The 72,089-nt window shown below is 49.4% G+C and overlaps 1 protein-coding gene across 1 annotated transcript; it reads left to right on the top strand.

Moving 5' to 3' along the window:
- The first annotated feature begins 8,810 nt into the window (after nt 1-8,810).
- On the top strand, nt 8,811-27,725 carry LOC139048505 (uncharacterized). Its single transcript, XM_070522906.1, has 3 exons — nt 8,811-9,074; nt 14,710-16,604; nt 27,098-27,725. The coding sequence occupies exons 2-3, from the start codon at nt 16,201-16,203 to the stop codon at nt 27,420-27,422; spliced, it is 729 nt and encodes a 242-aa protein (XP_070379007.1). The 5' UTR covers nt 8,811-9,074; nt 14,710-16,200; the 3' UTR covers nt 27,423-27,725.
- Nucleotides 27,726-72,089: the final 44,364 nt, after the last annotated feature.

The following is a 72,089-nucleotide window of genomic DNA, read 5'->3' on the forward strand; positions in this document are numbered from 1 at the left end:
GTAGGTGCTAGGAAAAGTGGCGCAGCCGTGAACAATGAACACAAGACTCAGGAGACACTGTTCTACAGAATGCGTGCGCCTTTCGCTCTGCCAATCGTTCAAAAGAATGTTGAAGAAACCGAATTCGTGGTGACGCTATGCTTACCTTTACGAAAACCACACTAGCAGCCAATCTGACGAACTTCTCCAGTTCAGCGCGTAAATGCGCCGACGTTGCGTTATTTAGCGTTTGAATACAGACATTCGGCGGCTATTGCTTTTTGACGTTGGCAACATGACTAAATGCAGGGTAAATAAAGATAACTGTCCGCTGTTGTGACGCCTGGTTCTTCAACTTCGACCGGCGGTACTCTTCGGGAGCGTGGCGTTGCCGGCGCTCTGGTGGCGTCCGGTACACCGTGGCGACCATGCAGCGACGAGACGATTTCTAGTGTAAAATTTGCACTTTGTTCAATGGTTGGAGAATGAATGAATGAATGAATGAATGAATGAATGAATGAATGAATGAATGAATGAATGAATGAATGAATGAATGAATGGAAAATGTTCATTGCGGGCCCCTTAAATAGGCCCCTAAAATCGTAGGCAGGATCTTACTCACGTCAATGTCACGTTACATGCACCGAGTCTGGTCGGGCATGGGCGGCTGAACCTTTCTCCCAGGTGACGTTTCCACGTGCTTGCTTCCGCTGACGGCAACCCACGGAGTCTGGTTGGGGTAGACGGCTGATTCTTGCTCCAGAGTGACGCTTGCAAGTGCGTGCCTCCTCTGGCGGCAACCCGCAGGTCCTGTTTGGTTCGCGGAAAGGGTTCTCCCCTTTGTCGCACGCACACAAAGGGGGCCGAAATCACTGCGGGGCGCCCGCCAGAACGTCAACCACTCCAGACAACCATATCAAAGTAGGAATCCATCCTCCGTTTCGATTAGGCATGGTCTTTGAGCATCCTTTCTGCTCGGGGTGTTACACGCCGATCGTAACACCACGTAGCGTTCGTGAAACCTTTATTATTGAAGTTTTCAGCTTTTGGTCCAACAATACTGAAGATGGACTCCAAACATGGCTATTTCATTAATGCAACGAAAGTGTTATTCGAATGTCATCGATGCAACTCCAAGCGCTGTCCCGTCCACGAGGGGCGTTTATTGGAATGTCACTCTGAACCATTCATGGCAGTTGAGATATTTTAATGGTGGAGTTGATTATGTTGATGATCATCTTCTTCTTCATTGTCGTATTAGGAAAAACTGTGGCGCTTACCAAATTATAGGATCGGCCAAGATTCGGGCTGCGTAAGGAAAACGCCGTAAACTAGAGAGAATAATCTAGTTAACTATCTCTAGAGATTGAGTGCTAGAGGAGTAGGGAACAGTCAGACTGGCATAACCAAACTGAAAGAATTTCAGCGAATCACCTCCTCACGTTCTCTTTATTGATACCGCCCGACTCGCTAGGCCATCGGGCGTGAACACCACTCCCATGGCGTGTAGCTGTTTACTTCATGTTAGTCCTCGATAATATAAGCGAAAAGTTCACTTTATAAACGGCGCTTGAAATTTATTCACATAGCTCCTGGAAATCTATGAACGCTGTTATCTATTAGCAGTAAGATATACTGGTTCCATCATGCTTCTGCCCTTCAAGTGCCTTACCTTGGCGAAATTGGAATTTGGAAACCATAGACTAAATATCAAGGCTAACTGGCACTCCTGTGCCGACCAAGACGCATGCATCTCCTCCTTTATTTTTCAGGTCTGCATGATAATGACTGGACTCTAGCAGGACCAAGGCCTCTCGTCTTTCTCTCTAATATTCTCGGTTGTTCATTCCCTCTTCCATGTCCCCCTCTGAACCGGAAAAGCATGGACTGCTGCTAATCTGGTAACGCACGGCTGATATGCTTAGGTTTGTGTATTTTTTACACTCTTTGTACGCGCTATGATCTCTCCTGCGTGGTGCCCACCTCCAGCTCTGGTCCATAGGGTGCGCCGTCAGTTTGTAAACGCGACAGAGTCAACACCAATGTTATCGAGTGCTCGAAGAAGTTCTTTTCCTCCTTAACTGTGTTTGCTGTTTTCATCCTTTGCGTCCACTTGATTCTCTTTCTCTGACTTCCGCTTCTACGCTTCCTGTGAAGGCCTGGGATGAGATTCAAAATAAATCAGAAAAAATATGCTGCAGTACAAGATTCCTGGGTTTCATTATAGATACGATATCAGAGCATAACTTTAGTAACAAGTTCAGTTACGTAAGTGCTGGAATAATTAGAATTAGAAATCACTGAGACGACCGGGGACGAAATTCAAAATAAATTAGTGCGTTTCATAATAGATATATCAGATCATAAGTTCAGTTACAAGTTCTGTTACTGAAATTTCTGGAATAATTAGAATTAGAAAACACTCAGACGCCAGGGGATTAAATTCAAGATAAATATAAACAGAAAAATCATACACTACAAAATTCACGAGTGTCATTATAGATGTTATATCAGAGCATAAGTTTAGTCGCAAGTTGAATTAGTCAAGTGTCTGAAATAATTAGACCTAATTAGAAATAACTGGTTACCACACACCAAAACACAGAATCACAGATTTTAGAGACCCACCACATGAGGATGACTTTGGGGGAATTCCTGGAAATCCGGAAGTGGAAAGCGCAAGTACCGACATCACTAATGGCGTCACAGACAAGAAAATGGCGTGTTATTTAACTGGCTATTTAGTGAAAAACATCTGCCTCCCAGTTCGTTTTGTGCGCTGCGTTCGCCTAAAGTCAACCTAAACAACACCAAACCCAAGGTTCGAGTGCCAAGAGACACACCTAAGTCAAATATTATGGTCGCCTACCATTTTCTTAAGGCCTCTTGTTTATTTGCGCTTTTAATTACTGTGTACTTATTCACTGCCTGTCTTCCCTCTTCCTCTATTAAGTGTCCCTGCTTTTGAGGTACAGATATTTGTGCACTTTTGCCGTCCATTCATTTTCATCCATGTCTCCGAGTTTCTCTTTAAAAGTGATTTAGTCTTGCGCTTATCTCAATTCAAAAGTGACCTAATTCATGTCACCCTGCACTTCCTCAGTGGTGGTTTTACTATATATGTGCCTCCCAAGGGAACCGGACTACCGATATTGGTTAACTTATAATGAAGTAACAAAATATGATGTGCACATAATAATATTTCCGACCGTTAGAGCTTGAATCATTCCTTTCCGAATTCCTTGCACCTGCTGATATTTATAGTAGCCTTAAAGTGTCCCACGTTCTATTTTTACAGCGTTCCGCTTCCCCTTCGTTTTTAGGCTATCTTGGCAGATGTTTGGGTAGGTCTTTCATTTGCTTATGTGTACACCTAGGTACTTGTATTCTCTGATTATGGGTATTACTTGCCGTTGAATTGATACCACGTAATTAGTGTCCCCAATAAAAATCATAATGCCCAATTTCTCTGTGTCAGACGTAGAGCTCATATTTGTCACTGAATTGTCAAATATCTTCGCAAGTCTTTGTAAAATTCTTACATTGTCTGACAGCACTATGTCGTCCACATACATCATCTCAGCGACTATTCGTTTCACTCTTTGCTCATTGCGCGCATTAAATAAATCAAAACCTGATTCACTGTTTTCCAGTTGTCTTTCTATGCCATTAACATAAAGTGGGAGAAACAAGAGAAATAGAGTTTCTTGCTTTTGTCCTTAGTGGATTCCCACTATTCCTTTGCATTTCTGGTCCTACAATACTACTTGCAGACGATTTTCGTTATATATTTCCTTCAGCACCTCCACGATATTTCCATTCATGCCCTAGTGCTTGAGAATATTCCGTAGCAATTTCCTGTCTACGTTATCGTAAGCTGTCCTAATATCTAGAAATGCTATCCGTAAATTCTATTTTATGCAGTTATGATATATATGCACTGAGTTAGCAGAAAAAAATTATCCGCTAAGCGTCTGCCTGGTCTGAACAAATACTGTGGTTGCCCCAGTACATCACTCTTTTTCCACACACTTCGACAACTAATTTTATGACTTGTTTCGCATTCTATATTTAATCGAAGTAACTAACTATCGTCTCTATGAGCACGTCTCATCCTCATCACATCAGCCGTTGCAGATGAGGTTCCTCTTGCTTTCACATCACCCGATCGGAATTTCTTTTTATGGTTAAAATTGCCGCTGAACACATCTCACGATGAATTTCGTCGAACGTAACGCGTTCAGCGTTGGTTCACTGCAGCGACACAACGCACGGGCGCCGTCGAAACGAGCTGAGCACGAGGCGTGCACTGCAGCGGCACTTCGCGCTGCCACTGGTCGCCACTAGCCACCGCTGCAGCGAAGCCTGCGCTAAAACCCCTTAAACTTCGTAAAGTATTGCCACGCTTTGAAGAATGCCGCCTCTCCTCGCGCGCTCTAAACTAGACTGAAGCCGCGTCGCTATTGGCCTAATAACATCACGTGGGCCCTCGCGCCGTGCATCAGCGCCATTTTTGCTCGAGAAGCGTCTACGGAGTTTCGAGGATCGCATGTTGGCGCCGTTGCTACGCTCGAGCACTGTAGGCGGCGCCACGGCCGAGGAGGGAGCGTGAAAGAGAGGAGAAACGAGTAGCAGTGAAGGCGGAGGAGGAGAGTGTTGCTACTTTTACGAAGTTTGGTCGTGTTTCGGCTCCTCGAAAACAAGCACAGCTCTGTGCCCGCGTCGCGAGCGAGGGTCCGAGGTGCAGCTGCACCAAAAGACATGGAAAGCAGTTTGTAAAGTGCTGCACCGGAGTGGTATATGAAATACCTTTGACCTGCTGGAAAACCTATGTGGACCAAACGGGTAGATGCGTGAATGACCGTGCAGCTGAACATGAGCGGTCGCTGAAAGAAGGAGGTGCGCATCTTTCGCAATATTGTGCAACTTGCAATGCGTTTGACCGAGCGGCAGAACATTCGCCACGGAAACAATGCCTGCACTGCAAGAAGTGTGAACCACTGTTCGGAGAGGTAAAGATTCTTGGCAGAAGCAGGGAAACAAAGGCACGTGAGGTTTTGAAAGCATTCCATATAAAGAAGAGAGGAAAAAATTGTGTTAATGATCCTTCCGTGACCCTGTTCAAAAGTGAGATGTCCTATCTAGAACGGTTTCGCAGAAGATGCATTATGGTCATTGTGCGCATGTCGGTGTTTTTCCTTATATTTGCAGATTTTTCAGTGAATAAAGATAATGAAGTTGGCGCTTGTCCTGTGTCGTTCTCCCTCTCGTGATCTTCTTAGTTGGCGCTGTTCCTTCCTAATTCATGCCACGCTTCCCTTCCCTTGGAATCCCGTCCGTAACCCTTAATGACCATCGGTAATCTTCCCTCCTCATTACGTATGTCCTGCCCATGCCAATTTCTTTTCCTTGATTTAAACTAAGGTGTCATTAGCTCGAGTTTGCTCCCTCAACCAATCTGCTCTTTTCTTATCCCTTAACGTAACACCTATCATTCTTCTTTCCATAGCTCCTTGCGTCGTCCTCAATTTGAGTAGAACCCTTTTCGTAAGCCTCCAGGTTTCTGCCCCGTACGTGCGTACTGGTAAGACACATCTGTTGTACACTTTTCTCTTGAGGGATAATGGCAACCTGCTGTTCATAATCTGAGAATGCCTCCCAAACGCACCCCAGCCCATTCATATTCTTCTGATCATTTCAGTCTCATGATCCGGATCCGCGGTCACTACCTGCCCTAAGTAGATGTATTCCCTTACCACTTCCAGTGCCTCGCTACCTATCGTAAACTGCTCTTCTCTTCCGAGACTGTTAAATAATACTTTAGTTTTCTGCAGATTAATTTTTAGACCCACCCTTTTGCTTTGCATCTACACGTCAGTGAGCATGCATTGCAATGGGTCCCCAGAGTTACTAAGCAAGGCAATATCATCAGCGAATAGGAAGTTACTAAGGTATTCTCCATTAACTTTTATCCCCAATTCTTCCCAATCCAAATCTCTGAATACCTCCTGTAAGCACGCTGTAAATAGAGAGATCGTATCTCCCTGCCTGACGCCTTTCTTTATTGGGATTTTGTTACTTTCTTTATGGAGGACTACGGTGGCTGTGGAGCCGTTATAGATATCTTTCAGTATTTTTACATATTCCTCGTCTACACCCTGATTCCGTAATACTTCTATGACTGCTGAGGTTTCGACTTAATCAAACGCTTTCTCGTAATCAATGAAAGCTATATTTAAGGGTCGGTTTTATTCTGCACATTTCTCTATCACCTGATTGATAGTGTGAATATGGTCTGTTGTTGAGTAGCCTTTACGGAATACGGCCTGGTCCTTTGGTTGACAGAAGTCTAAGGTGTTCCTGATTCTATTTGCGATTACCTTAGTAAATACTTTGCAGGCAACGGACAGTAACCTGATTGGTCTATAATTTTTTTAGTCTTTGGCGTCCCCTTTCTTGTGGATTAGGATTATGTTAGCATTCTTCCAAGATTCCGGTACGCTCGAGATCATGAAGCATTGCGTATACAGGGTCACCCGTTTTTCTAGAACAATCTGCCCACCATCCTTCAACAAGTCTGCTGTTACCTGATCCTCCCCAGCTGCCTTCCCCCTTTGCATAGCTCCCAAGGCTTTCTTTGCTTCTTACGGCGTTACTTGTGGGATGCCAAATTCCTCCAGACTATTCTCTCTTCCATTATCGTCGTGGGTGTCACTGGTACTGCATAAATCTCTATAGAACTCCTCAGCCACTTGAACTATCTCATCCATATTAGTAATGATATTGCCAGCTTTGTCTCTTAACGCATACACCTGATTCTTGCCTATTCCTAGTTTCTGCTTCACTGATTTTAGGCCTTCTCCGTTCCTGAGAGCATGTTCAATTCTATCCGTATTATACTTCCTTATGTCAGCTGTCTTACGCTTGTTGATTAACTTGGAAAGTTCTACCAGTTCTATTCTAGCTGTAGGGTTAGAGGCTTTCATACATTGGCGTTTCTTGATCAGATCTTTTGTCTCCTGCGATAGCTTACTGCTACCCTGTCTAACGGATTTACCACCGACTTCTATTGCACACTCCTTAATGGTGCCCACAAGATTGCTGTTCATTCCTTCAACACTAAGGTCCTCTTCCTGAGCTAAGGCCGAATACCTGTTCTGTAGCTTGATCCGGAATTCCTCTATTTTCCCTCTTACCGCTAACTCATTAATACGCTTCTTATGTACCAGTTTCTTCCGTCCCCTCCTCAAGTCTAGGCTAATTCGAGTTCTTACCATTCTATGGTCACTGCAGCGCACTTTGCTGAGCACGTCCACATCTTGTATGATGCCAGTGTTAGCGCAGAGTATAAAGTCTATTTCATTTATAGTCTCGCCATTTTGGCTCCTCCCCATGCACTTTCGGCTATCCCGCTTGCGGAAGAAGGTATTCATTATCCACATATTATTCTGTTCTCCAAACTCTACCTATAACTCTCCCCTGCTATTCCGAGGGCCTATGCCATACTCCCCCACTGACTTGTCTCCAGCCTGCTGCTTGCCTACTCTGGCATTGAAGTCACCCATCAGTATAGTTTTTTTTTTTTCTTTACCCATCGCCGACTCCACGAGTTCGAAGAAGCTATCGACTTACTGGTCAAAAGCTTCTATGAAGATGTGGAATGAACAAAATAGTTTTCGTTAATAATAAGAGCATACCTTAGTGTGGATTAAGCTTGCCCAGCAAAGCGGCCGTATGCGAACTGCGGGAGTGTCCTGAGCAGTGGTAGGTGCTCGATTACAGATATCTTTGTTGTATATGGCGCATGGTACAAGCATACGGCGCCAACGTTTACAGATCTATAAACATTGTGCGGCGTGACTATGCAAGGTCGTACCGCGGCCGTTAGGCCTGTTTTCTCTTCCTCTTTCGAGAAAGAGAATGATAACCGATGTTTTTTTTCTGTTGTTTTCGTTCCGTTCTCTTACGCACTCACGTATTACGCAAATTTTGTCCTCAAAAATAGCCATCAAATTTTTTATGCGATCCCTCCCATATATTATGGCTTTACAGGGCAAAAAGGCAATGATGCCGAAGCACATAGCTTGTATATGTATCATGCTGGTTCACCAACCACAGTGATCGCTGTGTTGAGCAGCGCCATCGGCCTCATGCAGGAAGGCTAGCGTAGACATATAGTGATTTCAAGCCTACCCGACTTGAAATGCATGAGAACGATGCCGGCGTAGCAAAAATACTTGGCAGCGCCTGCCGCTTAGATCTTTCGTGGTGACTTAGGTTGGCCGTACACGAGCATGCGCTCTTATGTTTTATGTTTTAGTTCCTACGCCAAGCGATCAGACGGTGTGCAGATGTCATGCTGGTAGTACAGAGACACCTGTTCGTTTAATTAAAGCTGATATGCACAAAATAGTTCGCAACACATACACACGCCGCGGCTAATAATGCGCGTCACATGTTTGCGCCGCCAAGAAATATTTCCGCGTACTGTAGCTACCGATGCACTGAAACGCTTCCCTGACGACGTTATATGAACGGACATTGTGTAAATTTCACAAAGTACGATCTAAAACATCTCGAAATCTTTCCGCAGCACGCGACAGCATTACTTTCAAGCAGCGCCGCGCCGGATCGCACTAGCCAGAGAGGAGGAAAAGCTCACCGTCAACACCTCCTAGAGGGTGTTGTCACCGTGCGCCCTTTCCTCCTCGCCCAATGAGAAGGTCTACAATCAAGGTGCAAGAGGCCCCAGGTTTTCTCTCCTCACGCCCGCTCTCACTCGCGCCTGCGCACAAAGGGCTGGCGATCCCTCAAATGAACGTCTCGTCGCCATGGTTCGCTGCAGTATCGTCGCCGTCGGCGTCTCCGTGTCTGCGTCCCCGGGACTTTGGCGCCAGGCTGTCGCGACTCTGCCTCAGCGTCCCGAGTGAGAGAGCGTGTTCCGCAGGCGGCAAGCGTGTCCCTTGACGTGCGTACGTTCTCTTCGTTCGCAAACGACTTCGCGCTCTTTGTGGAGAGCGGTGGTATCGGAGAGACGAAACGAAGATTCACGGAGGCGCAAGCGCTTTATTCTTGAGAGACGGCAGGCCTTGTCGGTGAGTAGTCGACGTTCTATTCTGCGTGTTAAAGAGTGATGTTCAAAATCTATCTGTCCTTTAGCGGTCTCGTAGCTCGCGAAACGATGCCGCCTGTTTCACGTCACCAGATTCATTTTGCAACACGCGATCGTGGTTGTACACGATTGCTTCGCTAATCTTTTAGCAACTGTGCTGTGAAACGGAGCCTTTGCATTTTATGGTCGGGTGCGACAGCGGTCGTACACGTCACTCGTGCGAAACACTTTTCCAATACGTGTGACAGCTACTGTGACTCGTTTAACGACCATAGAGCGGCCGGCCAAACTGGGGCACGTGTGTTATGATGCCTGTATACAGAAGAAAGAGAAAAGTAAACGATGACAATGAGCACAGGTGTATGTGTGCAGGGAAAGAAGGAATGGTGCTAGAAGGCATTTGTAATGCCGCATGAGTGTTTTGTATGCTTTAGCGTTGTCGCGTGTTGCGCGTGTGCGTGTTATGTGTGTAGAGGTCGAGGGGTCCACCCCACGATCTGCCCGGGCGGCAACCGTTTGTGTTTTTGAGAAATCAGAAGGCCCGCGTCGTGTCGCGGTGCGGATTCAGGGCACGGATTCGGAGAACGCGGTCTTGTCAGCACCGTGTTCGGATTCCGCCGACGGTCACCGTAGGTCCATGCATGTGGAACAACCTTGAGGGGGACTGATGTGCGCGGTGTTTTGGCACCGGCTCTCGAGTCGTTTGCTGTCTAGAGATGCCGCCAAGGTTTAGAATAGCCTAGCAATATTGACCACGTGTTACGTGTACGGGGCGGAGTACCTACTCCCCCGTCCGTACCGTTCGTGCAGGTGCCACGTACGCATGCGAAGAACGCATTTCGGAGAACGTCGTCTTGTAAACACCGAGTTCGGATGCAGCCGACGGCCATATTTTTCGACGCAGGCAAACCTTGGTGGGACTGCAGTATACGCGTTGTGGTGACACCGCCTCCCGTGTCCTTTTCTGGCTAGAAACGCCGCCGTGTTTTGGGGTGGCCTGGCAATAAACAGTGCGTGCCTAGCGCTTTTCGGCGAGGCCCTCAATGAGAACTTGGAAATTGGAGCGGGAAACGTACTTGTAGAAAGAAAGAAAGAAAGGAAGGAAGAAAGAGAACAGTTATGTTTTGGAAAGCCCTTACTGCGAAGATTAAGCCCATCCCTTTGGGTTGCGGCATACTAAACATTCAATACTCATTGGCAATCGCTAAGTCAATAACGAAAATGAATATACATGTCTGCGTGTAGAAACAGGAGGAATCTTAATAGAAGCGTTTTGGGAACCAGAAATAACCAAATGCCACGTATCTTATGATCAGCACAATAAACGTAACGATACGCTTGCCATATCGCTATTAAAGCATTGACTTTGGTTAAGCTCGTAACATTTAACTGACATAAGCTACCGCCTAGACTCGCGTAAGGGCCGCGCACTTTTTTTTTGTTCACAATTTTGATGAGGTGCGGCCCTTGCGCGAGACCGAACACTATGGTCAAAATTGTGCCAGCGCAGCCGCCTATACTCGTGCGCAACGCGGGTGGCGTGTTTCTATTTACGCCCAAGCCCAGCGCTCGACCGCCGCGCCGCCATGCGCCGCTCGCGTCTACCACGTTTCTAGGTACCTTTTCGTCAAAGCTCCAAGGCGAGCGCCCTAGACACTTGTAGGTACTTGGTGGGACTAGGGAGATGTTATGTCTGGACGCACCATCTGCTCACCGAGCTGTCGCTAAGAGAAAATAGGTTTTTCAAGACAAGCCGCCTAGGCTGCTTCGAAATAAGAGTTGCGTGCGGAAGCTGATGTAACACGACGAAATTTCTGTTTGGATACGGAGACAAAGGGATGTGATAAGAAGTTGATCGTGGTGTGCGAGGCGCTTCGATCTACGAAAGCTGGGATAATCGTGGGGCATGGAGGGTTTCTCGCACCACCAGTCACATCATCGCTGCGCTCAAGCTTTCTGTCCTTATAGACATCACTATCTCTCTTCCAGCAGAAACAATAGAAATGCGCTGGCGCCATACACAACGCATATTAAACGTCCAGGTACAAAAAAAAATCTCGCAGAAACTCCTCTGGTAGTTAGACTATGCGTAAGCAGCGTAAGCATTGTGCCACTAGCTCATCTCCGCGCAGCCCGGTGTCATGACCAATGTTATGTAACTTGATTAGGCCATTACTAACGACAGCTCAGTGGCGACACAAACTGGTGCCGACGGCGGCGCAAGGAGCATTGATGACGCAAGCAAAGTACTGCAGGTGGAGGCCCGAGGTGCGTTGATAACCGTTCCGATCATATTATAAGCCGTTATCGCTCTTCAGCGCCTTATTCATCCGCGTGAAACCATTGGAGACATTAGAGACCTTTAGCGTGTCTGGTATTCCGGCAAGCGCGGGCGGTTTGCCGGTTTAGGGGAGGCGTAAACGTGAGCGGCCAGATTTGTGGCGCCAGCTGGTGGCGCAAAGCTCAATCACACAAACACAGTGCTAATTACTATATTCTGCTGCTGCTGGTGTAAATTATCGACAGTGGCGTAATCGTGTTCAAAATTACGCCGCTGCCAAAACTTTGCACTAGCAGCGAAGCAGGACATAGTGAGTTACTGCAATTTTAGCCCTGTGTTTGTCTGGTTGTACTCTACGCTACCAGGCGGCTGCACCGCTCTGGCCGCTCACGTTTACGCCCCCGCAAATCCGGTAATACGCCCAAACCGCTCCCGTTTACCGGAATAGCGGACAGGCTAAAAGTCTCTATTTAGTGTGTCCGGTATTCCGCTAAACGGGGGTGGTATGGGCGGATTGCCGGATGGGCGGGAGCAACGTACGTGAGCGGCCGGAGCGGTGCAGCCGCCTTGGTGGCGTATAGCTCAACCAGACAAACACAGAGCTAAAATTGCAGTAAGCTACTATATTCTGCTTCGCTCCTGGTGCAAATTTTTGGCAGTGGCATAATTGTCCACACGATTACGCCGCTGTCCAAAATTTACACCAGCAGCTAAGCAGAATATAGCAATTGGCTCCGTGTTTGTGTGGTTGAGCTATGCGCCAACAGCTGGCGCCACCAATCTGGCCGCTCACGTTTACGCCCCCGTTCACCCGGCAAACCGCCCGGGCTTCCCGGAATACTGGACGCCCCAAAATTCTCTCTTATTGAGCCATGAACGCACTCAGGCGGCGGCTTCTTATGGCAATGCCGCGTGGGACGCAGCCTGAAAGCGATCAACGATGCCCGCAAAACAGTGCCAACAGCTCATAGCTTCGCGCGCTGTGTTCTTGTCGCTTACATAGTCTTGAAGAGACGCGGGCCCGCTTAACTTCAAAGCGATCTGCGAAAGTTGCAGAATGGGGCGTTAACTGAGGGCAACGCCAGCCCTGTGTTTTCGCCGATTCGTTGCCGTTGAAGCGGAAAGCAGCGCAAAGGCAAATTCGTTCGCTACTGCGGGTGCTATCTCGAAAGCGGTCGTCTTATTTCGGGACGGACGAAGGGACGGTTTTCTCTCTGGGTAAGCATGCAATGGCTTAAGCATTCAGAATTAAAGTTTACCTACACCGCATAAACTCTGCGAATGCGGGCTGGCCAGGGCGAAAAACCAAATACATCTAGGGCGTGTGCCATTGCGCGTCGGAGAAAAGGTACTTAGAAATGCAGTACGTGCGGGCGGCGCAGCGATCGAGCGCTGGGCATGGGAGCAAATAGAAACATGCACCCGGGTCCCCGAATGTGCGATTGCATCAGAGGTCAACGCGCTGCTCTCGCCATCTAGTAAGGGCAGGTGGAAGTGCGCTGCGCGCGAAAATTGGCTGATGCGTGCGCGCGGCATCGGGAAACCGAAAGCGCTTATTTCTTGGATGGAATTTTTTTTTCTCGGAAGTATTTAGAAACGTTGTGGGTGCAACCCTTACATGGGTCTATTCGGTATCTCTCGATTAACAAGAAGACTCGCATCCATTCAGTGCTGGCTTCTGGCATAAATAAGTTATTAATCAGGGAAGATTGCGCAAAAATGGCGTATCCTATATGTGATTCCGGTATCCGTGCGTGAGGATTATATATAGACGATTGGAGCAATCCGATCTACATTTTCAAACAGGGTTATAATCACGCCTTATGCGAAACATGCGCTAAACTTCAGGACGTTGCGAATTGTGGTTTCCTGGAATGGGAATGCGTGTGAACGTGAAGAGCAGGAGAGAAAAATGAGATCGCTTTGTCCTGCCTCGTTGGGCGTCGACAGCCTCCTAGGTTTTTGGTAACATCCCCCGACCATCGACAGCCCGGCAAGTCAGCGCCTTAATAAAGGCGAGTAGTTACGAGATCGTCGTGATATGAGCAGCAAGCGCACAATGCACTCACTTAGAGTGCCGTGCACTGCGCGGTTGACTTCTGAAAGACATGCCTGAGTTGTCTGCGCAATCATGTTTAAAAAAAATGGGTGCGACGGTCCACGTGCACACAACTTTGTCAGCTGCAACGCGCTTTACCCGTATTCTTTTGTCCTTAAGCTCAAGCATGTACCAGGGAATTTGGATTAAAGGAAAATTGGTCAGCACATGCGAGGTTCATCCTATAAAAGCAACATGTATAATTCCAGTGCGTCGGTCGGCGTACTCAGGAGTGCACTGACTCGTTTTCGCTCTGCTCTGATCTCTTTGATGCTTGTAGAGCCGCTCAGAAAGAGCAAGAAGGAAGGTTGAGAGGTAATGGAAGGGAACGGAAAACAGAGTGAGCTCTGTTTTCCGTTCCCTTTCGTTACTCCTTCCACCTTCCTTTTTGTTCTTTCTGAGCTGGGTTACAAGCCTAAAAAAGTCATGACATAACTCGCCCAAACTGCCACGCTTCCCCTCTGATCATTTCACATACGTGGGATAAACGCCCAACCACTGGCACGCGCGGGCAGGCGCCAACGCGTCAAACCAAAGGCTTTGGTCAAACCCGTCAAAAAGCGTCTGTCGAGAACAAGCTGACGCGTGTCGATGCGCGACGATTTTGCCCACTGCCGATGCTAGAATACCGTGCGGCGCGCCGCCGGCGTCCACCAATCAGAGGCCGCGACGCCTCGGCTGCTGATATGCCTGATGGCCGCCGATACGGAAACGCTGACACCAACGATTGTCCGACTTCTTTGGACGCACGACGCGCGTGACAGTGTTTCTGAAAGACAGTGTTGCTATTCTAGACCGACAACGAATCCACCGACAACCGTGCTTCCCACTTGCGAATACCCACTATTCGATTCGAAAACCGAATCTAACCTGACATTATTCGATTATTTAAATTCTCGAATATTCCGGAGCCCCTAGTAACGGCGAACATCGGTCGCGAACGGCACTCGTATATTTAAAAGAAAAGTGCTATAGCATGAAAGCTTGGTGACGTAACGCCCCAGTCCGTCGCAACGGAGGATGTTGAATGACAAAGAGAGGTAAACAAGGCACTCGTAGTATACCTCTTTCAGTACTTCGTATATTTTTAACAATTAGTCGGCGTCATATTCATATATATTAAAGAAACTCCGCTCGTTGTAATGGAGTTTTCGGGCTTTAGAGAAAGTTCGTTCAGGGTAACTTTAGAGAATCCACTGTATTTTCGTGTCAGACGTGTGCCATCGCTTTTTCTCGCAGGTTAAATGGACACTGCCGAAAATGACGCAGTAGCCGCTCTGGCGCTTCACGGTGCCGAGAAAGTCAACTTGCTGGTTGACCTCGAAGGCGCCACAGGCTGCTTCTCGGGAAACGTCATCGACTACCGTATGCCCTGCACAGCGGCCGAGGGCACGACGTGCCAGATTATCCCTCATCTATCCGTATGGAACGAGTTTTTCTGCTGGCATAATTTGGAGCTGCGCGAGTTGCCGGACACCGGAGGGCAACTTGGCCTGGTGTACAGCCCTACGAATCACTTTGTTTCGCACACAGAGGACAAAGTGCATCAGGCCGCCACTCTACTGCGCTGGCTTCTAAGGACGCATCGCTGCGTTGTATCGCTGCATGTTCCGGACCCTTTTATGAGCAGTGCCAAAATCTTGCAATTGTATAGGGATATACTTTGGAAAGCACTCGATGGCAATTCTTCCATTAAATATGTGGTCTTGGGGCATTTGTCACAGATCGAGAGCTCAAGCTTTTACAAAGTTCTCTTGTCTCTGAAATGCCTAACTGAATTTAAACTTGAGGTTGACGAAAGTGATGGGCGCATTTTACCAGCAATTTCGACGATTCTTCAAGTTCCTACAACGCTGACTAAGCTCTCTTTACTCATGACACGACGCTTCGGAAGAAATCAATCGCTGACCTTCCTGAGAGCCATCAAATCCAACACAAGATTGCGATATTTGACACTGGCAACCCATGCAATTCAAGAAGACCCAACTTTATTCTTTGAATTTCTCGCCAATACCTCCACCCTACAATATTTGAACATGTGCGCGACATCCAGTTTACTCTGTGATAATACGTTTAAATGGGTTTTCAGAGGTATGCTTAAGAACGACACAGTCTGCAGCTTAGGAGTAAGTTGTTTAATTTTGGACTTGGAAAGTGCTGAGCTGGCAGCGAGGATGCTGGCAGAAAACAAAGTTTTGCGAGACTTTAAGTTCCTATGTTCCTGTTCACGCCATCGTAGACTATCAAACACGTACGTACTTCCCCAAGGAATGTGTGTGGATGTCGTCCCATGGCTTGAAGCGATTTCGCAGAACAACACGCTGCAGTACTTGACATTGAGTTTCAGCTTTTGGAATGCTGAACAGTGGGGATCATTTTTCCGTGTTTTGTCGAAACAAACAAACCTCAAGAGAGTGACCATTGATGTGCGAGAAGACGAATACGGTAGTTTGGCCAGTGTCGTCAAGGAACTTGAACAAAGCGGCAGTGAAGAGAAAGTTTCTTTCAGAGCTACCTGCGGAAACATATTGGCACTCTCTGAATGCAAACGCTGCTCCGAACTTGTCGCGGATCTGTGGAACTACGACGAACCTAAGTTTCTTCCAGCTTTTCAACAGCTTCATACTTTTTCGCACTTGAATACGTTGAGCTTGACAATACATCACTGGGACAGCACGCTTTCTTATTGCTGAATACATAGCAACCACATCTACGCTTCAAAAGCTCCACATGCAGTTCAGTAACGTAGATGTCCCGCCCCAATCACTCAAATGGTGGCCAGCTTTTTCACAGTCGCTGAGGCTCAACAGGAGCATCACTGAGCTTGGCATTGGTGTTGATGCCACATTAGCCGAAGATCTCATATTCCTTGCCGATGCTATAATCCAGAGCTCGACGATCCGAAAAATCTGCTTATTGCGCTGGTATTCACCCCCACTTCCCTACTTCATGCGCCGCCTGAGCGCCGGCATCTTCAAGAACCGCACGCTGTGCAGCGCCACCACCTGGGGTTTTTTAGAGATAAATTATGAAGAGTGGGCCGCCTCCTGGTTCGTCCTATGCGACACAGCGCGGAGGAACTCGGGATTTGTGGCACGAGCAGCTCAATTCCTGAGGCACGCACGCTGCGACTGGTAAGTACAGGGCAGCAGCCTTCCTCCTAAATATTCAACTTGGTGAAAACAAATGTAGGACCTGTGGCGTTCTCACCCGTGCTCTTAGGACAAAGGAACAACAACACAGTAGTGCAAGAGTATTTGTTGTGCCTTTTGTACACTAATTCTTGCTAGCCGAATTGCTATTCACAAGACATGCTGACGGGCGCGCGACAAATCTAGGAAGGCCGACTCAGCGCGACCGTATAACGAGCAAATATGTTCGCCCCCTGTTGGACACCAACGCCTGGCAAGGCCTCTCCTCTATGCCTCTCCTGACCGTCCTTTCCACACGCGCTACGTCACACCATGTGTCCTGCTGTTTGACCGGCATGACCATTCCCGCAAGAGACGGCACAAACGCCAACGCCGACGTCGTCCCTGTTGCCACGTTCGCCACGAACGCGCGTGGAGCGCGCGCAGTGAACTTGAGCGCAGCCGGTGTGCCGGTGTCTCATCCGGCGTCTACTTCAGTCGACTCGCTAGCAGCTTCGGCGGCGTCTGTCAGTCGCAGGCACCTGTTCGCCGTGCAACGGTCCTAATGCAATACAAGTTCCTGTCTTTGTAGACCAGTGTTTTATTGTGTTAACTTGTGTTTACTTAAGTGGAAGCTTTAGCTCAGGCCCAACTCCGACGCGGCCTATTCAAATACATGTAAAACGCAAAAACGTTTTTCTGATAAAACCCCTCGACTGATTTTAATGAAATTTGTTGCAATTGAGAGAGACAGTTAAATTCTAGTGACTGTGTGCAGCGGAATTTCGATTTAGGGCTTGAATTTTGTTAAAAAAGATTTTCGAATATTCCACCGTTTGGAAAAACTAGAAGCACGAAGTTTACAAATTCATAGCTCTGCATCAAGAACAGATATTACGGTTTTGTAAACGGCATCCGTTAGATCATTCAAAGCGGACAAATTCGATGTCATTTTACATCTTACGTGAATTCGTTACGTTGGTTACAAGGGTTCTGCAAAAGCTGTATTTCGGTATTACTAAATTTTTTCATATTAATGCGTAACATATCAATTTTGGCCGCTTTAGATGTACTATTAGATGCAATTCACAGAATTGTATTATTGTTTTTGGTTGTTGAGTTACAGAGTTGTAAACTTGATAGCTTCGCTTTTTTAAGATTTTCGATATTTCCATATCTATAATAAAAAATTGACGACCTAACCCAAAAAATCAAAACCAACAGTCACTAGAATTTATGTTTTTCTTTTAAATGCAACAAACCTCGTCAAATTTGGTGCAGTGGTTGCCGAGAAAAACGAATTCTCCTTTTACATGTAGGGTGCTCCTTTTACTCGGGTGCTCCTATTTTACATGATAGGAGCACCCGAGCTAAAGCTTCCTCTTGATGACAACCTCTGCAACGTCTACATTATCTTTTCCGTGTGGCTGTTCCTTTTGTGGCGTACATATGTATACTGTATAATACCGTAGGAATGGGAAGCTCACCCGGAGTTCACCGTTGAATGCCTGCCTTGTTGCGGCGAGTGTAACTTCGTGAAATATGGGCCGGTGCTGTGTTCCCGGGTTCCATGGCAACTATAACAATGGCCCAAAAGTGCCCGTTTACTGCTTTCCAAGAGACGAAGCACTGAAGAAAGCATGGTTGCGAGCCATTCCACGGAAGGGTTTCACACCTACAGTGCATTCGAGGGTAAGGCACTGAAGCTTTGCTTCAGGGAATTTTTTTAGTCATGAGCTGTTGCTATTGTTATGTGCTGTGACTCCAAGAATGGAAAGTACCCTTCGTAGGCAGTGAGAGCATTTTAAATAAAGCACGGATTGCACAGCAGGCATGTATTTCCGCGGATGAGCACTAGACTGCGTAAATCTGTACACGTATAATAACATCTTTACGGACGCTCGAACGAACTTCATTCTCACATTTCAGCTCGTACACCTTGATTATCGTCCTTAGTATAAATTGCGCCTCTTCTGCGTGCTACAATTTTTGCCTATTTGCGTGGCAAATGTGCAAAACGCCCATACTCTTAAGATGCTTTTACTTAGCGTTTTAGGCAATAGACAGTTCTGACGAATGACCTTTCCTCATTTCATTTTCTCATGCAGGTATGTGAACTGCACTTCCATGCAGATGACTTCATCATGACGTTGGCTCATCAAGGTGAACGGACAGGAAAAACAACAGAGGTGAAGCGTGATAGACTGCAGTTGAAGAAGGGTGTTGTGCCTTCTCTTTTCCCAAACTGTCCAAAATACTTTTCCTCAAGGCTAGCACGCAGTGAATCGCCAGACACCAAAAAAGCAAGAAGGGAAAACGCTGCGCTGCAGGAGGCTGTGAGAAGATCCCTTGAATCTAACGAACTTGGACCGAAAAGAAACAAAGTTTCATCATACGAGGAACTGAAAGATAAGCTGTCTGGAATTGGCAACACAACATTTTGGACTGTTTCTGTCGATGAACAGTGCGTTAGGTTTCTTCTCATTCAGAACGATCCTTCACTTAATGTGAACTGCGCCTTGATAGTTCTCCCAGATCTATCACTTTCCGTTTTCCTGAACGGAGTGAAGCTTGAATCGCTTCCTTGGGGCAGCACTGTGCCAATTCAAGTATGTGACACCTTTAGTCTATCCTTGTTGCTAGAGGAGATCGAGAAACACTTCCATGATATACCTGGAGTGACGAAAGAGTCGAAGGAAACTTAAGTATTGCACTTAGTCAGTTCACTTCTGCCAGACGTCATTGAGGACAGTGATACGCCGAAAGAATACTCTGCTTTGTTGAAATTTGTGGGTGAGCAGATTGAACTTCTTGCGAAGCAGCGTGTGTATAGTCCAAAACTACTGGTATTCGCAAGTATTATGAATTGAATTTCTCCTCACGCCCATCACTTCACAAGAGCTGCATCAAGAATAATCTTGCCCCATCCTTCCACACTTCGGCGTGTTTGCTCAAATTAAAAAGTTGACCCTCTTTTCGAGCAAAACCAAACGCACTACCTTTCCTACATCTGAGAACGAGTGAAGTCAATGCAAGACCATGAAAGGACCGTCACCCTGATGATTGATGCGACCCACATAAAACCGTACTTCGACTACAAAGGGGGCACAATAGTCGGATCATCGGTTCATTCCACAAAACCCGCCACAACAGCTCATGTGTTCATGGTACAGTCGCTTCTTTCTGCAAATAAGGACGTCATAGAAATTTTGCGCGAGCATGCGCGAGCATGATGTCCTTATTTGCTGCAAGCCCTCAAGTGAGCATTGTCTATCGCCATCCAGCAGACAACGCTCGTCCTCTTTTCTACGTTGTAGATCCTGTACATCTGTTGAAGTGCGTCCGGAACAATTTGATCAACCAGAAAAACTACGGATCATGTCTCTATTTCCCTGAAATGGACTTGAGTGCAACCATGCTTGAAGGGCCTCCTCGTATAAAAGCTGCTTCTTTTGCAGCTGTGTGGCAGCTTTATTCTGCATAGAAATCATCGCTTGCGAAGGCTGGCAACAGATTGAACGCAAAAGCCGTGAATCCAGCCTCTTTGGAGCGGCAAAATGTGAAGCTCGTCTTGGATGTCATGAATGAGTTCCTGTCAAATGCACTTAAACACATGGCTCCGCGTTCAAGGTTGCACAAGCTGAGTCCACCGCTCTTTTCATCGACGTTATCCTCACATGGGGGCGAATAGTCAATGTTAAAAACCCTTGCGAAGGCCAGAGGCTCAGCGATAGCACGCAGTATCCTGTAAGGTCTGTTGACGACACACAGTTAACTTTCCTGAGTGCAGTTTTCGACTGGCTGGATGCTTGGACACGAATTTGCGCCAGCAGTGGCTCGCTCACGACAGAGACGCACAGTGCTTTGCGACTGACGTGCTATTGCTTGGTTGAACTGTCGCGGTACTGCTTGGATGAACTTCACTTTAAGTTCGTCTTGCCGGGAAAGTTTCAGACGGACGCGCTGGAAGACTGGTTTGGCCGTTACCGCCAACTAGCAGGACCGCAGTGCCACATTTCGGTGCGCCAACTCTACGAATGTGAGAAAAAGCTTCGTCTTCAAAAACTTTTGCCATTTCCACTCGACGAAACAGAGTGTGAAGGCGTCAGTGAAGAACTTGTGAGATGCAACTTTCAATGGCTGTCAGTGACGACGATATTGCACGCGCCCACTCCGATATGGATGCCATTGTTTACATTGCAGGATACGCTGCTCATGCTGCTTTAAAGAAGCTTTCATGTTTCATTTGCTTCAGCACACTGGTTATTGGAAACCGCGAGATTGAAGCGGAAAACACAGCCATGATAGCTAACCTATCAAGAGGAAGGCTGAAATTTCCGCAGCCATGCACAGTGCATATGGTACTGATGACTAAATTAGTTGCAGAGAAATTGTCTTTCGGCGCCAACGCGAAACATTTTCCCTCCTGTGGTAATCGGCGTGGTGTTGTGAGTTCGCTGACGATTTCTCTCCTGGAAGAACGAGACATTGAAACATGCGAGAATGGTATACTGCACAAACTCTCTTGCGTTTGGTAGTTCGTGTTGCAACCAATGTAGTTTTAAGCAACTTTTGCAAAGTAAGAAATGACACTATACAAGACAATGCGCAGCAGAAGGCGGCAGCCCGGAAAGCAGCAACGCTGAAGAAAAAGTGAACGCAATAAAAGTCGATGCAAGTTCCTTCTAACGCAATAAAAGTGCTTTTGCGAACACTTCACTGGTGGCGTCTCATGGTTTCTTATTACAGTGCTTGAACTAGCTACACAATGTTTCACTTTGCACGCAAAGGCTACTTATATGGCGTGCCGTAATAGCATTTTGCCCCCATTAACACATATGGTTGAACTCTTGACAGCTCAACGTTACTGTGAGTGCACGCCATTATATCTGAATGTAAAAATCTTAACAGCGATGCGGAAGACCTTTTACAAACTTCCAGAATGTGCAATATAGTATCGTTGCTGAGCATGTGAAAATGTTTAATAAAGGAAAGAGCTTGATTAGGCGCTCAAAGCGGGAATATTCTTCAGTATATAAGCTGTCCTGTAGTAAAGAAACCAGTTATAAGTAAAGCAGATAAAGAAGCAATATTAGGCATGCACAAACTACTCCATTTCATTTTTTGCAGTAACCACGAAAAAAATGAACAAATCACTGTATGAGACAGTTTGGAACTTTTTGACAGCTAAGTGCAGCAGTACCCTAACTGCAGTGCAAATGGGCGCAACGCTTTGAAATAGCGCAGCGCAGCGCCGGCACGGTCACTTGGCGTGACGTCATGCGACAGGTGGAGAGGCCTTGAAAAATATTGAGAGGGTGTTGCGCCTGGTCGTTCACGCGTACGGTCACACGAACGAACGATCGTATTCGTCTATTCCGGGGTAGACCTCGCGAGACGGTCTCGCAGAAACATGGCTCGACGCAAGCGCGGAACGTCCGCGCAGCTTGCCGATCCGGAGCCAAAGAGGAAGAGCTTACACCCTGTCCACGAGACGTTCATTTGAGGGGTCTTCAGCCGTTCGTGCGCAGGTGCGAGTAAGAGCGGGGAAAATCTGAGGGTTTTATCTCTTTGAATGTACGACTCTGCCTAGGCACTACAAAGGGAGTTTCTTAGAGCGTGTTGTATGCATTTGCCCCTAGACGTGCCGGCATTGCGGAGTGCGCATAGAGAAATGCAGTGAGGGCGAGTTTGCACTCCGACGCTGGCTGCATGAGCCGTGAGGCAGTAGGCACGGACGCTCCCACATTTGGTGATCCTTGTCTGGAGGAGGAAGGTTTCGACTGGTGTTGTATAAGTCGCGGGTCGCTTTTTCCGTCGCTGCGATAGATTGTATTTTGTAGCGTAAAGCTACAGGCGGGTTGGAGCCGAGCTTCACGTGCTTCTGTGCCTGGCATGCTGCGCATGCGCGAGAGCCGCGTGACGTCACGAGAGGCGCAGCTGCGTCGCCCTCGCCGCCGCCGACTGCGGTGCATTCCAGAGGTGTGACGTCCCAGTCTCCGCAGACGCGCCGGCGCCGTGTGCGCCCGCTGCTGCATTTACGATAGCGCCGCCGCATGGCGCTGCGCATGCGCGAGGACGGCGCACCGTGCGTATAAATGCGCACATGTAACCGGCAAACGGAGGCCTCAGGATAGCACCTGAGGTTATAATTATGCAAGCGGCGCAGGTTCTCCGGGGCACCTAATTAGTAGCGGGGCGTCAAAGCTGGAAGCAGGGCGGCCTGCGGGTTCGGGCCGCGGAGGCCGAAGCCAGGGGTGTAGAAGATGGGCTGTCCGCTATCGCGGATAGCCAATTTTTTATGCGAACACCCCCTGGTACGCGCAGGCCTCGACGAGCCCCAACCCACGGACCAGTCCGGGTTCTACCTTTGCTGTACCCGTTGCCGCTTTGGTGTCCTGAAGGTGCCGCCAATCGTTCGAAATAATGACACGTTGTTACAATTGGCAAAAAACACGGTCGAATAAATATATTTACGTCCAGCCGTCAACTTGTGACGCTAAGTGCAGCACCACCGCGCTCCGCTACTTCTGCACCACCAGTCAGAACTTTGCCTATGAAGGTACGTTGGACAGACTTAATTGTTAAGGCACGCTGCCTTCTAGATTTTCAATATATGCGCCCCGGGCTCTACTACGGTCGCAAGCTATGATGCGCCAGAATTTATTTGTTTATTTAGTACCCACAGCGCCCATTCAGGCATTACAGCGGGGAGGGGGGGGAGGTAGAGATGAAAAAACAAGCATAAGTATTGCAGGTTTGCATAAATTCGTGTAAGGGAAAAACAAATTATACGCCGACAGAAAAGCACACAGCCACGTTGCACGCAGCCACGTCGGACACAGGCACCTTGCAGACGTCACATGTCAATGAAAAGAAAGTACATGAAGCACAATGATTACAAAGGATCATAATGAAAAAGCAATAAACAAAGCGAATAATTAGTTGCAAAAAAAGAGAATGTGGTGATTAAGATACAGTGCAACAAGGTGAAAAAAAGAGGCACTATAACAAAGTGTCATTTGCAACTGGGATTCTTTATAGGTCAGTGTGATTGCTAGACGTACACGCGATATTTATCAAGCCTTAGGTATCGAAAGATTCTATCGCTTTTAATGCAGAAAAGAACTTGTTAAGACAAGTAATTCCTACAATTGAGGAAGGAAGTCGGTTCCACTGACTAATGGTTTTGGGGGAAAAAAGAGCTAACTAAAGGCTGATGTATTATATTTGTATTCACTCATCTTGTGTTCATGATCTTTTCGTGCTGATGTGTAGTGAGGCTGGTTTATGTACACGTCACGCGGAATTCGAGTATGAGAATGATATCTGCTGTGTAAAAGCTTCAGTCGAAACGACGCTCTTCGGTGCTGCAGAGATTGACACTTTAGCATTGCCTCAGATTGTTGCACTAAACTGCCTGTCATACCATTGCTATATCTAGTACATATCTTGCCGCCATGGACTGAACTTTTTTTCGAGTCTTTCTTTGTTAGTTACTTATGAAGGGTCCCACACAGAGCATGCGTATTCGCGCGCATATCTTGCATATGATTTATATAGTAATTCCCGGGTTTGTTGTGGAAACGCACGTGTATTTCGTTGTAAAAATCCCAAGTTCCGACAAGCTTTGCCCATGGTATAATCCCCATGCCGATTCCATGATTAAGAGGGGCAAAAGTAAACGCCTGGATATTTATATCCACACAACTTTTTTACTGGGGAGCAGTTTATCGTGTGTTCAAATTTTCCAGTATTTTTTTTTTTTGAGAATCTCATGCACAACGTATTCTCGGGATTCAATTTAATTTCCCATCGCTCACACCACTCGTGTATGGCATATAAGTCGTTTTGAATGACGAAGCAGTCACTTTCAGATGTAACTTGACGGTATAATATACAGTCATCTGCAAATAATGTAATATGGGACTGTACACATTCATTAATGTCATTGATATAAAGTAAGAAGAGAAGGGGCCCCAGGACTGATCCCTGAGGTACCCCTGACGTAACATTAGTTATTGCAGATTGTTCGCCGTTTACTACTACATATTGTCGCCTCTCGCGTAAATATTCGGCGATCCACGCAACAACTTGGGGATCAATACCACTGGTTAGTTTTTTGCAGTAACAGGCGATGTGAAACGGTGTCGAACGCTTTTCGAAAGTCAAGAAAAGTACAGTCAATCGATGATTTGTCGTCCAGGGCTGCCGCTAAAACGTGTGAACTCTACTATTTGTGTGACGCATGATAATCCTCATCTAAATCCATGTTGATTTGAGTTAAATAAAGAATTAATATTCATATGTTTGACTACTGCAGTATATAAAACATGCTCTAGAACTTTACTGCACACAGAAGGGAGTGAAATAGGACGGTAGTTATTGATAGCGTTGCGCGGGCCAGTTTTATGTATAGGAGCAACCGATGCCATTTTCCAATCAGCCGGAAGTGAACTGTGTTCCAAGGACTTCTCAAAAATAATTTTCAAGTACATTTACACTATATGAGAGCAAGACTTCAACATAAAATTGGGTAAACAGTCAAGACCCACAGCTTTTGCACAATTTAAATCACGAAGCAGTAATTCAATGCCCCAAGCTTCGATCACTACTTTAGGCATGGGTGCGGACTCGTGTTTCAACAATTTCAGATCTTTCCGAGGATCCGTTGTGGCAGAGAACACTGATGTAAAATAAAGATTGAACAACTTGGCCTTTTGTGTTACATTGACTTAGCATGAGCGCCGCAGGTGCGAGACCGGCAGTCAGCCCGAGCACAAACTCGACCGCAATGCCGGCACGCCCAGGGACAAACGCCTACAACATGCGCTAAGAGACCTCCTCCGTGGTGCCTAGCCAGATTCATATATTCAAGGAGCAAACGCCACCAGATTTTCCCTTTCGCACCCGCTCTGACTCGCGCCTGCGCACAAACCGCTGGCGATCCCTCAAATGAACGTCTCCTGTCGCGCCCAACCAACCCCGCCATCAGATGGCGCTGGCAGCGCCACACTGGCGCCATCTCTCGTAATGCGCTGCAATCCGACCGACCGCTGCCGGCACCAAGTCACGCGGAGAAGCCACATTACAGGAGACGTGAGACATGGGGGAAAACATCAGGGGACGCGTGAGAGTCGAGCATCCCCACTGACCACTGAACACTGGCTAACCTAGACGTCTTCACTTACCCCACATGTTGCGTAAGCCGAGTCTGCCGTATACTAGGTGTTTCAGCTAACTAATGTAAGGCTTAAAAAATCTGGGTGCCCGCTATACAAATGCAAGTAGCTATTGTTGCGAGTTTTTGTGCAACTCAAAGTACACTCTCAAAACACTTGCACCTTTAGTGTGTATATTTGCCACACAACAATAATCATCATCTGTCTTGTCCGTATTTCCTCCAACGCGGCGAGCCCGGTACTTCCCAGTAACGAACGGCATGCGCGTTATCAGCATGACATAGCATTCCCGACAGGAAAGTAACGAGCGCAGCGTTTTCAAGAAAGGAAATGCGGGCAAGACAGATGACGATTATTGTTGTGTGGCAAATATACACTCCGGAGGGTATAAACTTTTCCTAGAGTGTATGTTATTGCGAGTCTAAGTCATTAATTAGTCCAATTCTAATCAGCCAACTTCTATCGAGCACAAGAACTTCAACGGCTATTTTAGCATAGAGTGAGGCAAGCAATAATCAATGGAGTTCTTTCCACAAAGCCGTAGTGCTTTTATTTTTTCGGCGCTCCAAATAAGGCGCGTGGTATCTGAAAATCTACCGTGCCTAAGTGTTTACGTACAATTACATTATTGCACTCAAGCATGCTAAGAAATTCAAGGCCATTCCGCCCTCCTTAGGTAGATGAACAGCGGAGCTGTAAACATTGGGGTAAGGAAACTTCTAAAGATTTCATTCCATCACTCATTCACGCTTAATAATGACGGTCACGATGGTTTTGTGGTCGCTAAGATATGATTAACGCTGATCGGCATACTCGCGACTGCAGACCCATTCTTTGACAATGTCAAATTATTTGATAATGTACGCCACTGGGTGGTTGGTTCGGCCGGATCGGTGTGGCATCGCAAGCGATATATCTGCAACATGAAAGGCGCAAACCACTGCCCTTTCGCTCACGACGCATCCACATTAAAATAACCCACGCAAAGCGAGTAGCACTGTACCTTACGAGGCTATGTATGGGTCATATCATTTTATGCTTGCTTACGGGGGTATGAGGCATCGATGGCAGTTTTCAACATGGTGCTCTGTACGTTCTATGCGTGACGCGAAAGTATGTAAGCATTGTTCATTTCACTTTGATGGGCGCTTGTAGCCTCTGACTTGCGAGGTTACGAACAATTGCATTTTTTCGATTACTGGCGTCGCTATGACCCACTGATGATGATAGTTCTTGTGTGCGTATACGAAAATTGTATGGCACCCTAGCCATATACAGCTCCACTGTAAAACGTCAAATATCATTTCTCGCCAGGTTATGCGCCAAAGGTTTGGACCGAGTCTCCCGCCATCCAGCCCTCGTGGCAGAGCTCGCCCAAGTGTTGTCCATCGACAAGGTCAAGGCAGCCGACGTGGTACGACGAAAGTTCCGGAGCATCGAGGGTCTGCACGACTTCATGCGACTGGCCGGGGTCGTCAAGGAGCATGTCACGTGTGTGCCACGCGAGGACGGCCGCACTCAACTGGATGGCCTTAATCAAGACTGCTGGGCCCACGTGAGGCGCTACCTGGAGCTGGACGACGTAGCACGGGATTGCCACTCACCGCCAAATCCGCCGGCGCGTTTTGCTGCCACCTGAACCTTGAACGGCCTGCAACGAATGCGGGCAATAGACAAGGAAAGAGTTCACTTGTTTCGTTTGACTACTGTTATGCCAGCGCTTTCGATGCTTGTAAACACTTCTATGATTCGTGCTACTTTTCTTTGATAATTCATAGCACCTCTTCTGTTCCATTTAACATATCAATATCGTGCTCAATGTAAACATATCGTGGTTGTTGCGTGAACTGTTCATGGTTTGAGCTAGAACGTATCTTTTTCTAATGAGTACTGTCAGCACTCGTGTTGTCATCGACGTTTCCAGCCCTGTGATATTAAAAGATTTTTGTCTCTGCATTTTTGTCCTTTGCCTCCTATCTTTTGCATACTTTGTTGTCGCGAACGACAAAGCTCCTTGCTCAGATGTTTGCAGATGAGGCCCTACTGCGGTTGCTGCAACGGTAGCAAGGTGTACATTTCGGCGAGTTGGTTAGGTTCCATGGTGAAGTATGTGAGTGCAAACAACACAGAGGAAGCCGAAAAAAGGACACCACGAGTCCTCGTGGTTAGCTGCGAAAAGAGCGTACTTGTCCATTTCTTCGGCTTCGTATGCGTTGTATGTGCTCCCCTAGATCTCCGCGCGCAAAATAACAATTATCGCGCGAATATTTTCACTCTTACCTACTGGGCAAATAGCAAAGAGCGACAGAAGAAGGCATTCTGTAAAGCATCATGTCACGTATTTTCTCTCACGGGTTGCAGAAGTCTGAATGTATGTAGTGTTATTCTCATGCACTGGCAGTGCTTGGATGCTCATTCGCTGCATGTCACGCAAGCTCCAGCAGTTTGTGCATGAGTCCTGCTTTATGTGCCTGATTAATCGAGGCTCGCCAGAAGCGTTTCTTCTCTGTGCGTCGTTGCGTTCTCAGTTGGTTGTCACTGTACCATGACTTTAAGAACATCAGCATTGATTAGGACATAAGTGCAAGCAGCAGTTTTACGGTTGGTATTGCGTTATCGAGTATTTTTTCTTCCAACTAGAAGCTCATGTGCCATTTCAATAAGAAGGTTGAAAGCTTGAAACCCTGGTGGTGTGAGAGTCTAGCATACTTCACCAACAGTTTATGGAGACATAATGGACGTCACAAAATTTTATGCCGCATTCAAATGCGTAATAACTCGCTCCGATATTGCAAAGCATGCCCTATCTATGACCGACGAATGTACTTCATTCTGGGGTTTACGAACTACGGTGCATTTGATGTGGGAGGCGCGGTCAATAAGAGTTCTGTAATTCCCATGCTGTTTATGTTGAGATCTGTCTCTATGAAAAATATCGTGCATAAATTAGGATATTTCGCCCGCACGGTCTGCAAACATGCATACCTCATTGTGTGAAAATTCGTGGAAATGAAATTCAAAATGCGCTTTTTGCTAAACTCGCCGAACATCGCAGCCCCAACGCCGTATTAGAAATCTTGCTCGCATCTGTGCTTGCTGCACACTCGAGTTGTAGCCGATGGCTGTCTACCGGTTCTATGTTTCGCGAGCCAAGCTTCACGGAGCTTGTTGTCCTGCGGCTACGTATGAATAAGGCTGACACCAGGCGCCATTGCGTACGTCCGGCACTGCGGCACCGAGTAGTAGTAGCCTACCATGATGCACGCCTCGAAAGGCAGCCACTACCTACTATAGTGGTTTCAAATGTTGTCAAGCAGGCACCCAAGGCGGAAAAGTCTCACCGCCTAATCAGAACCGCAGCGCAGGTGCGACTTCAAACTTTCCTTTTGAGCTCGCTTCGGCGCTTCCGAAGCAGCCGACGCGGCTGCTGTGTCCACGTGATGCCTCATGCCACGTCACGTCGACGGTGGCTCCAGCTCTTCCAGTGGCGGAGCTCGCCCCCACCTATTCAAGGAGCAAACGCCCCCACATTTTCTCTCTCGCACCCGCTCTTGCTCGCGCCTGCGCAGAAACGTCGAGCGCGGCGATAAACGCCACACCGCGCAGTACCTACTAGCAATTGTAAGAAATGCAGCCGGGGTACGGCGCACTTACAGGCAATCGTGACGAACGCTCACACATTCAGTAGGAGTGCCTCGACAACCGTAAATTGCAAAACGTTTACTGCACAACAGAGGCACAGGTCTGAGCAGCTGGGCTGAGGAGGACAAGACATCCGACAGGGGTCCTATGGAAGAGCACTGCTTCAATATAGAAATGAGCGATCGACAAGAGCACGCTATGTGCAGACACTTGGCTGCCGGCGCACCTATATAGTTCCGACAAAATTTGTTTGTATTGCGCAAGACGTACGTACTTCACGGCGTAGCTTTCAGAAGCCTACAACACATTTATTTTTATTTTTGCAGTTGTGTGAACACCATAAACGCGCCAAATATCATGTCCAAGCAATCAAAAAGAACAGCATGAGTTACGTGCCTTTATGTCGTATCTGCATGTTGCCGACATTTGTTGGTGTATGTCGCTTCAGTGGGCGCAGGAATTCACTTCGGGAGCAAATTAACGCAGCAAACACTTTTGATTTCTCCGCTTTCATTGGCGCCGGAAACATTGCCAAGGATTACAGCAAGCAAGTGTTCAATAAAAACAACACGCATATTTCATAGCATATGTTTGATCAGCTGTACCTAAAGCGCTCTGGCAATGATTCAACGTCATGTACAGTGGCACTAAAATCGTAGAACGAGTTTGTCTCGTAATATAGTGGTCAGGCTCTACCGTCACTGTTGGAGTTGATTAGCACTAAATACAGTGATTTGATACTGAATTGAATAGTTTTGTACTTTACTCAGGTAGAGCGCCTTGAAGCCAGTAGTCTGAGATGCCACGAGGCCGCAAGTAGTGTGTTACTGCGGTTTCTTCCTGACATGCGCGAATTAATATTTTCTGTATACTTTAGAACAATTACACTGTAATTCATGAATAGGGTACGCCCAATGCTATTCTCTGAGGTAATCTAAAAGTACCTTGTGCCTTCACGGTATACCCAGCGAGTCGGTAAAAGCGCATGTTCTCGAAGTATTTGACAATATTATCTAAATATTTGAGTGGCGAACAACTTCCAGACTACTGAGTAATGCGTAGCGTCAAGCCTCTTCATATGTATGCAAATAGACAGTGCATGGCTAACTATAATAATTTAATTTCAATTTCATGTAGAATATCTTACGTGCATAATACAAAAGCCGACTTCACAATTTTAAGATGAGTTTGGCATTTTGTCAACTTCGAAGCACGGATATTGGAAAAGTTTCCATACTTGTACTCAATTAGTAACCACAGCGCACGATTTCGCTAAAGCAAATCATTCAGGAAAACAGACATCCAAGTTTCATGAATTCTGCGAAAGCTTCATTAACGTCTCACACAAGAAACTATTCTGTCAGTTATACATAATATTTAAACTTTCGCAGCTTGCGAATGGCATCTCTGCTTATCTCTCAAACCGGTCAACGCTCACTGATCAATAATCAATGATCAACGTTCTCACAGACTGCCAGACGACTCTGGTGTTCCTCGGCGCTCTGTGCTAAGTTCCCTTTTGTTTCTCCTGTTCATAAATGAAGCAGCACGTGCAATACCTGTAAAAAGATATATGCCGACGACTGCACCATATACTCCAGATGTGAAAGTTCGGTGCGTTGATGAAATGCTGTTGAACTAAGCCGTCTCAAGAGGTTACTTACTGCCGTGAAGGTTTGCAAACGGGTTCGCTTTTAAAACGAGACACTTTTCACGAAAATTTTGCTTTAACATGAGTCCCTTCATTTTAAGTATTCAGGAAGTAACACTTTTCGGTCTGAGGTTGAACGCTAGAAGTAACCTGGTCTTTAGACTTCAAGTGACTTTAGCTCGACCAAACATATCAATGTTTTTAGCCCTGATTAGCCTAAGGTTTTCTTCTTCAGACTAGTACTGAACCTTTATACTCTGGTTGTTCGCCTACTGCGTTTAGGACAATCCTACCGCTATCTCTACACCATGCATCTATTATCTGGTAGCACCATACTCAAAAACATATTACCGAATTTGAAAAATGGCGGTGCGTTTTATTTCTATACGCTTTGGTACAACCACATTCACTACATCATTACAAGAAGTCAGCCTCCCGACACTAACGCAAGGAAGCTGCCTTTGGCTGGTCAAAGTTCTGTGAGTTATACAGAGTTTATTTTTTACGGGATATAAGACAAGACTGAGACACGTGTTAACAAGGTAACAACATGGAATAACACTTTTACCCATTCGTTTTTCCTGGAACAGAAAACGAATGCAATGAATTCACTAAACAAGAAGTCTGGCAACCATCCATAAACCTCTTCACAGTTTCACCACTGGCATGTGCCTCGCATGACATATTCTGTTTCAAGTTTATTGCAACGTTTTGCTTCTGTGCTTTTAGTTTACGTGCAGCACCGTTTGGCAAGCATAAAGCGTGTATTCCTTTTTGTCCGTACTGCTCATATTCTGAAAGGTGGCTAAACCTAGCATTCTAAATTGGAGTTCCAGTATAAATAAAAAGACAAAGAAAAATTAATGCTCCACAAAATTAGAGCTTTAGCTTCCCGGAAATGCCTCAGCACATATGCGGAATCCCGTGTGTTATATGGTTAAGACGTTCACCACACTTTGTTTGGATGCACACAACTTAAAGCAAGAGCGAAGGTAAGCGGAGGGTCGGGAACAGGGTTTGGTTAACACGGGGCAACGTGCGGCTCAGACAGACAATGCGAAAATACGATTCAACAATGGTGGCACTAATTTACAAATAGCGGGCAATCCACGTAAATTAGTCATGTGGTACAACATCATTGTTCTTTAAGTGCTCCAGCTTTTGTCGCACGGAACATACTCTAGTATTCGCCTACGGGGTAGAAACCTGGAGGCTTGCGAAAAGGGTTATACTTAAATTGTGGACAACGCAACGAGCTATGGAAAGAATAATGATGGTTGTTACGTTAAGGGATAAGGAAAGAGTAAATTGGGTGAGAGAACAAACGCGAGGTAATGACATCTTAGTTGAAATCAAGAAACCGAATTGGGTATGGGAAGGGCATGTAATGAGGAGGGAAGATAACCGATGGTCATTAAAGGTTATAATAATAATATTTGGGGTTTTACGTGCCAAAACCACTTTCTGATTATGAGGCACGCCGTAGTGGAGGACCCCGGAAATTTTGACCACCTGGGGTTCTTTAACGTGCACCTAAATCTAAGCACACGGGTGTTTTCGCATTTCGCCCCCATCGAAATGCGGCCGCCGTGGCCGGGATTCGATCCCGCGACCTCGTGCTCAGCAGCCCAACACCATAGCCACTGAGCATCATTAAAGGTTATGTACTGCAATTCAAGAGAAGGGTAGCATAGGAGGGGCGGCACAAAGTTAGGTGCCTGGATGAGATTATTAATTTTGCAGGGACAACATGGCCACAATTAGCAGATGACCGTGGTGGTTGGAGAAGTATGGGAGAGGCCTTTGCCCTGCAGTGGGCGCAGCCAGGCTTATGATGATGATGACGATAATCTAGCGAAAGAAACGTGAATCAGTGTCTCGCAGCTCGACGACAGCGGTGCGGAGACACTCATTACAATAACCAAGACACTCGTACAACCAAAGAATTAGCGGACCGGTTGTAGGCCGGGCTGAGGGTTTAGCCCAGCTGTCGGCAGCGCGCGGAACGAGCAGGCAACTCACACGCCATGGTGCGTCCACCGCACTCACCACTGTCCGACAGTGTAGGGCCTACGTCCGAGGATCTTGAGGACCCCAGGCGGCCCTCTACCTGCCGTTTGTTCTGTAGCTGCGAAGGCCCGGCGAACGGGAAGAACGGGTGGGTTGGGACGCACGTCCCGGTTGCAGGCACCGCGCCGAAACACGACGCGCCACGACCGAACCACTCTGGTGCTGCGTAGTTTGAGACCATCGGCCTGGCCAGAGCCTGCCGACGTTCGCCTTGTAGGCGATGCTTGCTCCTGTGCCCTGATGTCCTTTCGTGGGCGCGCCTACGAACTCCAGCTCACCCTCCTCGTGCGTTCTGCCGTCGTCCTCTTCCAGTCGACGCAAGACCAGCAAATTTCCACTCCGATGTTTTAAGTTACAGTGTATACGCCTATCTGGCACGACCACTTCGCGGGGTCACCGGAAAGGTGCACAACCGTGACAACGCTGGTGACAACGTCTGGTAACGTCGAGAGCAAAAAGCGTCCAAAGCCAATACTACACCGACCTATCGGGTTCCGCTCGGCAACTGATGTTGTTGGTTGCGAACTAATCAATAATATGCAGCCGTTTCGTTTCATAATTTTCCTACAAGTAGACAAACTCGCATAAACAGAAAATTTAAGCGCATTGATTGGACAAGATGTCTGTACCGCCATCGCTACTTCCGGCTCCTATTGCAAGCTAAAGCTCTCCCTTTGTAGAGGTACCGTGTGCTTTCGGAAAAAATTATATGAGTGGTACAGAAGCGCTAGCCCTTACACACACGCTCACAGAGAACTACCGCTTGTCATGCGGTGGCGACCAAACACAAGCTCAACGCAAAAAACAACAAGCGACAGACACATCAGGCACGCAAACGAAGCAAAGAAGGCCGACAGTTCCAATACTTGCGTAATTTTCGCGCCTCGTGGGTCGCCACCAGCGTCCCAGCTGAGATCGTTGCCGAATTCGCAGTGTTCTTTCTCGTTGAACGGTCTCAGCGCCGTCTCTAACATTCTCTGCAGCAGATGGTCGTAGGCTCGCGCGAGGCGGTAGCCCTTGGTTGTAGGCAACGTGAGATAAGCCAGGTTAATTGGCTCTCGAGACTCGATCAAGCGCCGCCTTAATGCATCGTCGATGCAGCCCTCCTGGCTGCACTCGAAACATGCAAAGCCTGGTTTACTCGCGCACTCAAGGCAACCCTTCACAGCGTCGAATACGTTGGCAGTTTTCCTTCGCTGAAATGCCTTGTGCAGCTTCGCCTCCAGCGTCTGGTTCCTGTGCGGAAATATGCCCTCGATGATGCTGCTCAAGCAGCCGTTTCTTGTGATGCACGGTTCGACGTCTCCTCTGTCCAGCGTGTGCTCCAGCTTTTCCAGCGTGTCCATCTGGTCGAGTGGAACCGTCACCGTCAGTCGCGAAGTGAGCTCACCGCGAAAGTAAACCGATAGCGGAAGTATTGCCAGCATCCAGGCGGTCAAGGTGATCGCGCGCGAAAGCTTAGGGACGTTCCTTTGATTTCCGGCATTTCGCTCGGGCAGTGGCGCAGAGTTTGCGAGGAAGGAAGCGATCAGAAACATTCCAAAGTCCAGGACTGCGTCCAGGCGAAACGCGCCAGCATGGTAGTAGTCCCGAATGCCCATCGCTAGCCACGCGAGAAGCATGACGGCCAGGAGGCTGAAAAACCCTTCTTTGGAATCCAGCAAAACTGAAAAGAATGACACTTCGGCGTCGCCCAACTTTCTCATGGTATAGAATGTTTCGTAGGTGTAACGAAGAGGACGGGGTAGGTTGAACCATCCCATTATCTGTTCGTCTTGCTTTGCCAAGGTCATGTAAATGTCCGCATGTCCCAGGACTACGGCGGAAACTGCTTCGTGCATATAATTAAAGCGCTTCAAAATAAGTGTCGCATTGTAACTACCAAGCGCAGTATTCCCTTTGCGAAAGGCGTGTCACAATTGAGGGTTTCGGGATGACCACTAGATGTCATCGGTGTACAAGCGATTACTATCTGCTGTCCACCGAGCGCCACTGACAGCCGCTTCTGCTCGTCGCTTTCGGCAAACCCGCGTTTCTTGTGCAGCGCCGTCGCTCCTTCAAACGAAACACACACATCTCGCTTCGGCGACGGAGCAGGCAAACTTCTGCAAGACAGAGACGACGCCTCCCACGCCGTCGTGTTTCTTTCCTGCCGCATACTGTCGCCGACTCTCAAGAGAACCCAGTCGGCTAAGTGTGTCCCGAGTAGAGAATTTCCTGGAATGCGAGCGCACAAGCCCTCTTCTCCCACATCGCTCAATAGCAAAACGACCATCCGGACGCCTTCGTTAAACTTGCGTTTTGCGAACCCATAAAAGCTTTCACCGGGATGCGACCATACGGTACACGCTTTCGGAAGCGTGCGTAGGAGCGGGTGCTCCAAACCTTTGCGATGGTCGGCGCATGCAAGAAACGCCACTTCATCGTGAAACCCGATCCAGTATTCTAAATTGGTGGAGCTGTTTTCAGCGGTTCCATGCGAGAGAAAATGAGATGTCTTGGCCACTTCAAAAAACGCTGCCGCCAGAAAAGAAACCGCTACAGTGAAAATGCGCATTGTGCTTTGCCTGAATGACCAGAAGGAGCTTATTTACGCATGTTGTGGCTTCAGCAATGGGCCCAATCTTGAGCAACTTCTAAGGTACATGCGATCAAAACATAAGTGTATTAGACATATTCCACGCAAACATGAGGGCAAACGGACTTAAAAATTACGAAAGCAGGCCAAACCCGAAAGGTATAAATCTTCATTCATCTGTTGCTACCTTTACTGCAATTGTGCGTAAAATATCAGTACATGAAAACAACAAGGTCAAAAGCCGTATACATCATGACATACGCAGCACTTAAGGTATATAACCTCGAATATTTCTCTCACACCTTGTAGAATTACACATCTCTCAGAGATATAACCCCACCCTCTAATCAACAATCACAATGAAGTAAAAACACCCTGTACCCTTTAAATGAACGCTTTACACAAAAGATTTCGCGAACAATTTTCGTACTGTAGCCGTAAGACGGCGCAATCGCAAGAAAATGGTTATTTTTTTCTAATCCTCGACAGTCGCTATTGGGTAACTGATTAACGCACACGTACACAGTGAGACATCACCAATATCGCAAATATCGCTTCTGCGTACAAACGTCAATAAGAAAAGATTGGTGAGAAAAATACTCGAAGTAGCAAACCAAAAATTCGCGCTGAATAGGTATACTCTACTTTTGAAAATAGTGGTGCAACAGTTAGAGCACCGTACTCCGCTGTGCTCGATGGCAGAGGTTCCGTTTCATCGTCGTTCACACATTAGCCAGACCCGCTGGAGTTGTGCCTACACGCTCGTAGGCGACAAAGTCACGAATACATATGAAACGCAAATGTGTTCGTCACTACTATCCAGTTCGGGGAAGCTTCGTTGTCATGGATTCAATGGTCTCGAGATGTGTACACGCTATTTTCCGCTCGCATAAATGAGACTCTATGTGCAACTTATGATTGTAAAAGGAAGCTTGTATCTGTAATCTCACGCTTTCATCACGTACCGGACGACGGTTCGCGCTGCGAGATTTTCCGAATACACTATTCAACTATCATAAATTGGATGCACTGTCGACGGGAATTAAAGCACCGACATGTGGGCCATCGCGTGCATACGTTGGTTCATTCTTTGAAATTTAAAAACTCGTCGACGGCAACCTGCATTCGTAAATATGGGCGAGGAGCGCACACTGTCGCCTTTGATTATATATAATTATATTGAAGAAAGTGTCGACGGTGTTTTGGTGTCTCGTCGGCTCGTTTGGTGTTTGGTGTCTCGTCGACTGTCCGCTGTCGCGACGCCTGGTTCTTCAACTTGGACCTCTTCGGTAGCGTGGCGTTGCCGGCGGGCTGCTGGCGTGCGGTAGACCATGGCGACCATGCAGCGACGAGACGATTTCTAGTGCAAAATTTGCACTTTGTTCAAAGGTTCGTGAACGATAAGAAGCAGAGAATGAATTAATTAATTAATTAATTAATTAACTCAAAGACCATGCCTAATCGAAACGGAGGATTGATGCCTAATTTCATATGGTTGTCTGGAGTGGTTACCGGTCTGGCGGGCGCCCCGCAGTGATTTCGGACCCCTTTGTGTGTGTGCGACAAAGGGGAGAACCCTTTCCGCGAACCAAACAGCACCTGCGGGTTGCCGCCAGAGGAGGCAAGCACTTGCCAACGTCACTCTGGAGAAAGAATCAGCCGTCTTCCCCGACCAGACTCCGTGGGTTGCCGTCAGCGGAAGCAAGCACGTGGAAACGTCACCTGGGAGAAAGGTTTAGCCACCCATTCCCGACCAGACTCGGTGCATGTAACGCATTGACGTGAGTAAGATCCTGCCTACGATTTTCCTGCCCCGAAATGAACATTTTCCGCTCATTAATTAATTAATTAATTAATTAATTAATTAATTAATTAATTAAAGGTCAAAAGCCGTATACATCATGACATACGCAGCACTTAAGGTATATAACCTCGAATATTTCTCTCACACCTTGTAGAATTACACATCTCTCAGAGATATAACCCCACCCTCTAATCAACGATCACAATGAAGTAAAAACACCCTGTACCCTTTAAATGAACGCTTTACACAAAAGATTTCGCGAACAATTTTCGTACTGTAGCCGTAAGACGGCGCAATCGCAAGAAAATGGTTATTTTTTCTAATCCTCGACAGTCGCTATGAGGTAACTTATTAACGTACACGTACACAGTGAGACATCACCAATATCGCAAATATCGCTTCTGCGTACACAAATGAATAACAAGAGATTGGTGAGAAAAATACTCGAAGTAGCAAACCAAAAATTCGCGCTGAATAGGTATACTCTACTTTTGAAAATAGTGGTGCAACAGTTAGAGCACCGTACTCCGCTGTGCTCGATGGCAGAGGTTCCGTTTCATCGTCGTTCACACATTAGCCAGACCCGCTGGAGTTGTGCCTACACGCTCGTAGGCGACAAAGTCACGAATACATATGAAACGCAAATGTGTTCGTCACTACTATCCAGTTCGGGGAAGCTTCGTTGTCATGGATTCAATGGTCTCGAGATGTGTACACGCTATTTTCCGCTCGCATAAATGAGACTCTATGTGCAACTTATGATTGTAAAAGGAAGCTTGTATCTGTAATCTCACGCTTTCATCACGTACCGGACGACGGTTCGCGCTGCGAGATTTTCCGAATACACTATTCAACTATCATAAATTGGATGCACTGTCGACGGGAATTAAAGCACCGACATGTGGGCCATCGCGTGCATACGTTGGTTCATTCTTTGAAATTTAAAAACTCGTCGACGGCAACCTGCATTCGTAAATATGGGCGAGGAGCGCACACTGTCGCCTTTGATTATATATAATTATATTGAAGAAAGTGTCGACGGTGTTTTGGTGTCTCGTCGGCTCGTTTGGTGTTTGGTGTCTCGTCGACTGTCCGCTGTCGCGACGCCTGGTTCTTCAACTTGGACCTCTTCGGTAGCGTGGCGTTGCCGGCGGGCTGCTGGCGTGCGGTAGACCATGGCGACCATGCAGCGACGAGACGATTTCTAGTGCAAAATTTGCACTTTGTTCAAAGGTTCGTGAACGATAAGAAGCAGAGAATGAATGAATGAATTAATTAATCAATTAATTAATTAATTAATTAATTAATGAGCGGAAAATGTTCATTTCGGGGCAGGAAAATCGTAGGCAGGATCTTACTCACGTCAATGCGTTACATGCACCGAGTCTGGTCGGGAATGGGTGGCTAAACCTTTCTCCCAGGTGACGTTTCCACGTGCTTGCTTCCGCTGACGGCAACCCACGGAGTCTGGTCGGGGAAGACGGCTGATTCTTTCTCCAGAGTGACGTTGGCAAGTGCTTGCCTCCTCTGGCGGCAACCCGCAGGTGCTGTTTGGTTCGCGGAAAGGGTTCTCCCCTTTGTCGCACACACACAAAGGGGCCCGAAATCACTGCGGGGCGCCCGCCAGACCGGTAACCACTCCAGACAACCATATGAAATTAGGCATCAATCCTCCGTTTCGATTAGGCATGGTCTTTGAGCATCCTTTCTGCTCGGGTTGTTACACTCCAATCGTAACACCGCGTAGCGTTCGCTAAACCTTTATTATTGAAGTTTTCATCGTTTGGTCCAATAATATTGAAGTGTGGCTCCAAACATGCCTATTTTTGTTATTCCAACGAAAGCGTTTTTCGAATGCCATCGGCACATCTCCAAGCGCTGTCCCGTCCACGAGGGCGTTTATTGGAACGTCCACTTGACTCTCTTTCTCTGACTTCCACTTCCTGTACGCTTCCTGTGACGGCCTGGGATGAAATTCAATATAAATCAGAAAAAATATGGTGCAGTACAAGATTCCTGGGTTTCATTATAGATATGATATCAGAGCATAACTTTAGTTACAAGTTCAGTTACTGAAATGCTGGAATAAATAGAATTAGAAATCACTGAGACGACCGGGGACGAAATTCAATATAAGTTAGTGCGTTTCATGATAGATATCTTATCGTAAGTTCAGTTACAAGTTCAGTTACTGAAATGTCTGGAATAATTAGAATTAGAAATCACTCAGACGCCAGGGGATTAAATTCAAGATAAATATAAACAGAAATATCATACACTACAAAATTCACGAGTGTCATTATAGATGTTATATCAGAGCATAAGTTTATTTGCAAGTTGAATTACTATTGTGTCGCAAATAATTAGACCTAATTAGAAATACCTGGTTACCCCACACGAGAACACAGAATCGTAGATTTTAGAGACCCGCCACGTGAGCATGACTTTGGCGAAATTCCTGGAAATCCGGAAGTAGAAAGCGGAAGTAACAACGTCACTATTGACGTCACCAAAAAGAAAAAGGCGTGTTATTTAACTGGGTATTTAGTAAAAAACATTTGCCTTCCAGTTCGTTTTGTGCGCTACGTTCGTCTAAAGTCAACCTAAACAACACCAAAGCCAAGGTTCGAGTGCCAAGAGACACCTAAGTCAAATATTAGGGTCGCCTACCATTTTCTTAAGGCCTCTTGTTTATTTGCGCTTTTAATTACTGTGTACTTATTCACCGCCTTTCTTCTCTCTTCCTCTATTAAGTGTCCCTGCTTTTGAGGTACAGATACTTGTGCGCTTTTGCCGTCCATTCATTTTCATCCATGTCTCCGAGTTTCTCTTTAAAAGTGATTTAGTCTTCTTATCTCAATTCAAAAGTGACCTAATTCATATCACCCTGCACTTCCTCAGTGGTGGTTTTACTATATATGTGCCTCCCAAGGAAACCGCGGCGTTAAGCACTGCCCATACGTGGGCTGATGCCGAAGATGGTGCAATACAGGCCCGACCCGCGGCGGAGGTGAAGCAGGCGTTAAGATGACCCGTACGTGGGCCGATACCGAAGATGGTGCAATACAGGCCCGACCCGCGGTGGAGGTGAAGCAGGCGTTAAGCACTGCCCATACGTGGGCCGATGCCGAAGATGGTGCAATACAGGCCCGACCCGCGGCGGAGGTGAAGCAGGCGTTAAGATGACCCGTACGTGGGTCGATACCGAAGATGGTTCAAACAGGCCCGACCCGCGGCGGAGGTGAAGCAGGCGTTAAGCAGGCCGATACCGAACATGGTGCAATACAGGCCCGACCGGCGGCGGAGGTGAAGCAGGCGTTAAACATGCCCCGTACGTGGGCCGATCCCGAAGATGGTTCAAACAGGCCCGACCCGCGGCGGAGGTGAAGCAGGCGTTAAGCAGGCCGATCCCGAAGATGGTGCAATACAGGCCAGACCAGCGGCGGAGGTGAAGCAGGCGTTAAACATGCCCCGTACGTGGGCCGATCCCGAAGATGGTTCAAACAGGCCCGACCCGCGGCGGAGGTGAAGCAGGCGTTAAGCAGGCCGATACCGAACATGGTGCAATACAGGCCCGACCGGCGGCGGAGGTGAAGCAGGCGTTAAGATGACCCGTACGTGGGCCGATACCGAAGATGGTGCAATACAGGCCCGACCCGCGGCGGAGGTGAAGCAGGCGTTAAGCAGGCCGATCCCGAAGATGGTGCAATACAGGCCAGACCAGCGGCGGAGGTGAAGCAGGCGTTAAGCATGCCCCGTACCTAGGCCGATACCGAAGATGGTTCAAACAGGCCCGACCCGCAGCGGAGGTGAAGCAGACGTTAAGCATGCCCCGCACGTGGGCCGATCCCGAAGGTGGTTCAAACAGGCCCGACCCGCGGCGGAGGTGAAGCAGGCGTTAAGCAGGCCGATACCGAACATGGTGCAATACAGGCCCGACCGGCGGCGGAGGTGAAGCAGGCGTTAAACATGCCCCGTACGTGGGCCGATCCCGAAGATGGTTCAAACAGGCCCGACCCGCGGCGGAGGTGAAGCAGGCGTTAAGCACTGCCCATACGTGGGTCGATGCCGAAGATGGTGCAATACAGGCCCGACCGGCGGCGGAGGTGAAGCAGGCGTTAGGCATGCCCCGTACGTGGGCCGATCCCGAAGATGGTTCAAACAGGCCCGACCCGCGGCGGAGGTGAAGCAGGCGTTAAGCACTGCCCATACGTGGGCCGATGCCGAAGATGGTTCAAACAGGCCCGACCCGCGGCGTAGGTGAAGCAGGCGTTAGGCATGCCCCGTACGTGGGCCGATCCCGAAGATGGTTCAAACAGGCCCGACCCGCGGCGGAGGTGAAGCAGGCGTTAAGCATGCCCCGCACGTGGGCCGATCCCGAAGGTGGTTCAAACAGGCCCGACCCGCGGCGGAGGTGAAGCAGGCGTTAAGCACTGCCCATACGTGGGCCGATGCCGAAGATGGTTCAAACAGGCCCGACCCGCGGCGGAGGTGAAGCAGGCGTTAAGCATGCCCCGCACGTGGGCCGATCCCGAAGGTGGTTCAAACAGGCCCGACCCGCGGCGTAGGTGAAGCAGGCGTTAAGCACTGCCCATACGTGGGCCGATGCCGAAGATGGTTCAAACAGGCCCGACCCGCGGCGGAGGTGAAGCAGGCGTTAAGCATGCCCCGCACGTGGGCCGATCCCGAAGGTGGTTCAAACAGGCCCGACCCGCGGCGTAGGTGAAGCAGGCGTTAAGCACTGCCCATACGTGGGCCGATGCCGAAGATGGTTCAAACAGGCCCGACCCGCGGCGGAGGTGAAGCAGGCGTTAAGCATGCCCCGCACGTGGGCCGATCCCGAAGGTGGTTCAAACAGGCCCGACCCGCGGCGGAGGTGAAGCAGGCGTTAAGCACTGCCCATACGTGGGCCGATGCCGAAGATGGTTCAAACAGGCCCGACCCGCGGCGGAGGTGAAGCAGGCGTTAAGCATGCCCCGCACGTGGGCCGATCCCGAAGGTGGTTCAAACAGGCCCGACCCGCGGCGTAGGTGAAGCAGGCGTTAAGCACTGCCCGTACGTGGGCGGACCGCGAACATGGTGCAATACATGCCCGACCCGCGGCGGAGGTGAAGCAGGCGTTAAGCACTGCCCATACGTGGGTCGATGCCGAAGATGGTGCAATACAGGCCCGACCGGCGGCGGAGGTGAAGCAGGCGTTAGGCATGCCCCGTACGTGGGCCGATCCCGAAGATGGTTCAAACAGGCCCGACCCGCGGCGGAGGTGAAGCAGGCGTTAAGCACTGCCCATACGTGGGCCGATGCCGAAGATGGTTCAAACAGGCCCGACCGGCGGCGGAGGTGAAGCAGGCGTTAGGCATGCCCCGTACGTGGGCCGATCCCGAAGATGGTTCAAACAGGCCCGACCCGCGGCGGAGGTGAAGCAGGCGTTAAGCATGCCCCGCACGTGGGCCGATCCCGAGGGTGGTTCAAACAGGCCCGACCCGCGGCGTAGGTGAAGCAGGCGTTAAGCACTGCCCGTACGTGGGCGGACCGCGAACATGGTGCAATACATGCCCGACCGGCGGCGGAGGTGAAGCTAGGCGTTAAGCATGCCCCATACGTGGGCCGATCCCGAAGATGGTCCAATACAGGCCCGACCGGCGGTGGAGGTGAAGCAGGCGTTAAGCATTCCCCACACGTGGGCCAATCCCGAAGATGGTCCAATACAGGCCCGACCGGCGGCGGAGGTGAAGAAGGCGTTAAGCATGCCCCGTACGTGGGCCGATCCCGAAGATGGTTCAAACAGGCCCGACCCGCGGCGGAGGTGAAGCAGGCGTTAAGCACTGCCCATACATGGGCCGATGCCGAAGATGGTGCAATACAGGCCCGACCCGCGGCGGAGGTGAAGCAGGCGTTCAGCATGCCCCATACGTGGGCCGATCCCGAAAATGGTGCTATACAGGCCCGACCGGCGGCGGAGGTGAAGCAGGCGTTAAGCATGCCCCGTACGTGGGCCGATCCCGAAGGTGGTTCAAACAGGCCCGACCCGCGGCGGAGGTGAAGCAGGCGTTAAGCACTGCCCATACGTGGGTCGATGCCGAAGATGGTGCAATACAGGCCCGACTGGCGGCGGAGGTGAAGCAGGCGTTAAACATGCCCCGTACGTGGGCCGATCCCGAAGATGGTTCAAACAGGCCCGACCCGCGGCGGAGGTGAAGCAGGCGTTAAGCACTGCCCGTACGTGGGCGGACCCCGAACATGGTGCAATACATGCCCGACCGGCGGCGGAGGTGAAGCAGGCGTTAAGCATGCCCCATACGTGGGCCGATACCGAAGATGGTCCAATACAGGCCCGACCGGCGGTGGAGGTGAAGCAGGCGTTAAGCATGCCCCACACGTGGGCCAATCCCGAAGATGGTCCAATACAGGCCCGACCGGCGACGGAGGTGAAGAAGGCGTTAAGCATGCCCCGTACGTGGGCCGATCCCGAAGATGGTTCAAACAGGCCCGACCCGCGGCGGAGGTGAAGCAGGCGTTAAGCACTGCCCGTACGTGGGCCGATGCCGAAGATGGTGGAATACAGGCCCGACCTGCGGCGGAGGTGAAGCAGGCGTTAAGCAGGCCGATACCGAACATGGTGCAATACAGGCCCGACCGGCGGCGGAGGTGAAGCAGGCGTTAAACATGCCCCGTACGTGGGCCGATCCCGAAGATGGTTCAAACAGGCCCGACCCGCGGCGGAGGTGAAGCAGACGTTAAGCACTGCCCATACGTGGGCCGATCCCGAAGATGGTTCAAACAGGCCCGACCCGCGGCGGAGGTGAAGCAGGCGTTAAACATGCCCCGTACGTGGGCCGATCCCGAAGATGGTTCAAACAGGCCCGACCCGCGGCGGAGGTGAAGCAGACGTTAAGCACTGCCCATACGTGGGCCGATGCCGAAGATGGTTCAAACAGGCCCGACCCGCGGCGGAGGTGAAGCAGGCGTTAAGCAGGCCCCGTACATAGGCCGATACCGAAGATGGTGCAATACAGGCCCGACCCGCGGCGGAGGTGAAGCAGGCGTTAAGCATGCCCCGCACGTGGGCCGATACCGAAGATGGTGCAATACAGGCCCGACCCGCGGCCGAGGTGAAGCAGGCGTTAAGCAGGCCGATACCGAACATGGTGCAATACAGGCCCGACCGGCGGCGAAGGTGAAGCAGGCGTTAAACATGCCCCGTACGTGGGCCGATCCCGAAGATGGTTCAAACAGGCCCGACCCGCGGCGGAGGTGAAGCAGACGTTAAGCACTGCCCATACGTGGGCCGATCCCGAAGATGGTTCAAACAGGCCCAACCCGCGGCGGAGGTGAAGCAGGCGTTCAGCATGCCCCATACGTGGGCCGATCCCGAAAATGGTGCAATACAGGCCCGACCCGCGGCGGAGGTGAAGCAGGCGTTAAGCAGGCCCCGTACATAGGCCGATACCGAAGATGGTGCAATACAGGCCCGACCCGCGGCGGAGGTGAAGCAGGCGTTAAGCATGCCCCGCACGTGGGCCGATCCCGAAGGTGGTTCAAACAGGCCCGACCCGCGGCGTAGGTGAAGCAGGCGTTAAGCACTGCCCGTACGTGGGCGGACCCCGAACATAGTGCAATACATGCCCGACCGGCGGCGGAGGTGAAGCAGCTGGCGTTAAGCATGCCCCATACGTGGGCCGATCCCGAAGATGGTCCAATACAGGCCCGACCGGCGGTGGAGGTGAAGCAGGCGTTAAGCATGCCCCACACGTGGGCCAATCCCGAAGATAGTCCAATACAGGCCCGACCGGCGGCGGAGGTGAAGAAGGCGTTAAGCATGCCCCGTACGTGGGCCGATCCCGAAGATGGTTCAAACAGGCCCGACCCGCGGCGGAGGTGAAGCAGGCGTTAAGCACTGCCCATACATGGGCCGATGCCGAAGATGGTGCAATACAGGCCCGACCCGCGGCGGAGGTGAAGCAGGCGTTCAGCATGCCCTATACGTGGGCCGATCCCGAAAATGGTGCTATACAGGCCCGACTGGCGGCGGAGGTGAAGCAGGCGTTAAGCATGCCCCGTACGTGGGCCGATCCCGAAGGTGGTTCAAACAGGCCCGACCCGCGGCGGAGGTGAAGCAGGCGTTAAGCACTGCCCGTACGTGGGCCGATGCCGAAGATGGTGCAATACAGGCCCGACCGGCAGCGGAGATGCAGCAGGCGTTAAACATGCCCCGTACCTGGGCCGATACCGAAGATGGTTCAAACAGGCCCCACCCGCAGCGGAGGTGAAGCAGACGTTAAAGGAGTACTGACACAAAAATTTGAAGTCGAGATAACTTGTGAGATCGATTTAGTGGGTCACACACACATCGTCTATAAAATATCAGCGGCGAATATCGCTTAGAACATATTTAAAATCAATTTTAGAGTACGTGCGCGCAGCCAACCGCAAAACAGAGCACCTCGCGACATGGACATCACCGGGGTCGGTAAATAGCCAAAAAACGCCACGTCATGTGGCCACGTCACGAATTTTCGTTGGCTGCCATGCGGTTTTACTCGTGCTTTTCTCCTCTGTTGTTGCTTGTCCTAGCTGTTGTAGTGGTACGCTCTCCCTGTCGCTGGAACTGCAGTTTTTGTCGTGTCCGTCGGGATATTTCCCACACTATCAGCTTGACTGTGCTGCACTGACCACGCACGAATTGCGAGTACAGCACCATGCCGCGTACATACTGCTGCGTTGACTTCTGCGGAACATATTCAGGGTTGGGTATAACTATGCATAGTTTTCCCCGCGATACCCTTCACTGGCAGAAGTGGACCGAGTTCGTGCGCGCCACTGGACGCTTGGAGTGGACCCCGCAGAAAATCAGCGTTATCTGCTCCGTTCATTTCGAGCGTGCATGCTATAAAGAAAGCCCGCTGGACTTAACGCAGTCCGATTTTCCACCAAGACGACGTATCCTCAAGCCTGGTGCTGTGCCTTGTGTCCTGCTCCATTGCCCAAGCGCCCTCGACGACAGGTTTGTACTACTTTCAGTGGTGCGTACGCATGATGATAGCGTCATATCTGATGATGCCTGATATTGCGCAGTCGTGCTCGGACACGGAGCGTGAGCCAGCTGCCCCCCATCCCGGGTCGATGGACCTCAACGCTGACTACGAGATAAACGAGGCCGCAAATGTTGTTGTGTCTTACCATTGAACGTGGCCGATGCGAAGGTTTTGTTGAGGTTCGTCCTCGCCGTCGCCGGCCGCAATATCCGAGTCGCTGCTTCTCCAGTGGGTCAAATTGAAAGTGATTGGCCACGTCTAATACGGCGGCGACTCCCACATGCAGGAAATCGTCACCGCTGGACGACGAAAACGAGGACGACGACGACGATGATGGCGAGGACATGGCAAACCACGTGCAGGCGTAGCAGACGACTAGCAACACGAAGCTCGCGTGCCGGCGCGCCGCACGCTGGCTGCGCGGCAGAGCATACGTCATGGCTTTTTGCGAACACGTGACCAGTTTGTTTACACACCCCGTGAACCGCTTCGTTGCTCTCTGAAACCGAAACTGGGACTGGTCGCTACAAAAAAGACTGCAGATAATTACCTGTCGCGCTCTGAAGTAAATGAGGTCTCGTGCCGTGATTACTGGGTCATTAACTACTTATTAAAGCAAAAAAAACCATGTGGATTTTTTTTGTGTCAGTACTCCTTTAAGCACTGCCCATACGTGGGTCGATGCCGAAGATGGTGCAATACAGGCCCGACCCGCGGCGGAGGTGAAGCAGGCGTTAAGCATGCCCCGCACGTGGGCTGATCCCGAAGATGGTTCAAACAGGCCCGACCCGCGGCGGAGGTGAAGCAGACGTTAAGCACTGCCCATACGTGGGTCGATGCCGAAGATGGTGCAATACATGCCCGACCGGCGGCGGAGGTGCAGCAGGCGTTAAACATGCCCCGTACCTGGGCCGATACCGAAGATGGTTCAAACAGGCCCCACCCGCAGCGGAGGTGAAGCAGACGTTAAGCACTGCCCATACGTGGGTCGATGCCGAAGATGGTGCAATACAGGCCCGACCGGCGGCGGAGGTGAAGCAGGCGTTAAACATGCCCCGTACGTGGGCCGATCCCGAAGATGGTTCAAACAGGCCCGACCCGCGGCGGAGGTGAAGCAGACGTTAAGCACTGCCCATACGTGGGCCGATGCCGAAGATGGTGCAATACATGCCCGACCGGCAGCGGAGGTGCAGCAGGCGTTAAACATGCCCCGTACCTGGGCCGATACCGAAGATGGTTCAAACAGGCCCCACCCGCAGCGGAGGTGAAGCAGACGTTGAGCACTGCCCATACGTGGGTCGATGCCGAAGATGGTGCAATACAGGCCCGACCCGCGGCGGAGGTGAAGCAGGCGTTAAGCATGCCCCGCACGTGGGCCGATCCCGAAGGTGGTTCAAACAGGCCCGACCCGCGGCGGAGGTGAAGCAGGCGTTAAGCACTGCCCATACGTGGGTCGATGCCGAAGATGGTGCAATACAGGCCCGACCCGCGGCGGAGGTGAAGCAGGCGTTAAGCATGCCCCGCACGTGGGCCGATCCCGAAGGTGGTTCAAACAGGCCCGACCCGCGGCGGAGGTGAAGCAGGCGTTAAGCACTGCCCGTACGTGGGCCGATGCCGAAGATGGTGCAATACAGGCCCGACCCGCGGCGGAGGTGAAGCAGGCGTTAAGCACTGCCCATACGTGGGTCGATGCCGAAGATGGTGCAATACAGGCCCGACCCGCGGCGGAGGTGAAGCAGGCGTTAAGCACTGCCCATACGTGGGTCGATGCCGAAGATGGTGCAATACAGGCCCGATCCGCGGCGGAGGTGAAGCAGGCGTTAAGCATGCCCCGCACGTGGGCCGATCCCGAAGGTGGTTCAAACAGGCCCGACCCGCGGCGGAGGTGAAGCAGGCGTTAAGCACTGCCCATACGTGGGTCGATGCCGAAGATGGTGCAATACAGGCCCGATCCGCGGCGGAGGTGAAGCAGGCGTTAAGCATGCCCCGCACGTGGGCCGATCCCGAAGGTGGTTCAAACAGGCCCGACCCGCGGCGGAGGTGAAGCAGGCGTTAAGCACTGCCCATACGTGGGTCGATGCCGAAGATGGTGCAATACAGGCCCGATCCGCGGCGGAGGTGAAGCAGGCGTTAAGCATGCCCCGCACGTGGGCCGATCCCGAAGGTGGTTCAAACAGGCCCGACCCGCGGCGGAGGTGAAGCAGGCGTTAAGCACTGCCCGTACGTGGGCCGATGCCGAAGATGGTGCAATACAGGCCCGACCCGCGGCGGAGGTGAAGCAGGCGTTAAGCATGCCCCGCACGTGGGCCGATCCCGAAGGTGGTTCAAACAGGCCCGACCCGCGGCGGAGGTGAAGCAGGCGTTAAGCATGCCCCGCACGTGGGCCGATCCCGAAGGTGGTTCAAACAGGCCCGACCCGCGGCGGAGGTGAAGCAGGCGTTAAGCACTGCCCATACGTGGGTCGATGCCGAAGATGGTGCAATACAGGCCCGACCCGCGGCGGAGGTGAATCAGGCGTTAAGCATGCCCCGCACGTGGGCCGATCCCGAAGGTGGTTCAAACAGGCCCGACCCGCGGCGGAGGTGAAGCAGGCGTTAAGCACTGCCCATACGTGGGTCGATGCCTAAGATGGTGCAATACAGGCCCGACCCGCGGCGGAGGTGAAGCAGGCGTTAAGCATGCCCCGCACGTGGGCCGATCCCGAAGGTGGTTCAAACAGGCCCGACCCGCGGCGGAGGTGAAGCAGGCGTTAAGCACTGCCCGTACGTGGGCCGATGCCGAAGATGGTGCAATACAGGCCCGACCCGCGGCGGAGGTGAAGCAGGCGTTAAGCATGCCCCGCACGTGGGCCGATCCCGAAGGTGGTTCAAACAGGCCCGACCCGCGGCGGAGGTGAAGCAGGCGTTAAGCACTGCCCATACGTGGGTCGATGCCTAAGATGGTGCAATACAGGCCCGACCCGCGGCGGAGGTGAAGCAGGCGTTAAGCATGCCCCGCACGTGGGCCGATCCCGAAGGTGGTTCAAACAGGCCCGACCCGCGGCGGAGGTGAAGCAGGCGTTAAGCACTGCCCGTACGTGGGCCGATGCCGAAGATGGTGCAATACAGGCCCGACCCGCGGCGGAGGTGAAGCAGGCGTTAAGCATGCCCCGCACGTGGGCCGATCCCGAAGGTGGTTCAAACAGGCCCGACCCGCGGCGGAGGTGAAGCAGGCGTTAAGCACTGCCCGTACGTGGGCCGATGCCGAAGATGGTGCAATACAGGCCCGACCCCTGGCGAAGGTGAAGCAGGCGTTAAGCAAGCCCCGTAATTTGGCCGATCACGAAGATGGTGAAATTGCCGGGCTGACCCGTGGTTGAGGTGGAGTTAGCCACTAAGGGGCCCACACACAGCTTCACAGGTCATCCTTCTTCATAGAGTGGAAGGGCACTGAGATTCTTTCAGCTACTGCCGGGTGTGTGTTGATGCGTTAGCTTTCTGGGGCTACTTTTCTCAGAGCTCTGTCCGTCCGTCTTTCTGTCTGCATCCCATGACACGATGCACTCCATGCATGGGTATACATGGGGCCCTACGGAGGTGTATATCACAATGCCTAATCAGTAAGTGCGGCTACATAGATTTATGATAATGACATATGCACAGGGTGTCCCAGCTAAATTTAGCCAGAGTTAGAAAATATGCAAATGCCACGTAGCTGGACAGAACAAAGGCAATGAAGCTTGACGTCGCTTGGAGATTAACTTTTCTCATCCCTCCCAATTAGATAATGAGTATTGATTAATTGATATCTCAAATATATTTAGATAAAAAGTGTTAATGAGAAAATTGTAGAGCCACATGAAAAACTCCCGATACAGCTCGATGTGCCACGTGCTGTACATAAAGTTTTCAGAGCGTGATTGAAGCCCGCGGCTACAGACAAAGTGCCTCGAGCGGCCAGTCGCGCGGCAATTTTGCATCCATTTGCGTGCTTCCTTCACATTCGGAAAAAAAAACACTTTTATGTAGCGCGTACTGAGGAACAGAAGGCTGTATGGGGAGCTTTCTTGTCACTCTAAAATTTTTACGCTGACACTGTTCATCGAATTATAACATTGGAGAAGTTGTCTCATATAATTACGACGAATTATCTAATTATTTGGAACGGAAAAGAAAGTAGTTTGAGTATCTCCAAGCGACGGCAAACAACATTACCATTGTTCTGTCTAGCTACGTGATATTCGCATATTTTTAAACTGGCTAAAATTAGGTAGGACGCCCTGTATATGTAGTGAGTACTGGACAAGTATAAGAGTAATTAAGGCTCATAAAAGACTGATATCACTAATCACGCTGAAATCAGCTCTAAGTATTACTCCTTAATGAGGGTAAAAAAGCTGCATGGATGTCAGTTACCATGAAATTACTGAAGCGTATTTAGGACTAGTTGACGCTATTAATATATTCATGCTAATTAAATTAATTTCTTGGAATAATTCGTGCAATCAATAGCAAATCTGGTTAAATCACTAACCTAATCATGTGTAATATGACATAATCCGTTAATTTATTATAGGATCGATTGATTATGCAAACACCTCCGCCGCATGGTCGAGCATAATTAATAATCAGTCAGCTACCCAATATTCGAACGTCGCCATCACACGAATAATCAAGCCTAATTAAACAATTGATTAAGTTTAATTATCACCGCCAAAGTTTTACCCGAGTGAATCGCTCCCTCCTAAATCGCTTCGGATCAGGCGAGGTTTATTCACGCAACGCGGGTCGGAGCGGGAGTCAAGAGCTGGGTGCTACAAATAACACAGGCCACAAATACCGGGCGCACGTTGGCCCCTCCACGTTTGCTAGCAGCGGACGCTGATCTGCAGGCCCCGCCATCTTGCGTACTTGTCTAGCGGGGAAGGAATCGAGCAGGCGCACTTCCGTTCGACACGTGTGGTTAGCATTCAATCTCTAGAGGTAGTTCTATAGAGATCATTCTCTCCGGATAGTTTACTGCGTTTTTCTTGCACAGCCCAAACCGTGGCCGATTTGGTAGGCGCCGCAGTTTCTCCCAATACGACAACGAAGAAGATGATGATCATCAACATAATCAACTCCACCATTAACATATCTCAACTGCCATGAATGGTCCAGAGTGACATTCTAATAAACGCCCCTCGTGGACGGGAGAGCGCTTGGAGATGCATCGATGACATTCGAATAAGACTTTCGTTGCATTAATAAAATAGTCATGTTTGGAGCCCATCTTTAATATTGTTGGACCAAACGCTGAAAACATCAATAATAAAGGTTTCGCGAAAGCTACGCGGTGTTACGATTGGCGTGTAACACCCTGAGCAAAAAGGATGCTCAAAGATCATGCCTAATCGAAACGGAGGATGGATTCCTAATTTGATATGGTTCGCTGTAGTGGTTGCCGGTCTGGCGGGCGCCCCGCAGTGATTTCGGGCCCCTTTGTGTGTGTGCGACAAAGAGGAGAAACCTTTCAGCGAACTGTCCAATTCCAGGGCAGAACGTTCTGCTTTCCGCGAACCAAACAGGACCTGCGGGTTGCCGCCAGAGAAGGCAAGCACTTGCAAGCGTCACTCTCGAGAAAGGATCAGCCGTCTACCCCGACCAGACTCCGTGGGTTGCCGCCAGAGGAAGCAAGCACGTGGAAACGTCACCTGGAGAAAGGTTCAGCAACCCATTCCCGAAGAGACTCGGTGCATGTAACGTGACGTTGACGTGAGTAAGATCCTGCGTACGATTTTAATGGGCCTAATCAAGGGGCCCCGATATGAACGTTTTTTCATTCATTTATTCATTCATTCATTCATTCATTCATTCATTCTCTTCTTATCCTTCACGAACCATTGAATAAATTGCAAGTTTCGCTAGAAATCGTCTCGTCGCTGCATGGTCGCCATGGTCTACCGGACGCCAGCAGCCCGCTGGCAACGCCATGCTCCCGAAGAGTACCGCCGGTCGAAGTTGAAGAACCAGGCGTCGCAACAGCGATCAGTTATCTCTATTTACCCTGCATTTCGTCATGTTGCCAACGTCAAAAAGCAATAGCCGCCGAATGTCCATACTTACACTCTAAATAACGCAACTTCGGCGCATTATCGCGCTAAACTGCAGAAGTTCGTCATATTGGCTATAGTAGTTTGGTTTTCGTAACGGTAAGCATAGCGTCACCGCGAGTCCGGTTTCTTCAACATTCTTTTGAACGATTGGCGGAGCGAAAGGCACATGCATTCTGTGGAACAGTGTTTCCAGAGTCATGTGTTCATTGTTCACGGCTGTGCCACTTTTGCTAGCACATACAGCACACTCAGTAGTTTCCCTGGAAACAAGCTTTTGCTCGTTTTGTAAACATGGCAGTAGTGTTTTGTATGTGTGTGTGTGTGTTCTGCACGATTCTTGCGTTGTTGTGAGGTCCAACAGGTTTGTCACATCGTTTCCAGCTGTAGGCTGGACCGGAATCACCCGGAATGATGTGGAAATCAGTCGTGTATTGATAAGCACATGTTTCGTATGCTTACGAGCGCCACGTTTGTGCGGAGTTGTTTTGATGCCCATACGAAGCTTCTATATTCTCCACACAGTGTTTGTGAAGGCGAGTGGCCCAGTGACAAAAGAACGTGACAACAAACGCGCACGCAGCGTCGATGTCGTAACGAGCCGACGAGACACCAAAGCACCGTCGACACTTTCTTCAATATAATTATATATAATCAAAGGCGACAGTGTGCGCTCCTCGCCCATATTTACGAATGCAGGTTGCCGTCGACGAGTTTTTAAATTTCAAAGAATCAACCAACGTATGCACGCGATGGCCCACGTGTCGGTGCTTTAATTCCCGTCGACAGTGCATCCAAATTATGATAGTTGAATGGTGTAATCGGAAAATCTCGCAGCGCGAACCATCGTCCGGTACGTGATGAAAGCGTGAGATTACAGATACAAGCTCCCTTTTACAATCATAAGTTGCACATACAGAGGCTCATTTATGCGAGCGGAAAATAGCGTGTACACATCTCGAGACCATTGAATCCATGACAACGAAGCTTTCCCGAACTGGACAGTAATGACGAACACATTTGCGTTTAATATGTATTCGTGACTTTGTCGCGAGCGTGTAGGCACAACTCCAGAGGGTCTGGGTAGTGTGTGAACGACGGTGAAACCAAACCGCTGCCATCGAGCACAGCGGAGTACGGTGCTCGATCTTCAAAAGTGGACAACCTATTCAGCGCGAATTTTTGGTTTGCTACTTCTAGTATTTTTCTCACCAATCTTTTCTTATTGACGTTTGTACGCAGAAGCGATATTTGCGATATTGGTGATGTCTCACTGTGTACGTGTGCGTTAATAAGTTACCTCATAGCGACTGTCGAGGATTAGAAAAAATAACCATTTTCTTGTGGTTGCGCCGTCTTACGGCTACAGTACGAAAATTGTTCGCGAAATCTTTTGTTTAAAGTGTTCATTGAAAGGGTACAGGGTGCTTTTACTTTATTGTGAGCGTTGATTAGAGGGTGGGGTTATATCTCTGAGAGATTTCTAATTCTACAAGGTATGAGAGAGATATTCGAGGTCATATACCTTAAGTGCTGCATATGTCATGACGTAAACGGCTTTTGACCTTGTTGTTTTCATGTGCTGATATTTTACGCACAATTGCAGTGAAGGTAACAACACATGAATGAAGATTTATACCTTTGGGGTTTGGCCTGCCTTCCTAATTTCTAAGTCCTTTTGACCTCATGTTTGCGTGGAATATGTCTAATACACTTATGTTTTGATCGCATGTACCTTAGAAGTATCTCAAGATTGGGCCCATTGCTGAAGCCACAACTTGCGTAAATAACCTCCTTCTGGTCATTCAGGCAAAGCACAATGCGCATTTTCACTGTAGCGGTTTCTTTTCTGGCGGCAACGTTTTTTGAAGTGGCCGAGACATCTAATTTTCTCTCGCATGGAACCGCTGAAAACAGCTCCACCAATTTAGAATACTGGATCGGGTTTCACGATGAAGTGGCGTTTCTTGCATGCGCCGACCATCGCAAAGGTTTGGAGCACCCTCTCCTACGCACGCTTCCGAAAGCGTGTACCGTATGGTCGCATCCCGGTGAAAGCTTTTATGGGTTCGCAAAACGCAAGTTTAACAAAGGCGTCCGGATGGTCGTTTTGCTGTTGAGTGATGTGGGAGAAGAGGGCTTGTGCGCTCGCATTCCAGGAAAGGCTCTACTCGGGACACACTTAGCCGACTGGGTTCTCTTGAGAGTCGGCGACACTATGCGGCAGGAAAGAAACACGACGGCGTGGAAGGCGTCGTCTCTGTCTTGCAGAAGTTTGGCTGCCCCGTCGCCGAAGCGAGATGTGTGTGTTTCGTTTGAAGGAGCGACGGCGCTGCACAAGAAACGCGGGTTTCCCGAAAGCGACGAGCAGAAGCGGCTGTCCGTGGCGCTCGCTGGACAGCAGATAGTAATCGCTTGTACACCGAGGACATATAGTGGTCATACCGAAAGCCTCAATTGTGACACGCCTTTCGTAAAGGGAATACTGCGAGCGCTCGGTAGTTACAATGCGACACATATTTTGAAGCGCTTTAATAATATGCCCGAAGCAGTTTCCGCGGTAGTCCGGGGACATGCGGACATTTACATGGCCTTGGGGAAGCAAGACGAACTGATTATAGGATGGTTTAACCTACCCCGTCCTCTTCGTTACACCTACGAAACATTCTATTCCATGAGAAAGTTAGGAGACGCCGAAGTGTCGTTCTTCGCAGTTTTGCTGGATTCCAAAGAAGGGTTTTTCAGCCTCCTGGCAGTCATGCTTCTCGTGTGGCTAGCGATGGGCATTCGGGAGTACTACAATGCTGGCGCGTTTCTCCTGGACGCAGTCCTGGACTCCGGAATGTTTCTGATTGCTTCCTTCCTCGCAAACTCTGCGCCACTTCCCGAGCAGAATGCCGGAAATCAAAGGAACATCTCTAAGCTTTCGCGCGCGATCACCTTGACCGCCTGGATGCTGGCAATACTTCCGCTATCGGTTTACTTTCGCGGTGAGCTCACTTCGCGTCTGGCGGTGACGGTTCCACTCGACCAGATGGACACGCTGGAAAAGCTGGAGCACACGCTGGACAGAGGAGACGTCGAACCGTGCATCACAAGAAACGGCTGCTTGAGCAGCATCATCGAGGGCATCCTTCCGCACAGGAACCAGACGCTGGAGGCCAAGCTGCACAGGGCATTTCAGCGAAGGAAAACTGCCAACGTATTCGACGCTGTGAAGGGTTGCCTTGAGTGCGCGAGTAAACCAGGCTTCGCATGTTTCGAGTGCAGCCAGGAGGGCTGCATCGACGATGCATTAAGGCGGCGCTTGGTCGAGTCTCGAGAGCCAATTAACCTGGCTTATCTCACGTTGCCTACAACCAAGGGCTACCGCCTCGCGCGAGCCTACGACCATCTGCTGCAGAGGATGTTAGAGACGGCGCTGAGACCGTTCAACGAGAAAGAACACTGCGAATTCGGCAACGATCCCAGCTGGGACGCTGGTGGCGACCCACGAGGCGCGAAAATTACGCAAGTATTGGAATTGTCGGCCTTCTTTGGTTCGTATGCGTGCCTGATGTGTCTGTCGCTTGTTATTTTTTGCGTTGAGCTTGCGTTTGGTCGCCGCCGCATGACTCACGGTAGTTCTCTATGAGCGTGTGTGTAAGGGCTAGCGCTTCTGTACCGCTCATGTATTTTTCCGAAAGCACAGGGCACCTCTACAAAGGGAGAGCTTTAGCTTGCAAGAGGAGCCGGGAGTAGCGAAGGCGGTACAGACATATTGTCCAATCAATGCGCTTAAATTTTTTCTTTATGCGAGTGGTCTAGTTGTAGGAAAATTATGAAACGAAACGGCTGCATATTATTGATTAGTTCGCAACCAACAACATCAGTTCCCGAGCGGAACCCGATAGGTCGGTGTAGTATTGGCTTTGGACGCTTTTTGATCTCCGCGTTACCAAACGTTGTCAACAGCGTTGTCACGGTCGCGCACCTTGCCGGTGACCCCGCGAAGTGGTCGTGGCAGATAGGCGTATACACTGTGACTCAAAACATCGGAGTGAAAATTTGTTGGTCTTGCGTCGACTGGAAGAGGACGACGGCAGAACGCACGAGGAGGGTGAGCTGGAGTTCGTAGGCGCGCCCACGAAAGGACATCAGGGCACAGGAGCAAGCATCGCCGACAAGGCGAACGTCGGCAGGCCCTGGCCAGGCCGATGGTCTCAAACTACGCAGCACCAGAGCGGTTCGGTCGTGGCGCGTCGTGTTTCGGCGCGGTGCCTGCAACCAGGACGTGCGTCCCAACCCACCCGCTCTTCCTGTTCGCCGGGCCTTCGGAGCTATAGGACAAACCGCAAGTAGAAGGCCGCCTGGGGGTCCTCAAGAGCCTCGGACGTAGGCCCTACACTGTCGGACAGTGGTGAGTGCGGTGGACGCACCATGGCGTGTGAGTTGCCTGCTCGTTATGCGCACTGCCGATAGCTGGGCTAAACCCTCAGCCCGGCCTATAACCGGTCCGCTAATCCTTTGGTTGTACGAGTGTCTTGGTGGTTGTAATGAGTGTCTCCGCACCGCTGTCGTCGAGCTGCGAGACATTTATTCTCGTTTCTTTCGCTAGATTATCGCCGTCATCATCATCAGCCTGGTTACGCCCACTGCGGGGCAAAGGCCTCTCCCATACTTCTCCAACCACCACGGTCATCTGATAATTGTGGCCATGTTGTCCCTGCAAAGTTCTTAATCTCATCCGGCCACCTAACTTTCTGCCGCCCCCTCCTATGCTACCCTTGGAATGCAGTCCGTAACCTTTAATGACCATCGGTTATCTTCCCTGCTCATTACATGCCCTGCCCATACCCATTTCGGTTTCTTGATTTCAACTAAGATGTCATTAACTCGCGTTTGTTCTCTCACCCAATTTACTCTTTGGTTATCCCTGAAGGTAACAACCATCATTATTCTTTCCATAGCTCGTTGCGTCGTCCCCAATTTAAGTATTATCCCTTTCACAAGCCTCCAGGTTTCTGCCCCGTAGGCGAGTACTAGAGTATGTACCGTGCGACAAAAGCTGGAGCACCTAAGAACAATGCTGTTGTACCACATGACTAATTTACGTGGATTGCCTGCTATTTGCAAATTGGTGCCACCATTGTTGAATTGTCTTTTCGCATTGTCTGTCTGTGCCGCGCGTTGCCCCGTGTTAACCAAACCATGTGCCCGACCCTCCGCTTACCTTCGCTCTTGCTTTAACTTGTGTGCATTCAAGCAAAATGTAGTGAACGTCTTAACCGTATAACACACGGGATTCCGCATGTGGTAATGCCTTTCCGGGAAGCTAAAGCTCTAATTTAGTGGAGCAGTAATTTATCTTTGGCTTTTTATTTATACTGAAACCCCAATTTATAATGCTATGTTTAGCCACCTTTCAGAGAAATCAGCAGTACAGAAAAAGAGGAACACACGCTTTGTGCTTGCCACGCGGTACTGCACTTGAACTAAAAGCACAGAAGCAGAACATTGCAATAAACTTGAAACAGAGCATGTCATGCGAGGCACATATTTGTGGTGAAACTGTGTAGAGGTTTATGGATGGTTGCCAGACTTCTTGTTTAGTGAATTTATTGCATTCGTTTTCTGTCTCAGGAAAAACTAATAGGTAAAAGTGTTATTCCGTGTTGTTACATTGTTAACGCATGTCTCTGTCTTGTCTTATATCGTGTAAAAAAATAAATTCTGTATAACTCACAGAACTTTGACCAGCCAAAGGCAGCCTCCTTGCGTTAGTGTCGGGAGGCTGACTTCTTGTAATGATGTAGTGAATGTGGTTGTACGAATGCGGTTGGAAATAAAACATACCGCCATTTTTCAAATTTGCTCATATGTTCTTGAGTATGGTGCTACCAGATAATAGATGCATGGTGTAAAGATAGCGGTATGATTGTCTTATACGCAGTAGGCGAACAACCAGAGTATGATGGTTCAGTACTGGTCTGAAGAAGAAAACCTTGAAACTTGCCGCCTTATGGCATCTCAGACTGCTGGCTTAAAGGCGCTCTACCTGAGTAAAGTACATAACTATTAAAGTCAGTATCAAATCACTACATTTATTGCTAATCAACTCCAACAGTGACAGTAGAGCCTGACTACTATACTACGAGACAAACTCGTTCTAGGGTTTTAGTGCCACTGTACGTAACATTGACTCATTGCCAGAGCGCTTCAGGTACAGCTGTTCAAACAGATGCTATGAAATATGCGTGTTGTTTTTATTGCACGCTTGCTTGCTGTAATACTTGACAATGTTTCCGGCGCCAATGATAGCACAGAAATCAGAGGCGTTTGCTGTTTAATTTGCTCCAGAAGTCAACACATGCGCCCACTGAAGCGACATACACCAAGAAATGTAGGCAACATACAGATACGACATAAATGCACGTAACTCATGCTCTCATTTTTGATTGGTTGGACATGAAGATATTTTGCGCGTTTATGCTGCTCACACAACTGTAAAAATAAAAATAAATGAGTATTAGGCTTCTGAAAGCTACGCCGCGCAGGTACGTACGTTGTTAGGTATGGGGCTGTTTCCTGCGCCTACTTCGAGTTCCCCAGACCACATCGAATCGCAGCACAACTAATTGAGGAGCGCAGAAACGCGGAAAGCACATTCCAGAGGAGCGCTCGAGCAAACAAGTTGAAGGCCCCCACTTCGTACGCCGCCGGTGGAGCTATTCAATGCTTGGCTCTTCCAGAAAGCGAGGGGATAGCCCGGCACTGTTCCAGGTAACATGAGTCCCGAAGCCAGACGGCTGTGATGTACCGGGAAGGCCTGGAAGCGTCGCACCGGTCGCCTTTGAAGAAGGCATTTGCAAGCCAGCGGAGCCGTACCGCCGGGAGTAGGTGGGCCCTCGGACAATGGGGCCCAAGCGTCCCCCCTTGTCCGCCTTTGAAGAGCGCATTGCAAGTCAGCAAGGCAAGACCGCAGGGAGCCGCCGGGTGTGACACCGCCGCACGGGCGCCTACCATTGGCCGAAAATGGCGTCATCTGAGCGGACTCTCCCATTGGCCGAACATGACGCGACTTCCAGTCCTCGAAGGGTTTAAAAAAAGCATTCCAGAGATTCCAGAGCATTCACGGATTCACCTCTCTCGAGCTTCGTGCCGCGGGCCGCAGCGTCCGAGTTGCTGCCGGCCTGTAATGACTGTACGACTGTTCATTGACGTCTCACTGTAAATAATGTAAAATAAACCCTCCCAAGTTTGTTTTCATCCCGATGTCCGTCCTTCAACCCCTACATCTGGTTGGCAGCGGTGGGATCGCCTCCGAATGCAACAGCTGGTGGCAGCGCTACAGATCAACCTTCGTCGAGAGAGATTCTAACGAACCGGGAAGAGCGAAGAAGAGAGAGCCTTCGTCGAAAGAGGTCCGAAGAAACTGGGAGTGCCGAAGAAGAGCGAGCCTTCGACCCAGGGAGTCCGGAGGAGCCGGGAACAGCGTACAAAGGAACCGGATGGCAGGGTGCTGCAACCGTAAGTGAGCGTGTGGTTTTTTTCCTTTTGATTCGCCAGACTCAAATGTTGTGTGTTCATTTCGATAGTTCTGGGAATCGGGAGTTTGATGCACTGTGTATTTGCACAAATTAATTAAGGAAAACAGTTCTAACCACCTGTCGGGCCAGCTGCCATGGATCTTAGAAGGTTGACGAGGTTAGACTTGTTGTTGGTGTGCGACGATTTGAGAGTTGAGGCGGACGAACGGATGAAAACGCCAGCTATATCATAAAGGCGATTAACGATAGTGGCAATGATGGCAAAAGCATTGAGCTTGCTTGGGAGGTGATACAGGAACCACGGGAGCCTGAGCGTCGTGAACGTGTGCGTGAGCGTCGTGAACGTGAGAGTGAGTGTAAGCGTCAAGAACGCGAGAATGAACGGAAGCATGAGCTTCAAGAACTTACTCTTAGGTGTGAGCGTCACGAACGTGAGAAGGAACGTGAACGTGAGTATCAGGAACGTAAGCTTGAGCGTGAGCAAAAGTATGAGAGAGAGAAGGCAGTACTGATCAAAGCGATACAGTATTGTGATCAGTTAATGGCACAGAGACAACGGCTGTCTGGGAGTTCTGTAGGTAGTACAGAGCGAAAGAATGAGGCAGCATCGAGCGGATTTTCGCCATAAGCCGACGAGAAGAGTAGTGCCTGTGAGATTGGCTGCAGATTCATAAGTGTAGGGAAAAGGCTAGCTGCTAACGATGCCTTAGTGGCAACAGAGGCCGTTAAAGGCCGCAAGGAGAGCGACGAGGGCTGTGCCAACAGATTGTAGAGACAGCTAAGCCAGATGCGAACAAATTGGCACAGTTACCGTGCGTGTGCGTCGCGGGTAATGCTAGCGAGGTTGCTAGCGAAGAAAAAGGTACTGCTGACCCGACATACGCGAGCACCCATGTAGAGCCAGATCTGCGTGCAGAAGTGAAGTGCGAGCTGAGCGATGCAGTTGAGAGTAGTTCTCGGGATGGCGAGCTCCGTAGTTCACGAGAGAACAACTGCATTGTTCAGGGATTGGTGCGGCTCTCCGCCAGTCTAGATAGCCTAGATAGGGATGATTCCGTTGTTAATTATTCGGACTGTGCGCGTGAGACAGCGATCGATACCAACGGGCTGTGTGCCGATGGACAGCGTGAGCTGGGCACTGCAGTAGAGGGCAGTTCGCAAGAGTGCGAGTTGTCTAACTCGAGTAAAGCCTGCTGCATTGTTCCAGAGTCGGTTGGGCTGTCCGCCAGTCGATGCAAAGTGAGAGTAGATTTAAATGTAAATCACTTAGACTGTGCGGGTAAGAGACCGATCCGGGCCGACGAAATGTGTACCGGCCAGCACGAGGCACGAGAAGGCGACATGAAAGCGAGTGCAAAGAGAAAGCGCCGTAAAAAGAAGCGCGGTAAAGACCGAAAGACGGTAACTAATGTAGCGCCGCCAAAGATGGCGAGAAACCCAAAAAGGCAGGGCGCGAGGGAAAAGGTGCGGTCGTCACGGACGATGTTGACGCATCCAAAACGGTCGAGCCACCGGTCAAAGGGGGACCGCGAAGCATATGTTCTGCACGGACGCGGACAAAGGGCACGGGGCAGTTAAACTCCTCGTCGTTCCGTAAATCCTTTCAAAGCTCAGCGTGCAGTACGAAGAAGCGCAAGGTGGCAGGACGAGATCAGGTGGAGAGTAGCGACGCGGTCAATCGAGTTTGTGAAGAAAGCGGGGCGCCAGGACGCAAATTGGCAGGAGACCGTAACGTCTTGGGGGAGCTGATAGTGAATCAGCCCTTTTGTTGTTCCTCGGCAGCCAGAGTAGCTTTCAAACCGCGGCCACCTCGGGTACGGCTCAAAGTATGAGTCAGACATAAGCGTTTGAGAAGGGAGGCCAACAGCGCTTCCGTAGAAATAAAGTGTTTTGTTTTTTTTATTTTGAGCATCGGAAAGCTTTCGCGAATTGAAACTAGGATTTCTTTCAATGTGTAAGGTTTGAGCTTTGTTTGTGTTTTCGTTTGGGAAGCTCCGAGATTTGAAAGATGAGATTTGTGTAAACATGCAGTCTCGCGAGTGTTAATGAGTAAATAGGCTTTCTTTTTTCTTGTGTGTGAGTAACCTGAGGGTCAAGGTTATCGGTGAGAGGCCTATCGTAACGCGCGTGCGTTTTAGTTAACCTTCTTTATTTTATAAGCGTTTTTTTATTTTCTAAGGTTCACCGCGTAGTTTTCAGTGAGTGCATCATTTGCACTGAGAAGCGTTCTTAGTTCCATTAGCGCGTGTCCTGTGTGGACGGAAGGAAGCAGATTTATGACTGGGTTGCTCGTGTGTGTTGAGGGCAGCCGTATTCTGACTTCTCTGATAAGTATGCATGGAACGAGTTATTAAAAGACGCATTGCTTTAAGGGTTCTGTGGAGTGTGTAAGTCCAGAAAGTTTAATTGTTCGTTTAAGTCACGTGTCCTGTAGGACTTTCAGGGAAGAAACGTGAGTAAGCGTAAATGAAAAGTTTGCCTACGACGCAAGTACGCGTTCTGTTTAGTGACCACAAGGCTAGTGCGCTTGTGATTACGTACTTGTGAGGTTGACCAGATTGTTGAGTGGCACCAATACGTGGGATAGGTACGCCACTGCGATAGATTGGAAACATGCTGTTCCTGTAGCTAGGCCACTTAGGTTATGCTCGGCTGTTTTCATTTGTTGTTTGCAACGTCAACGACGCTTTGTTTTTCTACAACAATAGTACTCTGGTCTTGTCGGCATTCGGGGAGAAATGGATAGCGGTTTGGAAGGGTGGTTGGAACTGCTTTGTCAAAATTGGGGAACTAAAAGATCAGGGTTGATTTTGACTCAGTAATAGCCTGGCGAGTCAGGGGTGAAGAGCCTGCGCTTACGCGTGGTGCAGCGCTGTGTTGTTTTGTTTGTTTGACGTATGTTCTCCAGGGCCCAGGATCCCGAAGTTCGTCAAACGAGGCTCGACACCAATACCCTGCAGGTTCTTTCAGCGTTCCTCATGGCCAGCGAATTGAGTTCACCGGCCATTCAGAACAACCGGGGCGAGGGCGAGCTGTTAGATATGGGGCTGTTTCCTGCGCCTACTTCGAGTTCCCCAGACCACATCGAATCGCAGCACAACTAATTGAGAAGCGCAGAAACGCGGAAAGCACATTCCAGAGGAGCGCTCGAGCAAACAAGCTGAAGGGCCCCACTTCGTACGCCGCCGGTGGAGCTATTCAATGCTTGGCTCTTCCAGAAAGCGAGGGGATAGGCCGGCACTGTTCCAGGTAACATGAGTCCCGAAGCCAGACGGCTGTGATACCGGGAAGGCCTGGCAGCGTTGCACCGGTCGCCTTTGAAGAAGGCATTTGCAAGCCAGCGGAGCCGTACCGCCGGGAGTAGGTGGGCCCTCGGACAATGGGGCCCAAGCGTCCCCCCTTGTCCGCCTTTGAAGAGCGCATTGCAAGTCAGCAAGGCAAGACCGCAGGGAGCCGCCGGGTGTGACACCGCCGCACGGGCGCCTACCATTGGCCGAAAATGGCGTCATCTGAGCGGACTCTCCCATTGGCCGAACATGACGCGACTTCCAGTCCTCGAAGGGTTTAAAAAAAGCATTCCAGAGATTCCAGAGCATTCCCGGATTCACCTCTCTCGAACTTCGTGCCGCGGGCCGCAGCGTCCGAGTTGCTGCCGGCCTGTAATGACTGTACGACTGTTCATTGACGTCTCACTGTAAATAATGTAAAATAAACCCTCCCAAGTTTCTTTTCATCCCGAAGTCCGTCCTTCAACTCCTACAACGTCTTGTGCAATACATACAAATTTTGTCGGAACTATATAGGTGCACCGGCGGCCAACTGTCTGTACATAGCGTGCTCATGTCGATCGTTCATTTCTATATTGAAGCAGTGCTCTTCTATAGGACCCCTGTCGGATGTCTTGTCCTCCTCAGCCCAGCTGCTCAGACCTGTGCCTCTGTTGTGTAGTAAACGTTGTGCAATTTTCGGCTGCCAGCGTGCCCCTACTGAATGTGTGAGCGTTCGTCACGATTGCCTGTAAGTGCGCCGTACCCCGGCTGCATTTCTTACAATTGCTAGTAGGTACTGCGCGTTGTGGCGTTTCTCGCCGCGCTCGACGTCTCTGCGCAGGCGCGAGGAAGAGCGGGTGCGAGAGAGAAAATGTGGAGGCGTTTGCTCCTTGAATAGGTGGGGGCGAGCTCCGCCACTGGAAGCGCTGGAGCCACCGTCGACGTGACGTGGCATGAGGGATCACGTGCACACAGTGGCCGCGTCGGCTGCTTCGGAAGCGCCGAAGCGAGCTCAAAACGAAAGTTTGAAGTCGCACCTGCGCTGCGGTTCTGATTAGGTGGTGAGACTTTTCCGCCTTGGCTGCCTGCTTGACAACATTTGAAAGCACTGTAATAGGTAGTGTCTGCCTTTCGAGACGTGCAGCATGGTGGGCTACTGCTCGGTGCCGCAGTGCCGGACGTACGCAATGGAGCCCGGTGTCAGCTTTGTTCATACGTAGCCGCAGGACAAGAAGCTCCGTGAAGCTTGGCTCGCGAAACTTAGAACCGTTATACAGCCATCGGCTACAATTCGAGTGTGCAGCAAGCACAGATGCAAGCAAGATTTCTAATACGACGTTGGGGCTGCGATGTTCGACGAGTTTAGCAAAAAGCGCATTTTGAATTTCATTTCCACGAATTTTCACACAGGAAGGTATGCATGTTTGCAGACCGTGCGGGCGAAATATCCCAATTTATGCACGATATTTTTCACACAGACAGATCTCAACATAAACAGCATGGGAATGACAGAAATATTATGAACCGCGCATCCCACATCAAATGCACCGTAGTTCGTAAACCACAGAATGAAGTACATTCGTCGGTAATAGATAGGGCATGCTTTGCAATATCGGAGCGAGTTATTACGCATTTGAATGCGGCATAAAAGTTTGTGACGTCGATTATGTCTCCATAAACTGTTGGTGAATATGCTAGACTCTCACACCGTCAGGGCTTCAAGCTTTCAACCTTCTTATTGAAATGGGCATGGGCATCTAGTTGGAAGAAAAAATACTCGATAACGCAATACCAACCGTAAAACTGCTGCTTGCACTTATCTCCTAATCAATGCTGATGTTCTTAAAGTCATGGTACAGTGACAACCAACTGAGAACGCAACCACGCACGGACAAGAAACGCCATTGGCGAGTCTCGATTCATCAGGCACATAAAGCATGACTCATGCACAAACTGCGGGAGCTTGCGTGACATGCAGCGAATGAGCATCCAAGCACTGCCAGTGCATGAGAATAACGGTACATACATTCAGACTTCTGCAACCCGTGAGAGAAAATACGTGACATAATGCTTTACAGAATGCCTTCTTCTGTCTCTCTTTGCTATTTGCCCAGTAGGTAAGAGTGAAAATATTCGCGCGATAATTGTTATTTTGCGCACGGAGATCTAGGGGAGCACAAACAACGCATACGAAGCCCGAGAAATGGAAAAGTGCGCTCTTTTCGCAGCTAACCACGAGGACTCGTGGTGTCCTTTTTTCGGCTTCCTCTGTGTTGTTTGCACTCACATACTTCACCATGGAACCTAACCAACTCGCCCAAATGTGAACCTTGCTACCGTTATAGCAACGGCCGTACGAACTCATCTACAAACATTTGAGGAAGGAGCTTCGTTTTTCTCGACAACAAATATGCAAAAGATATGCGTTAAAGGACAAAAATTAGAGACAAAAATCTTTTGTTATCACAGGGCTGGAAACGTCAATGAGAACAGCAGTGCTGGCAGTACTCATTAGAAAAACCTACGTTAGAGCTCAAATCATGAACAGTTTACGCAACAGCCACGCTCAAGATTGATATGTTAAATAGAACAGAATAGGTCCTATGGATTATGAAACAAAAGTAGTGCGAACCGCAAAAAGGTTCACACGTATTGGAAGTGCTGCTATAATAGTATAGTGAAACGAAAAAGCGAACTCTTTCACTAGAAATTGTGCGCCTCCGTTGCAGGCCTTTGAAGCTGTCGGTCATGTGGCAACAAAACACGCTTGCGGATGCGGCGGTGAGTGGCAATGCCGTGCTACGTCGCCCAGCAGCAGGTAGCGCCTCACGTGGGCCCAGCAGTCTTGATTAGGGCCACCCAGTGTCGTGCGGCCGTCCTCACGTAGCAGACACGTGACCTATTCGTTGACGACCAGGCCAGTCGCATGACGTCGTGCAGACCCTCGATGCACCGGAACTTTCGTCGTACCATGTCGGCTGCCTTGACCGACGGACAACACTTGCCCGAGCTCTGCCACGAGGGCTGGATGGCGGGAGACTCGGCGCAAACCTTTGGCGCATAACCTGGCGAGATATGACATTAGTCGTTTTACAGCGGAGCGGTATATGGGCTCAGTACTCACCTACGGGGCAGAAACCTGGAGGCTTACGAAAAGGGTTCTACTCCAATTGAGGACGACGCAACGAGCTATGGAAAGAAGAATGATAGGTGTAACGTTAAGGTATGAGAAAAGAGCAGATTGGGTGAGGGAACAAACGCGAGTTAATGACATCTTAGTTGAAATCAAGAAAAAGAAATGGGCATGGGCAGGACATGTAATGAGGAGGGAAGATAACCGATGGTCATTAAGGGTTACGGACTGGATTCCAAGGGAAGGGAAGCGTAGCAAGGGACGGCAGAAAGTTAGGTGGGCGGATGAGATTAAGAAGTTTGCAGGGACGGCATGGCCACAATTAGTACATGACCGGGGTTGTTGGAGAAATATGGGAGAGGCCTTTGCCCTGCAGTGGGCGTAACCAGGCTGATGATGATGATGACCATACAATTTTCATATATGCACACAAAAACTATCATCATCAGTGGGTCATAGCCCCGCCAGCAAGCGAAAAATGCGATGGTTCGTAGCGCCGTAAGCCAGGGACTACAAGCACCCATCAATGTGAAAAGAACAGTGCTTGCATTCTTTCTAGTCACGCATACTGCGTACAGAGCAGCATGTTGAAAGCTGCCATCAATGCCTCATATCCCAGTAAAAAAGCATAAAATGCTATGACCCATAGCCCCGTCAGGTTCATGGCTACTCGCTGTGCGTGGGTTAGTTGCGATGACACTACCCCTCTTGTCATTGTCGGTTATTTTAATGTGGATGCGTCGGGAGGGAAAGGGCAGTGGTTTGCGCCTTTCATGTTGCAGACGTATCGCTTGCGATGCCACACCGATCCGGCCCAACCGACCACCCGGCGGCGTACATTATCAAAGAATTTGACATTATGAAAGAATGGGTCTGCAGTCGCGAGTGTGCCAATCAGCGTATATCATATCTTAGCGACCACAAAATCATTTTGACCGTCATTACTAAGCAACAATGAGTGATGGAACGAAGTCTTTAGAAGTTTCGTTACCACAATGTTTACAGCTCCGCTGGTCATCCACCTGAGGAAGGCGGAATGGCCTTGAATTTCTTAGCATGCTTGATGGCACTAATGTAACTGCACGTAAGCACCTAGTCACGGTACATTTTCAGATATAACGCGCCTTATTTGGAGCGCCGAAAAAATAAGACAACGGCTTTTTGGAAAGAAATCCATTAATTATTACCTGCCCCCTCTCTATGCTAAAATAGCCATTGAAGTTCTTGCGCGCGATAAAAGTTGGCTGATTGGAATTTGGCTGTAATTAATTACTTAGACTCGCAATAGTATACACTCTAAGAAAAGTTTGCACCCTTTGGAGTGTATATTTGCCACACAACAATAATCGTCATCTGTCTTGCCCCCATTTCCTTTGTTGAAAACGCTGCGCTCGTTATTTTCCTGTCGGGAACACTATGTCATGCTGATAACGCGCATGCCGTTCGTTACTGAAAAGTACCGGGCTCGCCGCGTTAAAGAAAGGAAATACGGACAAGACAGATGCCGATTATTGTTGTGTGGCAAATATACTCCCCAAAGGGTGCAACTGTTTTTAGAGTGTACTTAGAGTTGCACAAGAGCACACGCAACAATAGCTACTTGCATTTGTATAGCGGGCACCCAGATTTTTTAATCCTTACATTAGTTAACTGAAACACGTAGTATATTGCAGACTCGGCTTACGCAAGATGTGGGGTAAGTGAAGAAGTCTAGGTGAGCCCATGGTTAGTGGGGATGCTCGACTCTCACGCGTCCCCTAATATGTTTTCCCCGCACGTCTCGCGTCTCCTGTAATGCGGCTTCTCCGCGTCGCTTGGCGCCGGCGGCGGTCGGTCGGGTTGCAGCGCATTAGGAGAGATGGCGCGAGTGTGGCGCTGATAGTAAAGCCCCTTGATAATTTGAAAGTAGCGACACTCTCCTCCTCACGGCGCTTTCCTCCTCGATTCTACTCGCCCGCCGGCTGCGCACGGCACGTTATTCCTCCTGGGCTCCCGCGGACGGGCCGCAGGATTCTATGGAGGCGTGTTATATTGGGCCAGTTGCGCACCCCAGTGGGGTTGAAAATTTTGAGAAATGCTAATAACAGCATCGATAATGCTGGAGGCAACGTTTATGAGGAGGTTGGTTTTTTCTTAAAGCCGTATGAACGGGGTATACTGATTTAAAGGGAGCTTTGAGGCGAGTTCTATACTCCAGACAATTTTTCTGCCACATTATCAGATGCTTTACTTCGTGCGTCTGGTCTAGTATTGCTTGTGACACATCCCTTTGTGTGTGGCTTATTAAGCGAAAGCCTTAGACCTCTGTTTCAAGGTCCCGTTGTGAGCTGCAGAAAATATTACGTGACCGAAGGAAGGCGGGAAGCGAACCAAAGCATGTGCAGCCGCGTATAAGAGATGATTAATGATTACCAAAGTAATGATTGATTAGTGATTGGATTGTTTTCATGCACCCTAATCCACCCCAATCTGTCTTAATACCCTTTCATCAACACTTTACCTTAATCCACCATAATCCGCCTTAATTCTCCTCCACGCATCTAAATCTTTATTCATGCATCTTAATCCTTCGTAATGCACTCTAATCCGCCTTAATCTTCTTTAATACACTCTAATCAACCTTAATCCTCCCTAATCCACCTTATGTCAACCACTAATGATTCATTAATTAACTTGGGTAATCATTCTCTCATACAGGGGTGGACATGCTTTGGGTCCCCTCTGGCCTTCCTTGGGTCACGTGATACTTCCAGCTTACAACGCGACCTTGAAACATAAATATCTAAAGGCTTTCGTCTTAAAACTTAAAAAAAGCTCAGTTTTGACTAGTGAACGCTTATCACCTACAATACTACGGGGATACTTGCCACTAATTTTTTCAGGGCGCAGAGCAGAATCAATAATACTGCGCTTCCGACTGAATAACAACAGTTAGCGACGTGCGAAGTGATGGAGCCACCCCAGAATATTAAGCATACTGAGAACAACCGCAACAAAAACGCTGGTGAGCAGGCCGGAAGAATGATAAAAAAATGCAGTATTACGGGATGCTTTGCTACGAGCTATAAGAAAGACTCCTCAGCTCGCAAACAACGCTGTTCTTTGTCAGAACAAAGTTGCTTCGGCCAATGTCATGCAGCCACTGCTTCCTACGCAAGCCGTTACGCTTTCGTTGTGGTATCATAAAAACGGCATAACCATCTTCAGACTTCTTGCTGCAGTTATATGCGCAACAGCACGGCATAGCGCTAGCACATAGACCAGAAACACTGCGCACAACGTTCGCTACGCCGAGCTAAAGCACCGAGCAAGTCGTGCTCAGGAGGAAAGCGGCGCGAACGAAAAAGAAAAAACACAAGCAAAACTCAAGATCCGCGCGTTTCCAAGGGCAACGGAAGGGAGACCAATCGTCGTGCAGAAAAACGGGGGCAAAACTGGTTGCCACGGGGGGGACACGCAAGGGGCGAGCAGGAGGCGAGGAGGTCGCGCGGCGGCGGCAGAATTCAAAGAGTGGCGGTACTTTCAAATTATCAAGGGACTTTAGGATAAAATGGATGAAACTTGGCGTGCGGTCGTCTATGGAGGCGTTCCTTCTTGCCCTCGACTCCGAGAGTATAAAAGCAGCTGCCCCCGGACGCCAAGAGAGAGGCTCCGATTTCTTCCGTCGAGTAACGTGCTCTCCCGTCTCTCCACTTCGGTCGACCTGACGGGCCGCTCTTTTGCGATGCCAGAATAAACAAGTTCTGTTAGCAGTCGACTCATGCTTTGCCAGGACCTTCGGATGCTTCCATCCGCCAGGCCAACGCTACCCTTGGGGCTTGCGACCCATTTGCAACACCGCACTTCAATTGGCCAACCCCAAACCTTGAGTTCGCACACGCCCAAATTTATGCTGGCCCACATCCAAATATCAAGTTGAAGCAACCCCAAATTTTCAAGTCGACCCACTCACAAATTCCATTTGGCCCACCCTTACCATAAGCTTCCCCGTGCATTTTCTAAGAAGCCCTATATATGTATCTCTACGGGTATCTGTGTTTATGTATTTTTATGTGTTTATGTATTTTGCGGGAGGGGGTTAAATTGTTCCTTATCACGTATGAAACTACCAATCATCTGCATTTACACTATCATAACGATACAATGTCTTAACTGCGCAAATTACACATTTCCGTGCAGATACAAGGCATTACTTCTCGCGCGATGGGGCCGAGGTACTCGCCAAAGAATGCGTACGCATTAAAAAGGCAGTGTAGACAAGGTGGCGCTCATCACCCGCAATTCCACGAGTATACGCGGCATTACAGGCCTGCGCTCACGCAGCGCTTTGTTTCCATCCAGGCGATGCGCGCTACTCTGGCGCCATCTCGTAGCCATCGTCGCTGCACAACCCGTCTTGCGCGGCACTACGCTTCTCTCACGCCAAACCTTCCTCCTCCGCTTTTCGCCTCATGGTTCCGATAGAGTTACTGTATATGCTACCACAGGTAGCAGAGTTGCGCGTAGGTCCGCCATCTTGCCTGGCAAGCAACCAAATCTGTGCGGCGAAGCCGCACTCTGTTTTTGCAGGCGACTTGCCTACCATATTGTCGATCGACCGAGGGCGCTTTTGCATCGCTTGTGGACTGCTTTGCCGCCTAATCGCAAACAAAGTGCATCGAAACAGCTGGCTGAATAAGATCGTCAAGAAAAGGCGCCGAGATCGGTCCCCACCGAAGCTTATGCCAAGCGTATCCGCCGAGTCCATCTCCACGCTCCCGGCGCGTTTAGGCTCAGGAATCAAGAAGTATACAACAAGGATAAATCACCATATTTCAGCTTTCGCATCAGTGTCCTTAAATAAACACAAGTAGCATGAGCGCAAAAACAGCGCAAGTAGCGATGAGCGCCGATGTGACGCGTCATGAACACAGGTATATGTGTGCTGTCGCCGAAGGATCACAGTCCTAGCCTGCGCTTCTCTGACGAAGATACATGAATAGACAGACGTGTCGACTGAAGGGCATCACTGAACTAAGAAAACGTTGCATATCCTTCGCATGAAGAACAACAAACGGCTATCCAAATCGGTAGTAACAGCCCATACAGCGTCCCGGGTCGGTGGTTCATTTAGGACTTTTTTCGAAATTAAAATGCAAATCGCAAATGAAAATCGGTGTTGTGGCACTTCCGAGCAAGCTACTGAATATGGACAGCAAAATTTTCTTTGTGGTACAGGCGAGAGCTTCAGTTGCTGGGCGATAGCGCATCTACTATGACTGAGCGAGGCTTCTCTCTGTGAAACTAAAACTGCTTCTTGGTCCTTGACGTAGAAAATTATGCGCCGATGTTCGGCTTCTGGCGTGGCGTAGTGGTGAAGTACCGGGCTAGGGATTTGCAGGTCCGACGTTAGAATCCTGGTCGGAGCTTTTTTGTTTTTTTTTATTGCGCCAAAATGCTCTCTGTTTCTTTCTGTTCTATAATGTATATACATACATATATATATATATATATATATATATATATATATATATATATATATATAT

The sequence above is a fragment of the Dermacentor albipictus genome, chromosome 8 (assembly GCF_038994185.2).
Source record: "Dermacentor albipictus isolate Rhodes 1998 colony chromosome 8, USDA_Dalb.pri_finalv2, whole genome shotgun sequence".
Taxonomy (NCBI): domain Eukaryota; kingdom Metazoa; phylum Arthropoda; class Arachnida; order Ixodida; family Ixodidae; genus Dermacentor; species Dermacentor albipictus.

What these genes read in the sequence shown, in the direction of transcription:
- LOC139048505 (XM_070522906.1), top strand. Translation starts at nt 16,201, where the DNA reads ATGCAGTTCAGTAACGTAGATGTCCCGCCCCAATCACTCAAATGGTGG. An exon ending in AGGCACGCACGCTGCGACTG is followed by an intron (nt 16,605 to 27,097) that starts GTAAGTACAGGG and finishes ATTTCTCGCCAG; the next exon opens with GTTATGCGCCAAAGGTTTGG.